The sequence below is a fragment of the Quercus lobata genome, chromosome 9 (assembly GCF_001633185.2).
Source record: "Quercus lobata isolate SW786 chromosome 9, ValleyOak3.0 Primary Assembly, whole genome shotgun sequence".
In the NCBI taxonomy this organism is placed as follows: domain Eukaryota; kingdom Viridiplantae; phylum Streptophyta; class Magnoliopsida; order Fagales; family Fagaceae; genus Quercus; species Quercus lobata.
The window spans coordinates 11,542,079-11,603,026 of NC_044912.1; the positions used below are offsets into that span (position 1 = coordinate 11,542,079).

Below are 60,948 nucleotides of genomic sequence, written 5' to 3' on the forward strand. Positions count from 1 at the left end.
TTTGCCAAGGTGGTGGACTTAGTAAATTTAACACGTCTTGATGTTAGTCATGTAATGTGTGACAACTATGTTGCCACTTATGCAGATCAATAAGTCAAGTTATACCCCATTATCACATTTATTAAGTGTTGAATGAAACATAGACTACATTCGGATCCATATAAACATCACAAGTGTAAAGGAAAAGCTTGCAATTGTCATTAAACCAAGCCTTTGAAAAAGGAAAATAGATTACAGAAGATTGAATGAATTACAAAGCTAGGAAACAAAAACAACAGTTAAAAAAAAAAAAAAAAGGGAAAGAGGAAAATTTAAGGCTTCATCTTTATTACAAGCTTATCCTTTTGAGTCTTGGGAGGCTGGGTGGAGGCCGCCGTGGTAGATGTAGGTCCTTTGCCCTTGAGGTCTTCCTTGGAGGGTATGGGAAGAGTTGCCAGCACAATCTCCATATTTTGAGAAGCCTCTTTCTCCTTAGAGGGCTCTTTAGGGGCATTTGGAGGTAGGGGGCATCCTGGGCCATTTCCTTGGTGGTGTCAACTGCCTTCTCAGCATCCTCGGATTGCTCTACCACCTCGGAGGAGTTGTTGGCTGTGGGAAGAACTTTGCTTGGGCTTTCCTTGCCTTCATCTACCTCCTTGGAGACTGAGTCAGCCTTGGAGCCCGAGGATCCCGAGGCACGGATGGCTAGAGGGTAGTAGACATTCTCCACTCTCCTAAGGGCAGAGGAGGTCTCAACCCCAACTCGGTCAAGGGCCTTGTTCCACACTTGGAGGCAATAGAATCTGCAAACCTCCGAGACCTCCACCCTAAGGGCTTCCACAGTCTGTTACGCCCACGTCGTAGCCTTCCTGCTCGGCCTGTTCCTTGGCCTTCTTGGCCTCCTCCAGCTTCTTTGTCAGAATTTTGATATGACTTCTGACAACAGCAAGCTCGTCCTCAGCTTGGCGAAGCTACTTACGCTGAGCCTCTGTCTGCCTCTCCACCATATCCAAGGCAACCTTAACGCTTTTCTTGTCCCGATCAGCTTTAGCTAGCTTGGCATTGAGGTCTTGGACTTCTTCTCTGCCAAATCAAAAGTTTTCACGGCGGCAGCGCACCTACCCTCCTCCTCCTTCATCGCCCGGTAAGAACTGATGACTATTTCCTCAGCTCTGTGGGCAACCTGAACAGCCTTTTTTTTAAAAAAAAAAGTAATAATAAAATCAGCAAAGTATAAGTACTAAAGTAAAAAAATAAAAAACAAAAAAACAAAAAAAAAACAAACAAACAAAAAAAGGATAGAAAGAAGACTTACCAGAGCGAAGTCTCTTTTTAAGCTGAGGAAGACCTCGTGCTTCCTTATTGACCGTCATTTGATCATGTCTTCAGGCAGCAGTAAAGCCTACTCTACCACATCGGCCACGTAGCCGGCCCTCCCATCCTAGAAGTTTCTGATCGAAGCATCTATAGGCAAAGCAGCTCTGTCTAGTACTAGAGCGAGCGTTCAGGCAGGGACCCCAATTTGGGACTCAACTCTTTTGTCTACCAAGATTTGGGCTCCCTTGGCCTATTTACCTCCTCTTTGGTGCCCGGCCTCCTTGGGAAGGGGGCCCTTCCCTCCTTCCACTGCTTCGGGACCTCTCTGGTCCCTTTTTCTCTTATGGTCCACGTGATCAGGCCGAGGAGGCAGAGAGGATGGAAGAGGGGGGGAGCTTCGCCTAAGTGTTCTTCTCGGGCACTTTATCCCCAACTTGGGACTCCATAATTGATAAAAGACCTGCGCAGAGCTTGCGTTGTATACCCATGTCTTCAGGTAGGGGGGAGTCTCCTTATGCTTGGCTTTCTTGCGCAAGAAGAGGGTGGCCGAGGTTATCTGATGGGGTTTCAGGGGATAGAGGTTGGTTAAAGACCTTAAAGTCCTTTTTAGAGTATTCAAAGTCAGAGACTTCAATGATCCTTCCCTCTCCCTTAGTTGAAGGTTGGGACGAGGTTGCCTTCTCCTTGGCAATGCGTTGGAAGGGTAGTGCTACCTTTGGTATGCCCTCGGGGATAGGATCATTAGTGAGAGTGCCTTCTGGTATAGGACCAATAAAGGTGGAGGTCCTTAGCTTTGATGATGCACTTCGACGCTTGGTAGCTTTTGGAGATGGGGGTGCAGCTGAAGATTAGATGTGCTGCTCTAAGCTGACAGTCACTATGGACGAACACCTCGGCCTTTAGTATTTTGTCTAGGCTTGGTTAATTGACAAGGCTGAAGTTAGGTACAGCAGCGTTTTTATCTGCAAAACCATTGGGAAAAACAGAAAAACATCGTTAGTAAAAAACAGAGTGAGTTAAAACAAAAACTCATATACAAAATAAAAACAAAAGAAAAGGGGAAGGAGCAAGAGATGACTTTGAAATAATCAAACCTAAACCTAAAGCCCCACCTAGTTTACCCTCTCTCATCGGGCAGGGGAGGCCATCGTGCCACTCCCCTAAAACAATCAAGAAGTCCTTGTTTAGACCTTTGTTGGAATCAGGGAGGTATTAGATGAGTCTAACCTTAGGGTACCTAGACTTTAGGTAATACCCCTGCTCCTTTAGGTGGTGGATGTTGTAAACCCAATTAACGTCATTATGGGTAAGTCCTAAGCCGATCTTCTCATTAAAGGCATCTATACTCCCCAAAATCCTAAACATATTCGGGGCACATTGGGTGGGAGCTAACCTGTGAGCCCTAAGGTAGTCCCTAATGACGGTGCCCATTGGATGAAAGCTAACCTGTGAGCCCTAAGGTAGTCCCTAATGACGATGCCCATTGGGATTGTCATCCCTCCCTCTATAAAAGCAATCATCGAGATTACCACCTCTTCCTCTTGCCTTTTCTTGTGCCATTCTCCTTCCTTACAATACCTAATTGACACTCCTAGGGGAATCCTATACTAAGCTTTAAAGTTCTCTATACCCTCCTTGGAGTCTACCAGATAAGTGAATCTACCCATATTCAGAGAAGGATTGGAGGTACTAAGACAGTAAGGGAGAAACTAAGGAGGCTGAAGAGGAATAGACACGGAGAAAAGAAAAGTAGATGGAAAAATAAATAGAAGGGTTTATAAAGACTTACGTAGAGAGGAAAGGCCTCCTCGGACAGGCTCTTGAAATTTGTGAGGGCATGAGTAGATTGAATAAGTTTGCAAGTTCAGTGTATAAGCACTAAAGTGAGAAGAACGATTGATTTGGGTAGTATTTATATCAAAAAGACAATTACAAGCGGGGAAACTCCCACTCGGGTTCTAGCAAAATCCTTAGCCATTGGATCCACATCGCGCCATAGAACGTAGGGGATAGGGAGCCGTAAAAATTTAATGAAGGCGCGTCTTGAATGCTGAAGCGCAAGGGGCGTGTCTTAGGCAGTTAAAAAGGCATCTTCGCAGTCAGAGGTGATATACAATAAGCACGGAGTAACTATAGTGACATCTAAATCCTCCTTTCTTCCCAAGGAGTCAGAAAGAAGAATCTCGAGGGGCTATTATAGGAGTGATAGGCCCAGGAGTACATATCTATGTATATATTGGACCGGGGGCCCAATCCGAGGGCATTAAGTAGTTCGAGAGCGGATAAACACCTTCCTAAAAATCGTATTGTTAAGTAAAGAGGTGAAGTCAGATCATGATCATCCAAGAAGGTAGTCCAAGGAGGAATACTTCCTTGACTGAGCAAAGCCGAAGTCAGAAGGTACGGTCTAACACCAAGAGCAACGTTCTGGACAATTCCACTGATGAGGATAAGTATCCAAAAGGAACAGGATAAAGGGAGGCCATGAAATATCTCAAGGGAAAGCTACTACCACCGCATTGAATGTTCTGCAACTAAATCTCTGGCTGCATTAATAAGGAAGTGATACCTAAATAGTAGTGTTCAGCCTTACAACTACTCTCCAGAGACTTCAAGAAGGTGCTGATGTGACAGAAATCAACACCAACACTCTAATCTACACGTGGAAGGCAAATATGAAGGCAAAGGGATAGTGTAAAATAGGAAGAAGGCAATGAGAGAAGGGAATCGAGAAATTAAGAGAAAAACATTGTAGCAATCAAGAATTGAACTTGTAATCAAACTTGAGATTAATATATAAGAACTAATCTTCTCGGACTGTGTCGAGGACGATTTTATTTAGAATAAACCAGTCTATCTTCATTTTCTTGTCATCTGAGTCCACTTTACTTGTTGTCTGATTCATTAAAGCCAAATTTTCCAACCCATTCTCTAAAAATTCATTGTATTGGGCTTTTTGGGCCTAAGTTCATTTATCCTTTGGGCTAGGAACTCAAATTGCGCCCCTAGAGTACTGAATTCAACTTGAATAAAACCCTCAACATGAACAATGAATCGCAAACGCATGCATAATAATTTAGTTAAGAATATTAATGTGATAACAATTATGATTGATGTTACTTCAACAATAAATCATTTCCATCACACTGGAATATATTACTTATCACAAATTATGGTTTTACATCACTTTGTTATTATAATTATTATTTAAGTTTTTGAGTTATGTTTACTAATTACGATTTGGCATTCTGTCCATTTCAGTCCACTTAGGTCCAATTTGGTCCACTTTGGTCCAACTCAGTCCAATTTAGTCCATTCAAGACCAAATTGGTTTGCTTTGGTCCATTAAGGTCACTTCGGTCCATTTTGATCCACTTTAGTCCATTTTGGTCCATTTCGGAGTACTTACATAAGAATGAGAAAATAGAGGTTTGGGTTGAGAGTACTATCAATTACTTTTGTAATATAAATTGTAATTATATGATAATTTTTTATTATCATGATAATCTTCTTAAGAGAGAAAATTTTGAAACTTAAAAATTTTAGTTGTACCATAAAAAATTAGTAAAATATAAACCATAATAACAATAGTTAGAAGAATATGAACCACTTCAAAAAATATATATCAATAAAAACACCAAAAATTAAAAAATTATATATTTGTAAAAATAGAGAGATAGAAATTACTTTTAAAAATTGTTTAATTTTAAGAGAGAACACATTATATACAATCAAATTTAGATAATAAATTATATATTATACTATATCTCAAAATAATTACATATTTCCAGGCATAGTTAGTATAAAACAAAAGTCAGATTACCAAATAAAACACTGAGATATACACCCCAACTGTTTGAAAGTACTTGGTTTTAATTTGAGTTTGCCGTTTTCGTTTAGCTGATGACTGTGATTTGACAACTTGATTAATGCTAGAAAGCACATTATTGATATCTTTACGGATATTGTCTTTTTATTTTTCTTTACAGATGTTATGATGAGCTCAAAAGAATACATGTGGCCAATCTTAATTAAGTTGTTAAGGATCCATAGTCAATCTCAAAATTTTAGGGCTAAGGCTTTGTTGTCTTTGTATGTTCCTGTCCCTCCACATATGATTTATATAAGCATTCCAAGCTAATCTGAGAACAAGAACATGCAAAGTTTTTCCACTCAGATGAGATTAACCCTGCTAAATGCATCCAGCTCTATTAATATTAATTTTCATGAAAATAAGGAAACCTTGTCTAGTTATATGTCCTCCTTGACATGCACCTACATTTCCAATGCTCAGCACACCTGCACTTCCATAGTTACATGACACATGCATATTGATTGTTTTTTTCTACTTTCTTTTTAACTAATATCAATTTTACATTTCCTTTAACTTTCTTTTCTTATTATTATTATTATTATTATTATTTTTTTTTTTTTTTTTTTTTTTTTTTTTACTTTCAATAAAATGAGTGCTATCAGTAATAAAATGACAAGTATTCTATATTCACAAATAATTATGTTCTTGTATGCAATAGAGACTTTGAAGAACAAAGCGAAAACAGAAGGATGAAGCTTGAAAGTGATTCAACAAGACTTGTTACTCCATTTGGCAAAGCTTGATTCTTCAGTAGAATTTCGTTTTGGTGGTTGAATCCATTGATGAAAAAGGGTAGGCAGAAAACTCTTGAGGATGAAGATATACCCAAGTTGCATGAGGGAGATCAAGCAGAAATTTGTTATTATTTGTTCATGGAGCAAATGAATAGGCAGAAAAGATCAGAACCAACATCCCAAACATCAATCCTACAGGCAATAATTTTAATCCATTGGAAAGAAATGTTATTGTCGGGGTGCTTTGCTTTGTTATATATTCTCACACAGTCTAGTGGTCCTGTAATTCTGAATGCCTTCATATTGGCTTATGAGGGAAAAGAAAAATTCAAGTACGAAGGACACGTACTGGCAATAGCGTTTTTCATTTCGAAGTGCATACAATCCATGTCACAAAGGCAGTGATTCGTCCGAAGCAGGCTTGTTGGACTGAAAGTGAGTTCATTGCTCTTAGCAGCCATTTATAATAAGCAACTGAGATTATCCAATTCTACTAGGTTAATGCACTCAGGTGCTGAGATAATGAACTATGTTACAGTAAATGCTTATAGAATTGGAGAATTTCCATTTTGGTTCCATCAGACTTGGACAACAATTCTCCAACTATGTTTTGCATTACTAATTCTTTTCCGTGCAGTGGGGCTAGCAACAATTGCAACACTGGTGGTGATAATTCTCACTGTGCTTTGCAATATTCCACTTGCAAAATTACAGCAAAAGTTTCAGTCAAAGCTTATAGTGGCACATAATGAGAGACTGAAGGCTAGTTCTGAGTCTCTAGTGAACATGAAGGTTTTGAAATTGTATGCTTGGGAAACCCATTTCAAGAAAGTCATTGAAAATTTAAGGAAGGTGGAGTACAAATGGTTGTATAAAGTGCAGTCAAGGGAAACATATAAATGCATTCTCTTTTGGTCAACCCCCGTTTTGATCTCTTCTGCAACATTGGGAGCATGTTATTTCCTTAGAGTTCCTCTCCATGCAAATAACATTTTTACCTTTGTGACAACTTTTCGCTTTGTTCAAGATCCAATTGTGTCTATTCCTGATATTATTGGGGTTGTTATTCATGACAAGCTTGCATTTGCATGTATTATAAAATTCCTTGAGGCACCAGAGCTGCAAAAAGCACATGTTCAGAACAATCCAACATGGAGAATGTGAATCACTTCATTTTTATCAACTCAGCCAAATTCTCATGGGAAGAGACTTCATTGAAGCCCACTCTGAGAAACATAAATTTGGTGGTTAGACCTGGTGAAAAGATGGCCATATGTGGAGAAGTTGGTTCAGGCAAGTCAACGCTTCTAGCAGCAATTCTCGGAGAAGTTCCAAAAATTCAGGGAACCGTAAGTGACTACTACTCTTTTTATCTTATACTTTCTTTTCAAGCTCAAAATACAACTCTACTTTTGCTTGAACTTTCTCTAATCATATGTATTCCAACACTTCAATTCCCAGCCATAGTTATGCATCCATATAACATAAATGTAGTGCTCATCTGAAATTAGAAAAGGTTCAAGCATTCTAACTAAGCAATTCGGTTCATTTATTGAAATTACAGATAAAAGTCTGTGGGAAGATTTCTTATGTTTCTCAAACAGCATGGATACAAAGTGGGACAATACAGGAGAATATTTTATTTGGGTCTACCATGGATAGTGACAGATACAGAGAAGCACTAGAGAGGTGTTCATTGGTTAAGGACCTTGAGTTGCTTCCCTTTGGTGATCTCACTGTAATAGGGGAGAGAGGTATTAATTTGAGTGGTGGTCAGAAGCAACACATTCAACTTGCACGTGCGCTCTATCAGGATGCTGATGTATTTCTCTTAGATGATCCATTCAGTGCTTTGGATGCACAGACTGCAACAAGCATATTTAATGTAATTTTGTTTGCAAAACTCCTTCCATATTTTGTTTAATATTTATTTTGGCTCAATTACTAACTTCATGTGTAATACTACTTGTGACAGGAATATGTTATAGGAGCACTTTCCAGGAAGACAGTCTTACTAGTGACCCATCAAGTAGACTTCCTGCCTGCATTCAATTCTGTTTTGGTTAGTATACCTAATTTCCTATTAAAGTACACAGAGAGCTGAGCTGAGTTATCTAGTTTTTTTTTTTTTTTTTTTTAAAAAGCAACAGCAACTATGTTTGAGGTATCTAAAGGCCACCTTGTCAGTATCTATTATTAAAAATCTTCAAATACCGGCTGAAGAATTTAAATTTTTTATTGTTTGAATAATGGTCAAATGATTAAATTCCTAATTTCCTAACAACTTAAACTTTTTGGGGCAAATGGTAGTTTATTAAGGCATCAGAGTAGGTGGGCTTGATTTTGAACTTGGTCTCATAGTAGTTTATCAGTTACCATTGTTCTATTATTTTCTCAATCTCCCCATCACTCATCACGATTTAGTTGAACTCCAATCATCTTTAGTTATGTCAAGAATTATGCACTACAAGAGCCACTTAGCCTACAGACCATATTGATCTATACCTCGTATGTAATTCGGTATAGATATCATCATTAGTTAGAATTTGTTAGCTCCACATAATGATTTGGTGTGAGATTTATTTTTTGGACAGTTGATGTCAAATGGGGAAATCTTACAAGAAGCTCCTTATCATCAGTTGTTGGCCTTAAGCAAACTATTTCAGGACCTTGTTAATTCACACAAAGAGAGCAGGTTCTGAAAGGCTTGCTGTTGTTAGTCTGCCCAAAAACGAGGAACATCTTCCAGAGAGATTAAAAACACTAATGTTGAGAAGCAATTAAAAGCATGTACAGGTGAACAATTGATTAAGCAAGAAAAGAGAGAAATAGGATAGGAGATACTGGCCTTAAAGCTTACAAGCAATATCTAAAACAGAACAAAGGGTTTTTGCTCTTCTTCATAGCCAGTCTCTCTCACCTAATATTTGTGGTTTTTCAGATATTACAGAACTCATGGATAGCTGCTAACGTTGATAATCCTCATGTTAGCACATTGAGATTGGTCGTGGTTTATATGCTAATTGGATTAGCCTCTACTTTTTATATCCTGTAGATCCATTTCTATACTTGCTTTGGGTCTTAAATCTTCGAAATCATTGTTTTCGCAGCTATTAGTCCCCCTTTTTCATGCATCCATGTCCGTCCTATGATTCCACACCTCTAGGAAGGATACATAGTCAGGTAAGCATCGCGAACATACAATGTTAATGTCCCTGTCATTTGGTTGCTAAAACTCAATTTTCTAAATTTGTCCTTGTTTTATGTGCAGGTGTCTTCTGATCTGAGTATCATAGATCTTGATGTCCCATTCAGCCTTAAGTTCTATGTTTCGTCTGCCATTAATGGATATTCTGCTCTTGTAGTACTTGCTGTTGTGACTTGGCAGGTCTTGTTTGTCGCAATACCATTTGTTTATGTTACAATTAGCTTGCAGGTAAATAATACACGAGGTCCATTCATGAATAATATTCGGTGGAAGCCATTCTCTTTCAACGCCATTTAAACCAATGATATTTTTTAACCATCATCCTTGGCTGCATGAAACTGTAAGACACAAGTACATGAAGTGAGATTTATTACAATGCATATAAACAAACTCTGGATGTTGGAATTGCTTTGCATCGATAAGAATTTAAAATCTAGAATGAAATCATCGAAGTAATATGAGAAAGTCTTGATGAAATATATGCCACCAAATAATGAAATTTAGTATTATAGTAACCGATTCATGTGTTTTGGATAAGAGTATAGAACGGTTTACCCAAAAAAAAGATAAAAGAGTATAGAACTTCTAAGTTTCATTCTTAAGGTATGTGGTTAAAAGGTTTGAGAATTAGATGAAAATGATCATCTGAATGGATTAATTGTGCTGAGTAGCAATTGTCCTTTCTTGCACTCTTCAAGGACGCTTCTTTTTTTGTTTTTTTGGATCTATTTGGATACCGCTTATTGCTAAAGCTGAAAATTAAAAACACCGTAACAAAATAATTTTTAAATATGCAAATAATGCCGTGTGACCTATTTTTAATGAAAATTTTGTTAAAAAAAGAGGTTTGTAGGTCCTATGAATAGTACACGGAGCCCACTAACAGATGTATTTTTCAATCTTTGGGCGTGATTTTTGGCTACTGTAGCCGTGGGGCCCACAGACTGCGGACACCAAACGCAAACATTGCTTCGAAATGCTGTATTCAAACGTTACTTGTTTTCTTTTCCTTTTTTTTTTTTTTTGTTTGGGGGGTGGGGGTGGCTTCTTTCAAAACAAGTGAAACGTCATTGAGTTCTCTTTTGTTTTAGTAAGTATTTTTAATTGCCTTTTACATCACTAGAGATATTACTATGCCTCTGCAAAAGAGTTGATGCGGATCAATGGAACAACAAAATCATTAGTAGAAAATCATCTAGCAGAGTCTGCAGTAGGAGTCATCACAATAAGGGCTTTTAAGAAGGAAGACCAGTTCTTCACAAAGAATCTTGACCTCATTGACACAAATGCTAGTCCTTTTTTCCACAGTTCCTCTACGAATGAGTGGTTGATTCAATGGATATAAATGTTCAGTTCGACAGTTTTTACCTCTGCTGCACTTTGCATGGTTTTGCTTCCTCCCCGGACTTTTAGCTCTGGTCAGTATACCTTATATTTCTTGGAAGTATGACCATTGCAATCATACGGTTATTTTTACAAATGACCATATGAATTTTCAACTACAGGATTCATCGGAATGGCACTTTTTTGTGGTCTTTCCTTAAATATGATATTTGTCCGTACAGCTCAAAAGCGTTGCACTTTAGAAAATAACATGATTTGTGTAGAAAGGCTAAACCAATACATGCATATTCCCAGTGAAGCAGCTGAAGTAATAGAGGGGAACCGGCCCACAACTAATTGGCCGGCTAAGGGTAAAGTGGAGATACAAGATTTGCAGGTAAACGTTAATTCCTTTAATGTTAAATTTGAGGAAGGTTTCTGTACATACTGAGAAAATTTATTTGAAACAAGTCAGATGTAGTCCCAATGCATCATTTGTTCTTTGGGGGATAAGCTGCACTTTTGAAGGAGGGCACAAGATTGGTATTGTTGGCCGAACTGGCAATGGGAAGACAACCCTTATAAGTGCTCTTTTTCGTCTTGTAGAGCCAACAGGGGGGAAGATTATTGTTGATGGCATTGACATCTCTACAATTGGACTTCATGATCTAAGGTCACGTTTTGGAATAATACCTCAAAATCTGTTGGGCTTTGTGGAGCCTAGTTGTGTTTGATCCGATTGACGACTCAACTCAACCCGAATAATGTTGCGTGGTTTTTTAATGGGAGATTTACTGAGGTTTAGTTCATGGAGTAGAGGCTTGGGTTGATAGGCCCAAGCCGAAGCGATTGAAACCATTTTTGGAAACCCTTTTTGGTGATTAAGGTTTTGTTGTTGTTGTTGTTCTTGAGAGATTGAAAACACTATAGCCACACTTTGAATTTTTTTCCCCGATAATAGTGAAATCCCTGTAACTCCGTGGATGTAAGAAAATTTCCAAACCACGTAAATATTGTCTTATGCATATGATTGTTTTTCTTTGGCGTGTATTTTCTCTATTTTTTATTTCTCACAGGTTGGGAATTCGAGTTAATTCCCTACAACTGCTATCAAAGATAGGTTGTTGTCGTTCTTGAGAGATTGAAAACACTGTAGCCGCACTTTATATTTTTTTCCCTGATAATAGTGAAATTTCTGCAACTCCGCGGACATAGGCAAATTGCTGAACCACGTAAATATTGTCTTGTGCGTGTGACTGTTTTTCTTTGGCGTGTGTTTTCTCTATTTTTTGTTTCTCATAAGTTGGGAATTCGGGTTAATTCCCTACAACTGGTATCAAAGCCAAGTGGTTGTCGTTCTTGAGAGATCGAAAACACTGTAGCCGCACTTTGTACTTTTTTCCCTGATAATAGTAAAATCCCGCAACTCCGTGGACATAGGCAAATTGCCGAACCACGTAAATATTGTCTTGTGCGTGTGATTGTTTTCTTTGATGTGTGTTTTCTCTATTTTTTGTTTCTCACAAATTGGGAATTCGGATTAATTCCCTACAACTGGTATCAAAGTCTAGGGTTAGGTTTAAGTGGGAGCAATGGCAGAGGAAGCAGGAAAGGCGTCTGGAATAGAAAAGTTTAATGGCACAGACTTTACGTATTAGAGGATGCAGATTGAAGATTATCTCTATGGGAGGAAATTACATCTGCCTCTTTTGGGAATAAAACCTGAGACTATGAAGGCTGAGGAATGGGCTCTTCTTGACAGACAGGTATTGGGAGTTATCAGATTAACTCTGTCTAGGTCTGTTGCACACAATGTTGTAAAGGAGAAGACCACAGCAGATCTGATGAAGACTTTGTTTGGTACGTATGAAAAGCCGTCAGCAAACAACAAGGTGTATTTGATGAAGAAACTGTTCAATTTGAAGATGGCAAAGAATGCATCAGTAGCACAACATCTGAATGAATTTAACACTATCACAAATCAATTGTTGTCTGTAGAAATTGATTTTGATGATGAGATCCATGCACTAATCATTTTGGCTTCTTTGCCAAACAAGTGGGAGGCAATGAGGATGGCAGTAAGCAATTCTACAGGAAAGGAAAAGCTCAAGTATAATGATATACGAGATTTAATTCTGGCTGAGAAGATTCACAGAAGAGATACAGGCAAACCTCAGAATCTGGTTCTACCCTAAACCTTGAGATAAGAGGCAGAGGTAATGACAGAAATTCAAATTGGTGCAAATCAAAATCCAGAAATTCTAATTGGAACAGAAGTAAATCTAGATCAGGCCAACAAGTACAATGCTAGAACTGTGAGAAAACGGATCACTTTAGGAGGCAATGCAAAAGTCCTAAGAAGAAGAATGAAGATGATTCTGCAAATATTGTAACAGAAGAAGTACAGGATGCATTACTTCTTATAGTAGACAATCCACTTGATGATTGGGTTTTGGACTCAGGAGCTTCGTTTCATACCACTTCACATCGAAAAATCATACAGAATTATATTGCAGGTGATTTTGGTAAAATGTATTTGGCTGATGGTTCAGCCTTGGATGTTGTAGGTATGGGAGACATCCAGATATTTTTGCCCAATGGATCTGCTTGATTACTAGAGAAGGTTCGATATATTTCTGACCTGAGGAGGAATCTGATTTCTATTAAACAACTTAGTAATGACATACATGTAATACTATTTGTTGGTGGTACTTGAAAGGTTACAAAGGGAGTTAAGGTATTGGCTCGTGAAAAGAAGACCGGTACTCTATATATGACCTCAAGTCCAAGAGACACAATTACAGTTGCTGATGCAAGTACTGATACAAGCCTATGGTATTGCAGACTTGGTCACATGAGTGAGAAATGGATGAAGATGTTGTTGTCAAAAGAAAAACTACCAAAATTGAAATCCATTGATTTTGACATGTGTGAAAGTTGCATCTTAGGAAAGCAGAGAAATGTGAGCTTCTTGAAAACTGGCAAGACCCCGAAAGTTGAAAAATTTGAATTAGTACACACTAATTTGTGAGGGTCTTCTCCAGTTGCATCTCTTAGAGGTTCAAGGTACTACATCACTTTTATTGATGATTCAAGCAAAAAGGTATGGGTTTATTTTCTGAAAAATAAATCCGATGTATTTGAAACTTTTAAGAAGTGGAAAGCCATGATTGAGACAGAAACAGGTTTGAAAGTAAAATGTTTGAGGTTAGATAATGGAGAAGAGTACATAAATGGAGGGTTCAGTGAGTATTGTGTTGCATAGGGAATTTGGATGGAGAAGGCCATTCTTGGGACACCATAGCAGAATGGTGTGGCTAAGCGCATGAACAGAACTCTCAATGAGTGTGCTAGGAGTATGAGGTTGCATGCTGGACTACCAAAAACTTTCTGGGCTGATGTTGTTAGCACTAAAACTTACCTAATAAACCGAGTACCATCAGTTTCCATGGAGTTCAGACTTCCTAAGGAGGTTTGGAGCAATAAAGAGGTAAAGTTTTCACATTTAAAAGTTTTTGGTTGTGTTTCTTATGTTCACATTGATTCTGATGCTCATAGTAAACTTGATGCAAAGTCTAAAATATGTTTTTTCATTGGCTATAGTAATGAGAAATTTGGCTATAAGTTTTAGGATGAACAAAACAAGAAAATCATCAGAAGTAGAAATATGATATTTAATAAATAAGTTATGTAGTCAACTGTAATGTCAGATGTTACAGAAATAGATCAAAAGAAATCTGATTTTGTCAACTTAGATGAATTGACTGAAAATACTATCCAGAAAAGGGGTGAAGAAGATAAGGAGAATGTAAATTCACAGGTAGATCTGAGTAAACCTGTAGCTGAAGTCCGCAAATCTTCTAGGAACATTAGACCTCCATAACGTTATTCACCCGCTCTAAATTATCTCATGTTGACTGATGGTGGTGAGTCAAAGTGTTATGATGAAGCCTTGCAAGAATTCAAGCAAGTGAGAGTTAGCCATGAAGGATGAGATGTGAGAGTTAGCCATGAAGGATGAGATGGATTCCTTGTTGGGGAATCAGACATGGGAACTGACCGAATTGACAATAGGAAAGAAGGTTTTGCACAACAAGTGGATATACAGAATAAAGAATGAGCATGATAATAGCAAACGTTACAAGGCCAGATTAATTGTTAAAGGATTCCAGCAGAAGGAGGGCATTGACTACACAGAGATATTTTCTCCAGTTGTGAAGATATCAACGATTAGACTGGTACTGGGAATGGTGACTGCAGAAAATTTACATATTGAGCAATTAGATGTAAAGACAGCATTCCTTCATGGTGACTTGGAGGAAGACCTTTACATGATTCAACCAGAAGAGTTCATTGTTTAGGGACAAGAGAATCTAGTCTGCAAACTGAGAAAGAGCTTGTATGGCCTAAAACAATCTCCTAGACAGTGGTACAAGAAATTTGATAGTTTTATGTATAGAATTGGGTTTAAGAGATATGAAGCTAATCATTGTTGCTATGTTAAGTCTTTTGACAATTCTTACATCTTATTACTGTTGTATGTGAATAATATACTCATTGCAGGGTCTAGCATTGAGGAGATTAATAATCTAAAGAAGCAGTTGTCCAAACAGTTTGCAATGAAGGATTTGGGAGCTGTAAAGCAAATCCTTGGTATGAGAATCATTAGAGACAAAGCTAATGATACATTGAAACTTTCACAGTCAGAGTATATGAAGAAATTTTTCAGCAGATTTAACATGAATGAAGCTAAATCAGTGAGCACACTCTTGGATAGTCATTTCAAACTAAGTAAAGAATAGTCACCGAAGACAGAAGAAGAAAGAGACTATATGAGCAAGGTGCCCTATGCCTCAACTATTGACAACTTGATGTATGCTATGGTGTGTACAAGGCTAGACATTGCACATGTAGTGGGAGTTGTGAACATATTCATGAGTAGGCCTGGAAAGCAGCATTGGGAGGCAGTCAAGTAGATTCTGAGATATCTGAAGGGTTCATTAGATACATGTCTTTGCTTCACAGGTGCAAGTTTGAAATTGCAGGGTTATGTAAATGTTGATTTTGCTGGTGATATTGATAGTAGAAAGAGTACTACTGGGTTTGTTTTTACTCTGGGTGGTACAGCTATATCATAGGCTTCAAATCTACAAAAGATTGTCACTTTGTCTACTACAGAAACTAAGTATGTTGCAGCAACTGAAGCTAAAAATGAGATGATTTGGCTACATAGTTTCTTAGATGAATTGAGAGAGAAGCAGGAGATGGGCATTCTACACAGTGACAATCAGAGTGCAATCTTTCTTGCCAAAAATTCGGCTTTTCATTCAAAGTCGAAGCATATACAAACAAAATACCACTTTATCTGTTACCTTATTAAAGATAAGCTGGTAATACTTTAGAAGATTTGTGGATCTAAGAACCCGACAAAAACATGTTGACTAAAGGTAGCACTATTGAGAAGTTGAAGGTGTGTGCAGCTTTAGTTGGCCTTCTAGCTTAAGGACAGGAGGATGAGTTGGAGGGTAGGGATGAGGGATTGTTTTTGGAGGATTACGGTTGATGTTGATGATTGAACTAGTCTCCAAGTGGGAGATTAAACCTTCAATCTCTCAAGAACGACAACAACAAAACCCTAATCACCAAAAACGATTTCTATATCTTGCGCACAGGATTCACAATGAGTTACAAAACAGGCTAAAAATGAGTGCTTCGGCTTAGGCCTGTCGGCCCAAACCTCCACTCCATGGACTAAGCCTCAATAAATCTCCCATTAAAAAACCATGCAACATTATTAAGGTTAAGTAAGGTTGTCAATCGGATCAAACATAACTAGGCTCCACAAAACCCAACAAAAATCCTACTCTTTTTAATGGGACTGAGAGATACAATTTGGATCCCTTGTCTCAACATTCTAACCAAGAAATATGGGAGGTATTACTTTGGTCCTTTTCCACTTCTAATTGCTTTAACATCAGAAGTATTTATTGGATCTTCCATTGGGTGAACAATGCTTATAAAGAACTATACTTTTTTTTATTTATTCATTTCTGCATGGATTGCAAATATGCCCTACTTGATAATTTTCCATCTGAAGGTTCTTGGGATTGCAAATATGCCCTAATTGATAATTTTCCATTTGAAGGTTCTTGGGAAGTGCCAGATACAAGAGTCTCTTCAAGAGAAAGGAAATGACTTAGACCTTAGGTAACATATCAATATTTTTTAATATGCAGAATGTTCTGTATTTTGAGATTTTGATCTTTATCAACAAAGAACCTGCATAGCAGTTGTGGAATATGGGTCAAATTGGAGCATGGGGCAGCGGCAACTTTTCTGTTTAGGGCGAGCACTTTTGAGGAGATGTAAGATATTGGTGCTCGATGAAGCAACTACATCAATTGATAATGCAACTGATATGATTCTCCAGAAAACCATTCGGACTGAATTTGCAGATTGTACCGTGATCACTGTGGCTCACAGGATACCTACAGTGATGGATTGCACGATGGTTCTCGCTATAAGTGATGGTGAGTCACATATATTACTTCAACCCTTTTCTATAGAATATTCCCTGTGTTTTTGCACCAAATCGTCTATTTTTCTGTGGATGCCTTTCATTATGTTAATGTTAGCTAATTTCTAAAGTTTTTAATCCAAATTTTCTCAACTAAGGTGTTGTTTTAGACGTAATCATTAGCTAGATCTGACTTCACAACGTTTACAGAATAGATAAGGCAATTCACTTTTGACTTCACAATATGCAGATGGGTCATGTTGTACTTGTCCACTTCTTTTGACAATGTGTGTCAACTGTATATGCAGTATGCATTTTATAGAAGGATCTGAAGTTCATACTACATAGTATATACAATTAAGTAACAAAAACCCAAATATAAAACTGTGATATTTAATAGAGATGCATGAAGCAATAAATTTGGCATATTGTTCAATGTTTAGAAGGAAATGTATCTATTCTATTTCTAGAAAACTAATGGAGTATGATGAACCAAAGAAGTTAATGAAGACAGAAGGTTCCCTGTTTGGGCAGCTTGTCAAGGAATACTGGTCTAATCTTCAGACTGCATAATCACATTAAACCTAACAACGTAACCTTTTGTGTCTCTGGCTTGGTACCTTGAAAGCAATGGGAAGAAAATAAGTATATTCAGGGTCTATTTGGGATCCGCTTACTTTGTTAAAATTGAAAACTTTTTGCTGAAAATGTTGTAAATAAAGGTAAAAGTTAGCTGATATAGTGTAGTGAGACCCATAAATAGTACCAAAAAGTGTAGTGGAACCTATGAATAGTAGCAAAAATAAGTTGAATAGTAAAATAAATTGGCAAAATTAATCATACCAAACGGACACTTAGTATTTATAACAGTACAATATCAATGGGGCGAGAGAGAAGAAAAAGAGAATTGGAAGGCTATGTTCTGGGTTGCATAATGTATTGAGACATATTTGAGTAGCACAAATCCTTTTCTCCAAAATTCAATGGATTCCATTAAAACATTAAGAGGCTCCACTTTTATAAACTGCAATCTTCGCCATTTATTAAAGTGGGATTATTCATGTATTCACTTGTTTCCCTGACTGCAGCAATGCTTTGGGGTTGAACCTTAACAATGGCTTTTGCCTTGTCTAAAGTCTCAACAGATTGATGACAATGTCTGAAACTACTATTCCATTCAAAATTAAAGGCTAATAATATCAGCAGTAGTTTCACTCTAGCTAAAACTGAAAATTTTTTGTTAAAAATGCTATAGATATAGCTAAAAAGTAGTTGAAATAGTACAATGAGACTCATAAATAGTAACAAAAATAAATTGAATTGTAAAAAAAACTAGTTTTTTAAGCTAATGGCAAACACAACCTATCTTTGGCATTGGAGTGATGACAAATGGTAGACAAGAAAATGTGATCCATACTCGCATAATCCACAGAGAAAGTTCTTTGTTATACTTGGATAATGTGATTTTGTGTTAAATGATGTGTAGCACTCTTTCCTTCTGTAACTTGTACCCCATTTTTTTGCCAAACTAAGTGTAGATAAATTTTTCTTAAATTACTTACCGTTTTTCAGAATGACATGTATCCTTTTTTTTTTTAATCGCTTGTAGCACACTTTCCATGACTCTAGCATTTTTCATTGAACTACTTGTAGATAATGATGACTGATGAGGTTAAAGGACTTCTATCTTGTAGCCAGGTTTTAAAAATGCAGTAACGGATTTGAATATGGTAAAGAATCTATAGATAGCATATTATAGATAATGTGGTTGTGAAATTTTGCCAAACTCATAATTGGTAAGAATTACTGTAGATTATCAAATAACAGCCCCTTATTGGCAGGTAGGTTATGCTTCTTGTGTGTTTGGATTAGCTTTTCGCTAGAAGTTTATTTACTTATTTACTGAAAGTTGACATAAGTTATAGGTGTACCTATAATATTTTTTAGAAAGTTGTACCAAGCAAATAAGCTAAAAAATTTTCAGTATGATATCGATACCACTAATCAATATTGGAAAATATCCCAAAGATCCAACAGCCAATATGTAATTCTTTTTTTTTATAATTTAATAGTTTACAATAAGAGAGGGGAGATTTGAACTAAGAATGTCTCCATTGAAACACCAGATAGATTGGTGTCAATTGAACTAAAAGGCTCTTCACAATAATACTTGTAGGTTGTAGTATTTTCCACATCATCACTATTAAATGACTAGTAGTTAATTCTAGACTAAGCGATTTTTGTAGCTTTTTTCACATCCCCACCTAGTTTCCTCTGTTTTCACAATCATCATCATTCATCACCACATCATCATCATCACTAATAAGACACTTCTCCAACAAGAAGTTATGTCTCCAATGCAACTCCACCATTTCCTCTCACGCCTTCTTGGAATCCCACCGACACCACTTAGATCTACTCCAGTAAACTAGGAACAAGTAATCTATATCTATATATTACTAAAAGTTGAAGCGTAACATTTATTACTGTTGAGCTCTTATTACGCCACCTCATTGCCACATCAATTGCCACATAATTTTTATTCTTTTTTTACAAAAAAATATATAAATAAATTATTAATTTTATATATTCATCATTGTCGGTTTTAACATCTATATATATATATATATATTTCCTTTTTTATTTCCAATTTTTCTATAATTTTTTTTTTTGACATTCACTTTTTTTTTTAAAAAAAAAATTACACTTTCTTCAATCTTTTTTCTTCCCATACCTTTTCATCTTTCCACTACCCTTTACTTTAATATCACTATTCATCCCTTCGTCTTCCTTTATTTGTCTCTTCTTATTCATTCCCTCTTACTATAAATTTGTCATTCTCTCTTCCATTCTTTGCATGGCTATCTCTCACAAAAAAAGTTATCTCTCTCTCTCTCTCAATGTTTTGGTGGATTTTTATTATTATTGCATCTCCGATTTAGGTTGATAAATTTTTGTGTTTTTTAGAACTCTAATTTAGATTGATATGATTTAGTTTTGTGTTTTAATTTTATTATTATTATTATTATTATTATTATTATTATTATTATTATTATTATTATTATTATTATTATTATTATTATTATTTTCTCTTTGATCGTTAAATTTTATCCAATTATTTTATAAAAAATTAAAGATAGTAGATAAAAATATAATAGTATTCCATTACATAGCATAATTTGGATAATTTAGTGTTTATTGTTATATTTTTTAATTTTTTTTTTCTTCTCATCTTATTTTATTCAATATTCAAATTCAACCACATCCTCCTTATCATTAAATTATTGATATTTTCTCTCTCTTTTTGTTTAAAATAATAAAAAATGTAATATTTTACTTAAATTCCAATAAAAGAAAATTGTGCTCATCAAATTGAACTCATATATATTTTTTTTTTAACATTTACACTTTCTCCAACCTTTCTCATTTCCTTTACATTTTCATCTCCCTAAACATTCTACCTTGATATCGGTCTTCCTCTTTCCTTTTATCTTTCTTTATTTTGTTTCTTTTTATTATCATTCTCTTAGTATAAATTTTTCATTCACTCTTCTATTCTTTACATAATTTTTCTCACAAAAAATGAGTTATTTCCCACTCTATCTCCCTCAATTTTTTGGTGGATTTTATTTTTATTTTTCTTGCATCTCTATTTTAGCTTGATAAAGTGTTGTATTCTTTGGAATTCTATTTTGGTTGATGAAATGTAGTTTTGTGTTTTAATTTTTAATTTTTATTTTTTTTATCGCTTTGATTGTTAAATGTTTATATTGCATTATAAAGAATTAAAGATAGTATATAAGAATATACTATTGTTATATTACATAGAATGATTTGGATAAGTTAATGTTTACTATTATATATTTTATTTTTACTTTTTTCTCATATAATTTTATTCAACATTTAAATTCAAACACATCCCCCATATATATCATTAAATTATTTATATTTCCTCTCATTTTTAATTTTAAAAAATTTTAAATATAATATTTTGCCTAAACTAAATAAATAAAATTGTCCTTATTAAGTGAAGAAATGCTAGGGAAACACTCATTCTCACACCCAATGCATCAAAGGAAAATTGAAATACAAAACAAATCAAGTTAGAAATACTAAATTAAAAAAATAAAAGACTAATAATGCATATTTAATGTCATAGAATCATCATCAAATTTTGGATAATGATAGGTTGCCAATGGGGAGAGAGAGAGAGAGAGAGAGATGGTAAAGAAAAAAAACGAATACAAAATAATAAAGAGTAGATAAAGGAAAAAAAAATCAAGCGTCAATTAGTAACCATTGATTAGAAAACAAAGAGATTTTAAGGATAAGTAAAAAATAAAATAGAGATTATCGTGTGGAGAACATTAAAAACTTTACAGTATAGTAAAATAAACCGTTAAATTCACTTTAAAAATTAAATCAATAATTAAATACAATCATAGTACTAAATTTAAATTTAAAACTAATCAAACTCTAACTATGGAAACCATATTAAAAAAAAAAAAAAAAAAAAAAAAAAAAAAAGAAAGATGTTCTCTGGTAGTAGTAGAAATTACATAAGAAATAAAGTTAGAAAATTTTAAATTTCTTTTTTGACCTTTCATTTAACCATATATATTGTAAGGACCAGATTTAGATTCCCTAGCCCAAAGGTTGGTGGACTTAGGCACAAAAAACCCAAAACAATGAATTTGTAGAGAGTGGGTTGGAAAAATTGGGCTTTAATGATTCAACCAAATACTAAGGTAGATTGCCATGACAAAAGAATGAAAATAGACGGGTTTATGTTGAAGAAAAAACGTCCTCGGCAAGATCCGAGGAGCACAACTCTTATATATTGCTCTTAGGTTTGATTACAAGATAGGTTCCTGGTTGCTACGGTATTTTCCACTTGATTTTTTCGTCCCTTACTCTCCTTGCCTTCTTTCTCTTTTGTACTCTTGTTTCCCTTCACCTTCGCCCCCCACATGCATGCCAAATGGCTGGTGTTGATACTTGTCCCATCAGTCCATTCCCTAAGTCTCCATGTAATAGTTGTAAGGCTGATAACTATTGTTCAGGCATCACCTCCACATTAATGCGGCCAGAGAGTTAGCTGGGGGGCAATTAATACGGTGGTAGCAACTTTTCCTTAGATATTTTAGGACTTTCCTTCGTATCTTGTTTCTATAATGTTTATCCATGCTAGTAGAACTTCTTAGAACATTCCCCTAGACAGCAACCCATGTATTTGGACCTTGGCTTTGGATAGTCGATGATACATTTATCCTCGGCCCATCCTCTCAAGCTATTATGTCCAAAACAAACTCCTTAATTTAGTAACACAATCTCCTTTGCTAAAGGTTTATCCTCCTCGAACAATCCCTCGTCCTCGACTTGGGCCATGGGCCCAAGATACAACCAGATAAAGAACTCCTGAGCCCAACATCCCTACATATATATAAATTTATATCTATATATATATATAATTTTTATATACTATTACTTTTGAAAATCTAATGAACAATGCTACCTCTCATTTAATGTCTTTGTTATGCAAATCATCAGTTAGTAAATATACGATAATGGTAAGAAGCGTTGCAAATGAGGTCACTAAAAAAAATATAAAAAATTAATTAGCCACTACCATTATGGAGTAGTGGTCTATAATTTTATGCATCCAAAGAAATGAATATATAGAGTTTTCTTAAAGGTATATGTAAAGATTCATATTATATATGTGTGTGTATGTGTGTGTGTGTGTGTGTGTGTGCATGTGTGTGTAATATGGTTTTGAAACCCAGACCGTTCATTGAACCGTAAAAGAGAGATGTTCAAGCTTTTTAAGATCGAATTGAGGTTGAACCGGGGTCAAATCGTGATGACGTTATAATTAATTTAATAATTATTTAAAATATAAATAATTATATTAAATTAGTACAAATATTAAAAAAATTAACTAAAATAGTGCAATTAAATATAGAGATCTATTATTCCTTTATAGAAACAAAGAGATCTATCTTTCAAATGTATTTTCTATATCATAACTTTAAGAAATATTAAATCCTAGTATTTTTTATATTGATTAGTTAAATTTGTGATAATATCTAATAATATAATAATTTGAATATATATATATATATATATATAAATAGTATTTGTGTAATTGTGTTGCATGTCTGTAATGTGGTACTTATAAAATTACGAATGCATTAATTTTTTTTTAAGTGATGAACGGATGATATTTGTATGGCATTGCATGTCTACAACGTGGCCCACTAGGAATATAAGAATCAATTATTTTCTTTAAAATAAAAAGCAAAACATGAAAAGTTAAAAACTTCAACTACTAGCAAAGCAAAACGGGGCAACTCCAATAAATTCTCCCACCTACTCCACCTTCTACCCCAGTTGACCACTTCTCTTTCTTTACTATTGTAAGGGGTCAATCTCGTATTTGAGGCTGTACCAATTTAACCAGTGGAACGATATATTTCGGTATCGATCAATATTGGAGTACCGTTTTGGATTTACTGCTAATTTTATATATATACTAGTATTATGCCCGTGCGATACACGGCTTAATAAAAAATATTTTGATAATATAATTAAATTTAATAACAAATAAAATGAAAAAATAATTAATTCAAAATTTAAGATTAAAAAATAAATTGTACTTGTACACTTAAAAGAAATTTAATTTTTATTTCTTATTTTGATATTTAAATCATTTGTTTTAGTATTGATTTCATTCAAATGGTTATAAGTTATATCAACCCTAAACTAAATTAATAATAAATAAAAATATAATACTCTAACTTAATGTAACATTCTAACTTACTAATAAATAAATATAACATCCTAACTTAAAGTAATGTTTGTAATTGTATTGTGTTTTAGCCTTTAAGAACACATATTATTTTTTTTATTATAAAAAAAAAACACAGATATTAATATTACATATGAAAAAATAATGAATTCAATAATTGAAATGGTTGAAAACAAAATTAAGCCAAAACCTCAATTCATTAATGAAATAATGTCCAAATTTTTGAACTTAAAAAAAAAAAAAAAAAAAAAGGGAGTTAAGTAAAGATGGACTTACATAGAAATTTGGACAGATGAATTCTCTCGTATCCAATTTCATGTTTGACGGAAAATTTTGCTTTTAATTAAAGAATATAGATTACATGGAACAAAGCACCAAACAAAAGCCATAACAAATTAAATCCATAATAAAATATTGATGTCAACAACAAATAATCATGTAATAAGAAATTAAAAAATACAAAAATATTGCTTGCAATATCGACTTCTAAAAAAAACACTAAAAGGTGTGATCAAATATAGAATTTCAGCCTATTTATAAAACTTGTTGATAAAAATCATATTATATATGATAAAAATCATATTATATATAATAAAAAGGCAACAAATACACAAAATCCATTCAATTTGATGTAAGAAAAAAAAATTACTTGCAAGGTTGTAGGTAGGGCAGAGACGAGAAAGGAAGAATCTAGCAAATAATTGTAAAGTACGTAGTAAAAATAATGAAACACCAAAAAACTGTATGTATATATAGTGAGAATTTTAGGTTGTGAAGAAGATATGAACAAAAAGAAATAATTTACCTGCAAATACCCAAAATCCATTCAATTTGATGAAAGAAAAAAAAAATTACCTACAAGGTTGTAAGTAGGGTAGAGAAGAGAAATGAAGAATATAGCAAATAATCGTAAACTACGTAGTAGAAATAATGAAACACCAAAAAACTGTGTATATCTAGTGGGAATTTTAGGTTGTGAAGAAGATATGAACAAAAAGAAATAGTTTAGGTAAAACTCAAATACTTTTTTTTTTCCTTTTATGTTTTTAAAAAAAACGTAAGAAAAAAAATTTCATCAAGATCAAGATGGTGTCAACTAAAACTAGACATGGCAAAATGGGTGGGTCGGGTCGGGTTCAAGTCGGATCAATCGGATTGCGGGTCAAATGGGTCACTGGTAAAAAACAGGTCATTTTAAGCAGGTTAAAAAGAGTTTGGGTCAATCGGGTTGCGAGTCGGGTCAAGTTGACCCTTTTTTTCACATGATTTTTTTTTTAACTTTTTATAAAGAAAACAATATGTATTTGCCATTTGGAAAGTTATTCAACATATTATTTGATGTAAAATGCATTATTTTGAATTCAATACTTATATCATGAATGAACTCAGTTAAACTTATTAATACTTATTCAATAATTTTAAAATTATACAAATCCTAACATTGCTATCTAAAACAAAATAACACAAAGATAAGTAAAACAAATACACAAGTTTTATTTTTACACAATATCAACATTCCAAAATAAATAAATAAATAATTACAAATGACTTATTGGATAACTCATTTGATAAAGAATAAAAACATATAAGAAAGTTACAATTTTGAAAATTAATTTTATAATCTATTATCAATTATGGTTGGTACTTTATTTCAATTTGAGATATACATTAAAGTTTGATTGTTTACTTATTTATACATGGTCTATTTTATGAAGATCATATCATTGTTAAACAGCACACACTCTAAAAAATATCATAATTTATTTTGAAAAGCTATTTACTTTGAACATAAATTGTTAAAAAAATAGGTCTAACCATTCATAATTTATGCTAATTTGATATTTTGACTTTATTATTTTCACATTTGTGAATGTGTCTCACACATGTCTATAATTTTAAATCTGTTTTTAACTCTACTATAACCAAATTATTTTGGCATGTACTTTACTATTTGATATCTAAAAATTTTTACTCATCACAGAATGCTTAACCATTTATCTTTCAATTAATTTGCATGCAGTTATATAAATGTATCAATTGTTTTCTTAAACCTCACAATAAACAATTAAACCAATATTGTCTTAATTTCATTATTTATTTTTTTCCAAAAAAAAAAGTTTAAAAAAATGGTTTGGGTTCGGGTCAGGTTGGGTTGACCCGTAAAAAACACGGGTCGGGTCATGTGTCAATCCGTTTTGCTTCGGGTCAAAAAAATCGGGTTTCGGGTCGTGTCAGAAAATTCTGACTCGTTTTGCCATGTCTAACTAAATCCATTTATCTATCTATATATATATATATATATATATATATATATATTATATAAACAATCTCTTTCTCATTATGATGGGATTTGGAATTTGCACGTGGGACCTGCGATTATTTATAAAAAATAAAAAAAAATAAAAAATTTATTTACTCATTATTTGCTGTGGCGTATTGGCATATGGGGTTTTCATCCTCTTGGTTGGTGGAGTGTCGGTGTCAACACGGAGTTGTTTCGTTCTCATTAAAATTTCAACAAATTAAGAAGTTATATCCTTATCAAAAGCAAAGATTTAAAATTGATCTCTCTCTAGACTATAGAGTCCTTATTTAACTATTCTTTCACTTTAACTACTTAAGTTTTACTACTCTAGGTATACACTAAATTTTTTTTTAGAAATTATAGATAAATTAATAATAAAAGGATTATATGAAAAAGATGGATTATAATCAAGTTAAAATTTTTATCAATTTAGAAATTATAAGAGAAAAAGATAAGGACAAAATATATATATATATATATATATCTATTTTTTGATTTTGGGGTTTGTTGATGGCATTTTAGATCGACACAACTGTTATAGTTGTAAATCAAATACTACTTTCTTTCATTACTTTTTTTTTTTAGAATCACTTTCTTTCATTACTTGTTTTGTCATATTTATCCAAAAAAGATGTATATATCTATTCTTAAATAATCTAAAAATTTATTAAAATTTCTATAATTTGGTGAAGTCACGAGGTGCAACCACAGCATCTAAACTCAACTTTAATTATATATATATATCCTTACATAAATTGAAATTCCTTTAAGTATATATATAAATATATAAAAATATTTACATTAAATTTTTTTTTTTATACGTTGGTTGGTTAAAATCATATAATTTGTAGGTTTATACTTATTCTTTTTCCTCTTTTTATTTTTTATTTTTTAGGAAGATATGCTTGTACTTATCTAAAGTCTAACAAAAATGGTAGTAGAATTTATCTAATAAGAAAAAAAAAAGAAAAAAAAAAAAGAAAAGAAAAGAGTGGTTGAAAAAATTTTAAATTACCATTTGTAGTTATCCAAAGTTATCGTGAATTAAACTTCATTTATTTGTTTACAGTTGGATGGCAGTAAAAAATTTGAGTCTAACATGTAGCAATAGTATTAGTGTGTGCTGTACCTTCTTCAGTCAAAAAATAAAAAAAAGTATTAGTGTGTGCTGTCGGTGGGAGTGTTAGTGTGTTGTCATTCAAGGGCACACTCAACAAAATTGAAAGGAGCTTTTGGCTACGAAATGAAAAGGTAAAATAAAGAGTAAGACTAGAGACTAGAGAGAGCCAGAGGCAGAGAGCATCTGGTCCAAGCTTTCAGCGGAGAAGAAGAAGATGATGAAGAAAAAGAAGAGATCTGAGGTGATGGATTATAGGCGAAATGAAATTTATTATCAAATCTCCTTCCAATCTTTGTTCTTCTTGTTCTTTCATTTCTTCTAGATCTGATCATAACTTCATACCGGAGTATTAGTCAAAATTCACTGAAAAAGTTGAAACAAAAAAAAAAAAAAATCGTTCAAACCTCAAAAACCGGTCACGGTTTTCACAACCGTGCGGTCCAACCACGATTTGTACGGATTCCTGTTTTTTTTTTTTTTTTTTTTTTTTCAATAGAATGGTTCATGAAGCTAAAAAAAAACTGCAGAACTAAGGGGTTCGCGATTTTTCCGATCAGACCGTACGATCCGATCTGGATTTTAAAATCATTACACTAAAAAAAGGAATATTTAATAATGATTAATCACTAAAATTATAGTATTAATAAAATATTTAATGAGATCATCCTAAAAATAATTACCACACACAACTTGCAGGTATGCCACTAGTCTAACTAAATATTGAATAATATTTAGTTATGATAACGATTCATGCGCTAAGGTTTTAAATAAGTCTAGAGGAACAAAGTTTTACTAACATCATTATCAAAATTATATATTGAGTAAATATTATTTGATGCAGAGTGAGATTAAAAAAAAATTAAAAATGGAAAGGACAGCACAGAGTGGATCATGAAGAGTTGGAAGGCTAGGGAAAGCCTGGTGCTTATAAATGTTGTGACCATTGTGTTAGAATCAAGAAAATCTGATCAATTTTTTTAACCACTCCATAAAAATATTACCAAGCCAATATCTCGAATCAATGAAGAAATGAATCAACCACAAAAAAGAACAGCATGATTGGATTTCTATGGAAACCCTTTTCTTTAACTTGAAGGAAAAAAAGGAGTAACTTGTGACTTCCAGATAATTTAACTTCTAAAATTTATTATAGTAGAATAAGAAATATTAGTCGCAAACCTTTCTTACAACAAAAATTAGTTAATATTTTGACATGATGAAAAAGAGTGATCATTAAAAAATGACAATAAGTTGAAAACCTATCATACCTATCAAAGAAAAGAAGAAGAAAATAAAAAAGGACTAACTCCAAAAAAGAATTCATTAATTATAAAATCAATTAATAATATTTGAATTCCACGACAACTACAATCATATCACATTTAAAATAATTGATGCAAAGGTCATCTGAAATTTTCACTCTTATTCTTCTTGTTTTCTTTACTCTCATAAGTCACGTCACTCCATCTTTTTCTTTTTCCTTTTCACGTTGCATCCTCACACAGCCGCACTTAGGGCATCTTAAGCAGAATTATTAAATTTTTACCTATTTTAAGGGTGAACAATGCATTTTACTTATTACTTATTTACTTTTTTTAATTACACATTTCAACAGATTTTTTATTATTTTTTACATCGCATTTAAATATTATTCCATCATTCATTCATTTTTTTTTAACAACTACACATCTTCCAATATTTTTTTATTCAATTCTTTATTATTATAATAGAAAAAAATATTGAAGAATGAACAGCAGCTCATAAACTTGATAAGCTACTGTTCATGAGCAAAAAAAAAATCAGGATATAAAGAGGCTGTTGGAGGACCTTTTTTGAAATATATACCCTCCATATTAAGTTTTGGAGAGCCTATTGAAGATGCTCTAATGCATTTAAGTTCTCCCAATAAAGAGGAAATAGGATTTGTTTTTTTGTCGTGTGGTTGTCTTGGTAGCCAACACAAGCATGACAACCACGTGAGGCCTGGTCCATTAGGTTGTGGTGTAAAGTCCCAAAAATCCATGTTTGACCTGTAATAATAGGAAATTTCTGAGACAAAACTCTGAACTTTTTTTTTTTTTTTTTGGAGAATCAAGACAAAACTCTGAACTTAAACAAATATATTTGTGTCTCAAAGAAAAAGTACATTGTACCTAATCACTGTATCAAAGTATCAAACTCTAAAGTCCAAAAAATTTAGGACCATGGTACATATATTTTCAATTTTTAAATGGTATTACAAATATTTTTATATACGTTTAATACACTCTAAAACTTAAACTAAAATCTCATATAACTCCTTACAAAAACAATCTTTTAAAATTAAAAAAAGTTCTAACGTATAAGAAAAATCGTCAAAACCAATTGTGGGCTCGAAATCTCAAAGGTGGTCCATCTGCAGCAAAGCAATTATGTCCTGGCAACCTCCTTTGACCATGAATACGAGCAACTAATCAACAACAATGAGTCACAACCTACCATCAAGGGAGAGAGTGTGAGTCTGGCACTCAACTAGTTCGGAGCTATCTTCTCCGGCCCAGGGCCGGCTCAAGGTCTAGGCAAGTTAGGCCTAGGCCTAAGGTCCTACTAAAAAACAAAATTTTTCTTAGAAAAAAATTCATTTTTTATAGTTAAAGGCCCAAATTTTTATAAAACTATATAAATATATATATATATATATATATTCTAAAGGTTGTAATTTTTTTATTAATGATGTTAAGGATATTACAAATTTTACTATTGGCTTACAAATTGTTATGTTATTAATCACAAAAAAGTAATATAAACATTTATTAGTTAAATTGATGAAGTTCATTAATGAGAGACAACGTCACATTATATTTTGAACATTTTATAGTGCTTTTAATTAGCGTATTTTCCTTTTTCATTTCTATTAAGACTCAAATTATGAGACTAATAGAACCTTAAGTCAATTGAAATCCTAAAATATTTCAAAAAGATGTTGCAAATGTGTTAAATCATCAATTATAAATTAATCTCTGCTGATAGTTTGAGTTGTAAACTAATATCCTACAAAGTCACACACTAAATAATATCTATCTCTCTCTCTTAAAATCAAAATATAAAATTAAAAATTAGATTACAACTTTATTTAACTATGCATCGTCTTATATCCAAAATAAAGTATCTTTTTCAATTGCAATATATTTTTATTTCTTTTTATTAATATTTATAATTCAATTATGATATTCAATTCTCTATATGAAATTAACATTAGTCTAGTTGGTATTATTTATGTATTTAATGTATTAAATTAACCTTAATTTGATTAATATTAAATAATTTTTTTTAATTAATATTTACATATTAAAGGCCCCGTATAAATTTTTCGCCTTAGGCCTCAAATTATGTTGGGCTGCCCCTGACTCCGGCCCACTCAAGCACAATTTGTAAAAAATGGGTAATATTACCGGTTTGGAGGAAAATTCTTTCAGTATATTGATGACGATTTCAACAAATATTTTCATCTACCTTTAACTAATAAACTATTGTTGTATCCAATTATTGCTGGTTCTCATCTGAGTCACTATTAATATCACTTTTTTACTTATTAATAATCATTCACCACATCAATTTATAAATATGTTTATAAAATAGTTTATATTTATAACATTTTCCCTTTAATAAATCATTTGACTTGTTTAAATAAATGAAAGTGCCATTGCCACATAATTGGAGGATTCGGAGAAAAAATCTATTCTTACGGATTTCACTAAAAACTTCTTCTTTAGAAGATTCAAGGAATTATTCTAGAGAGTTCTAGCTTATGTAAATCATCATTATCTATAAGAGCAATTACATCAGTTGATGTACAATTGTGTAAAATTGTGCAAAACAGAAAAAAGTGCTCATTTTACACAATATGAGCAAAAAAAAAAAACCACATCAATTTGGGTAAACTTGTGTATAAATGCAAGTTGCTACAGTACCCGTGCAAATATGCACGGGTACTGTAGCATGTGCATATAATTTTTTAACAATTTTTTCCCTCTCTATGTACCTGACTCTCAGCTCCCTCTCTCTCCCTCTCAGGCGCACAACTCTCTTTTTCTTCCTCTCATCAATCTTTCTTCCTCTTCCGTCGATCGCCACTGCCGCCGATCGCTCTTTCTTCCATGTTTCTCGTTGTTTTTAGGTTGAATGGGCTTGATCAGTGGGTTTTGAGTTGAATGTCTCTCGCCATCGCCACCGCTTGCCTTTGGAGGCGTCGATCTTGTTTTTCGTTCTCGCCATCGCCATCGAAGATGTCGATGTAAAGTGTCGATCTTGTTTCTCATTCTCGCCATTGCCACCGGAGGCGTCGATCTTGTTGCTCAAGGCGAGACGTTGATCTTGATAAGTAGGTTTTGATCCATTTTGCTAGGTTTGTTTTTCTGGTTTTCTGCCGGTGGGTTGTGTGGATATTTCGGTGTGATACTGGTGTGGATTGTGGGTGTGGATCGATGGCTGTGTGAGTAAATAAATGAATATTTTATTTGAATAAATGTGTATAATAAATAAATTGATACAGGTGTTTTGTAAAAATAAATGTGTAAAATAAAAAAAGTAGATTTTAAATGTGTAAAATAAAAAAATTTATACACAAACTGATGTAATTGCTCTAAGCCCTATACCTGGCTTCTAGTAAGCGTTTTGAACACGTAGTCAAGGTTTTAACTTATTTTGTTTCAAAAGGCAAACAACTTTTTTCAGAAATCTGAAAGCGACGCTATAAAAAAATGAAATTTAGTCATCATTATCTATAAGCTCTGTACCTGGCTTTGTGGTCCTTACGTTCTAGTAAAACACGTAGTCAAGGTTTTAACTTATTTTGTTTCAAAAGTGAAACAACTTTTTTGAGAAATCTGAAAGTGACGCTATAAAAAAATGAAATTTAGTTTTCATGCGTCCATTGAGAGAAAAAGACCCAGCTAGCTACTTTCAGGAAACCAATAATATACTTTGTCGTTGCATACATCAATGCATGATTTATGTTACCAATATGCGCATGTTCATTTCCAGTAGAACTCAGTTTTTTTTTTTTTTTTTGATGTGTGAGCTTAGTTAAGTTAGGCCACGACAAGGGAGTTGATGTATAGGTAATGGGAACAATGCATGAGTTAGTACTCACTAATCAGTACACCAGTAGTAATGTCAACTTCAGCAGTGGAGACCAGTTTTTGATTTATGTCAATGACAACCACGTAGTACTAAAATTTTTAATGTCTATATCAAATACTGTGTATTGTTCTCTCTTCTTCTTCTTCTTCTTCCATATGGTAAAAAATGTATCATGTAGCTTTGTTATAGATTATGAGTTGTTGAACATAATGATGAAGGCTCTCTGAAAGGAAGTTTTGCACGGACTCTCTGTATACCGTAAACGGCTAGCTAAGAAAAGGAGAAAGCGCCTGCTTTGGTGTATTGAGGTATATCTGTCCTTCATAATCGTGAACTTTTTCGTTAATTTTCTATGTATGTAATCATAAACATATCATCTTTCACAAGCAGACAGTTCTCAATGGAGGTTCACTTCATGTCCATTCTTTGAACTAGTTTTTATTCTATTAAGGAAGTTTTGTATGTCATCTTGGGTTGCCAGTGCACTTGATCATGTCACTAGCTTCATGATGGGTGCATATTGTGCATTCTCTTAAGCATGATCAATCACGCGCACCCTTTTTGCTTAGGATAGATTCAGTACTAAAGAGATATGCTTTGACCTTTTTATTGTTATATATTTAAGTCTGTCTTGTATTCAACACAGAGTTTGAAGAGGGAAGATAAAAGAAAAGATTCATCGAGGCTCTGGCTGTTCAGACAGTGGTGGCAAAACCTACTGTTCTAGTTTTGATTGTCATCCCTCTTCATGTGTCACTCATTCTGACATTCTGCTAATACTTAAGATCTAATACAATATGATTCAGAAGTCGTCACCAAGAACAATTCACATTCGTGGCCAATTTCACGGATTATCAAATTTGCAGATAGTTTCTGCAATCTTCAATGGCTGTCTCGGATTAGTGTATTTATGCTTGGCCTTCTGGATTTTAGAGGAGAATTTGAGGAAAACCCACATAGCTCTGCCTTTGGATCAGTGGTTACTGGTGTTGTTTCAAGGCTTCATATGGCTGTTGGTGGGCTTAGTCGTGAGCCTTAGAGGGAAACAACTTTCAAGAGGGCTATTGCGACTATTGTCCATTCTTGCCTTCTTGCTTGCTGGGATTGTCTGTGTGTTGTCCCTGGTCACTGCCATTTCCAGCCAAAAAGTTCCAGTAAAGACAGTTTTAGATATTCTGTCCCTTCCAGGAGCAATATTGTTGCTGTTGTGCACATATAAGTATACATATGAAGAGAGGGAAAACAGATCGAACGAAGATGACCTCAACACTCCCTTGAATTTTGAGGCCAGTAACATCAGTAAAAGTGATTCAGGAGTAGTTGTTACTCCTTTTGCTGAAGCCAGATTCTTCAGTAAAATGTCATTTTGGTGGTTGAATCCATTGATGAAAAAGGGCAGGGAGAAAACCCTTGAGGATGAAGATATACCCAAGTTACGAGAGGCAGATCGAGCAGAAAATTGCTATTTTCTATTCTTGGAGCAATTGAATCAGCAGAAAAGGGCAGAACCATCATCCCAAACATCAATCCTGTGGGCAATAATTTTATGCCACTGGAAAGAAATTTTCTTGTCTGGTTGCTTTGCTGTGTTAAAGATTGTCACACTATCTATGGGTCCTCTACTTCTGAACGCCTTCATTTTGGTTGCGGAGGGAAAAGAAAGTTTCAAGTATGAAGGTCACTTATTGGCAATATCATTTTTCTTTTCAAAGTGCATAGAATCCATTTCGCAAAGGCAGTGGTACTTCCGGAGCAGGCTTATTGGCCTAAAAGTGAGGTCATTGCTCTTAGCGGCCATTTATAACAAACAACTAAGATTATCCAACTCTGCGAGGTTGATGCACTCAGGTGGTGAGATAATGAACTATGTCACAGTAGATGCCTACAGGATTGGAGAATTTCCATTTTGGTTCCACCAAACTTGGACAACAAGCCTCCAGCTATGTCTTGCATTGCTAATTCTTTTCCACGCAGTGGGGCTAGCAACAATTGCGGCACTGGTGGTGATCATTCTCACCGTGCTTTGCAATGTTCCACTTGCAAAGTTACAGCATAAGTCTCAATCTAAGCTAATGGTGGCACAGGATGAGAGACTGAAGGCTAGTTCTGAGACTCTAGTGAACATGAAGGTCCTGAAATTGTATGCTTGGGAAACCCATTTCAAGCAAGTCATAGAAAATTTAAGGAAGGTGGAGTTCAAATGGTTATCTGCAGTGCAGTTAGACAAAGCATATCATAGCCTTCTCTTTTGGTCAACTCCTGTTTTGGTCTCATCTGCTACCTTTGTAGCATGTTATTTCCTCGGAGTTCCACTACATGCAAATAATGTTTTCACCTTCGTAGCAACTTTTCGCCTTGTTCAGGATCCTATTGCATCTATTCCTGATGTTATCGGGGTGACAATTCAAGCGAAGGTTGCATTTGCACGGATTGTGAAATTCCTTGAGGCACCAGAGCTGCAGAGTGCACACGTCCAGCAGAACTGCAATGTGGAAAGAATGAATCACACCATTTTTATTAACTCAGCCAAATTTTCATGGGAAGAGAATTCACCGAAGCCCACTCTAAGAAACATAAATTTGGAGGTTAGACCTGGTGAAAAGGTGGCTATATGTGGAGAAGTTGGCTCAGGCAAGTCAACCCTTCTAGCAGCAATTCTCGGAGAAGTTCCAAAGATTCAGGGAAGCGTAAGTTACTACAGCTCTTTTACTTTCATTCCAAAAATTCAGGTCATTTTTTTTTTTTTTTTTAATGTATGTGAAATTTCATTAAAGGAAAACACCAGAGATAGGTAGTCTCCATAAATTATAAAGATCGCTATTTTGAATAGTCTTTAACATTCTCACTCCAAGCAAGCCATTCAGCAACAAAACTTTGCTCCAAGTCAACTTCTGACCAAACTATTCCATTGTGAATCCTAGCATTCCTATCAAGCCACATATGGTAGATGACAGCACTCCAAGCCAGCTTGCATATAGTTCGCTGAAGCTTTTCACCATTTAGCTTCCTTACAGTGCAGTCCAGTTCATAACACTGGTCACCAACCTGCCTTCTCATTGGGCACTTGCTTAAAACAACTTCCCAATTTCTTTTAGTGAAGGAACATTTATAAATGGTTTCGAGCTTCAATTTTACTCCTACAAAACACATCACATTCGCCTTGAAAACCCAAGCAGCTGAGCTAGCCTACCTTTGTTAGCCTGTTTTACAGAGCTAACTAGCATACAAAAGCATACTTAGGAATGTTTTTGGAAAACCATACCAGCTTCCACTAGCTAATTTAAAGCTTCTTATTACATATGGCCTTCCAGGTACCTTTGCAATTATACTCTTTTTTGCTGAAGGAAACGACTCAACTTATCAATATCACCCAACTGAATCCCCTACAACCTACTTTGTATTAGGACTAAATTATCAGACCTAGCTGAGGCTAATTCCACTGGCATTGCACATTGAGAATAAAAGTGGATAACCTGTTTGGAAAATAGCTAGCAATATCTTAAGCAATTCTGTGTCCATATTGCTGAATCAAAGCCTCATCAAGATGCCATGAATCATCACAAATGAAGATGACTTCACCATTCCCCACCTTATTCCTTAAAAGAGACCTGACTTAATTCCTAACTTGAAACCAAGCAACCCAAATAGACCCAGCTCTAGCAAAAATAATCAAAATAAAACGCATAACGGCAGCCCTATTCCATTCAACCAGCTTACAGACCTGCAAACCACCTTCCTGCTTGGGAAAAGTAAGATCCTTCCAAGCTACTTTAGGAATAGCAAAAGTAGCAATACCACCTCACATATGCCAAGATCCTTGTGGCTTAGTAGCATTACTCGGTTCTTCCCATATGGGGAACTTGGGTCTTTGTCTTGGATTTGAAAAAACACATCCTAGACTCAACAAGACTCAAAAGTTTTGTTCACGTTTTGCCAGCAGTCAATCTATTGACACCCTAACAGTCAATTTGATCAATAGTACTATAAAAGCAAAGGATAAATTCCTTCCACTCCAAAAGTTGATCCATTTGCTAATTTTTTTCCACAAGAGGCCTGCACTCATTTAAGGACAATTCTGGGAATTAAAGGTACCTAATGGGAGGCTAATCTTCCTTGAACTTCAAAATGCCAAGGAACTCAGACTTGGAATCAACATCAACACCAGAGGAGAAAATAAAACTTCAGATTTACTGGAATTAGCAGCCATCCCTGACATCTCCTTGAACTCCTCAAGAATTTGACTGAACACCACTAGATCAGCCATGAGGCACAAATCAGTGAGCTATATTTTAGCACGCATAGGATGATACCCAAATCCACTACCCAAACCCCATTCAATGGAAAAAAATTTCATGGCCATTTCACAGAGTCACATCCCCTTGTATCAACCTTTTTTTTTCCCTTCGAAATAACCCACCAATCCTCCATTGACCGCAATCAAGTATTTTGCAAATCAAACAGCTTTATTATCTTAGCTGAGCAAAACAAAATCCCATTTAATGGAATCATAGGCCTTCAAAATACCAACCTTTATAGCACATCAAACAGGTTTATTGTCCCTATGAATTTCTGACCAAGTCAAAATTTTTAAGACCTGTCTCTTATTATATGCACTCCAACAATTCCCAAGCATACATCCATCGAACATAAATGTAGTGCCCATCTAATATTGGAAAAGGTTAAAGTATTCTAACTGTGTAATCTGATTCATTTATTAAAATTACAGATAAAAGTCTATGGGAAGATATCCTATGTTTCTCAAACAGCATGGATACAAAGTGGGACAATACAGGAGAATATTTTATTTGGGTCTGCTATGGATAGTGAAAGATACAGAGAAACACTAGAGAGGTGTTCATTGATTAAGGACCTTGAGTTGCTTCCATTTGGTGATCTCACTGTAATAGGTGAGAGAGGTATTAATCTGAGTGGTGGTCAGAAGCAACGCGTTCAGCTAGCCCGTGCTCTCTATCAGGATTCTGACATATATCTCTTGGATGATCCATTCAGTGCATTGGATGCACAGACTGCTACAAGCATATTTAATGTAATTGTATTTTCCCAGCACCTTCCACATCTTTGTTATTTTTCACTATCTATCTGTGTTCAATTTCTAACTTCAAGTGCAAGCTTACTTAACTGTGACAGGAATATGTTATGGAAGCGCTTTCAACAAAGACGGTCTTACTTGTGACCCATCAAGTTGACTTCCTGCCTGCTTTCAATTCTGTTTTGGTTAGTATACTGAATTTAATGATAGACTGAAGTACACAGAGCACTTGGTGAGGTAAATGACAGGAATTTAGTCTTTTTCCCCCTATTAGAACCACTAAAACTATTTTGGAGGGTCTCTCAAAGCCACCATGTCTATATTCATTGGGAAAAAAGTCCCTAATATCTGTGTAAGATGACAGAATGCCTGTTGAAGATTAGGTTACCATGGTTCTCTTTTTTTAAAATCTAGTTATTCCATGAACCATGCACTTAAAGACTCAGTTAACCTGCACAACATAGCGATCCTTACTTTACTTTTTATGTAAAATTTTATTGATATTTTCCTTAGTTAGAATTGGTTAGTTCCACACAACAATTTGATGTGAGTTTGATTTTATGGACAGTTGATGTCAAATGGGGAAATCCTACAAGAATCTCATTATCAGAAGTTGTTGGCCTCAAGAAAGGAATTTCAAGACCTTGTTAATGCACACAAAGTGACGGCAGGTTCTGAAAGGCTTACAGATTTTAGTTCTACCCATAGACAAGGAACATCATCCAGAGAGATTAAGAGCACTTATGTAGAGAAGGAATCAAAAGCATATAAAGGTGATCAATTGATTAAGCAAGAAGAGAGAGAAACAGGAGATATGGGCCTCAAACCTTACATGCAATATCTGAATCAGAACAGAGGGTTCTTGTACTTCTTTATTGCCTGTCTCTCTCAACTTTTATTTGTGGCTGCTCAGATATTGCAGAATTCTTGGATGGCTGCTAACATTGATAATTCTAATGTTAGCACACTTAGATTGGTCTTGGTTTATATGGTGATTGGATTGGCCTCAGTACTGTTTTTATTAGGTAGATCTCTTTCTACAGTTGTTTTGGGTCTTAGATCTTCAGAATCCTTGTTTTCAGATCTACTAGACTCGCTTTTTCATGCACCTATGTCTTTCTACGACTCCACACCTCTGGGAAGGATACTTAGTCGGGTAGGCACAGTGGACGTTTCTAAAATGTCAATGTCCTATTGTTTGATTTCTAAAACTAATGTTTCTATCGTGTGTCCTGTCAATATGCGCAGGTCTCTTATGATCTGAGTATCATAGATCTTGATGTCCCATTCAGCCTTGTCTTTTCTGTTACATCTACCAGTAATGCTTGTTCTACTCTTGTAGTACTAGCCATTGTCACCTGGCAGGTCCTCTTTGTCTCTATACCAATGGTTTATCTTGCAACTAGATTACAGGTATTACTATACAAGGTCCTTTCATGAATAATATTCTCTGGAAGCAGTTCTCTTTCATATGCCATATAAATCAACAATATTTTAGACAATCTGTGACTATTACCCTTGGCTACATGATGCTCCTATAGTATATAAGTACTAAAGTAACAATTTTTCCTTTCCTTGGAAAATGATGATCTAATTGGATCCATTGTATTGACTATAGAGTAGCAATTATCCTCTTTTGCTGTCTACAAGGAAGCCTTTTTTACTTTTTATTCAACGAAAATGTGATTGATTTTTCTTTTGTTTTAACAAGTAACAGAAAGTTGCATTTCTTTTTACCAGAGATATTACTTTACCTCTGCAAAAGAATTGATGCGGATAAATGGAACGACCAAGTCCTTTGTAGCAAATCATCTAGCCGAGTCTGCAGCAGGAGCCATGACAATAAGGGCTTTTGATAAGGAAGAACAATTCTTCACAAAGAATCTTGGCCTCATTGACACAAATGCTAGTCCTTTTTTCCACAGTTTTTCAGCAAATGAGTGGTTGATTCAATGGATAGAAATAGTAAGTGCGGCTGTTCTTGCCTCTGCATCACTTTGCATGGTTTTGCTTCCTCCCAGTACATTTAGCCCCGGTAAGTATACATTTGCTATTTTTGGAAGAATGACCATTGCAGTCATTTGTCATTCTGGTGACTATATCTATATGTCAGCTTTCTTTTATAGGAAGAAATTTTTGGAAATCAAATTCTTAGAATGAAATTGAACTACTGACCCTTTTATATGATATTTGCAAACACAGGATTTATTGGGATGGCACTTTCTTATGGTCTTTCCTTGAACATGATGCTTGTCCGTTCAATTCAAAAGCAGTGCAGTGTAGCAAATGACATCATTTCTGTAGAAAGGCTAAATCAATACATGCACATTCCCAGTGAAGCCCCTGAAGTGATAGAAGGGAACCACCCCCCAACTAATTGGCCAGCTGTGGGTAAAGTGGAGATACAAGATTTGCAGGTAAATGATTATTACTAGGTGTTAAATCAAAGGAAGTGTTAATGTACATACTGAAAAAATTGATATGAAAACAGGTCAGATATAGGCCCAATGCACCACTTATTCTTTGTGGTATAAGTTGCACTTTTGAAGGAGGGCACAAGATTGGTATTGTTGGCCGAACTGGCAGTGGTAAGTCTACTCTCATAGGTGCTCTTTTTCGTCTGGTGGAGCCAGCTGGAGGGAAGATTATAGTCGATGGCATTGAAATCTCTTCAATTGGCCTTCATGACCTAAGGTCACGTTTTGGAATAATACCTCAAGACCCTACTCTTTTTAATGGGACTCTCAGATATAATTTGGACCCCTTATGTCAGCATTCCGACCAAGAAATTTGGGAGGTGATCCTTCATTTTTTTTCTGCCTATGGTTGCTTTGTACTAGATTAATGGATCTACCACTAGTAAAACAATGCTGGTATAAAGTGGTGATTAGTGTTTTAAGGTTGTACATTTCTGCAAGGGTTGCAAATGCAGACTAATCTATCAATGTTCATTTTTGAAGGTTCTTGGAAAGTGTCAACTACAAGAGGCTGTTCAGAAGAAAGAAGAGGGCCTAGACTCCTTAGGTTAGTTTCCATACTATAAAATGTGACATGTTTTGATTTTTTTAACTATGATGAACATTAACAACTGTGAACCTGCTACTCAGTTGTGGAAGATGGATCTAATTGGAGCATGGGGCAACGGCAATTATTTTGCCTAGGTCGTGCACTTTTGAGGAGAAGTCGGGTATTGGTACTTGATGAAGCAACCGCATCAATTGATAATGCTACTGATATGATTCTGCAGAAAACTATTCGGACTGAATTTGCAGATTGTACTGTAATCACAGTGGCACACAGGATACCAACTGTGATGGATTGCACAATGGTTCTTGCCATTAGTGATGGTAAGTTACAATAAATGCCACAACCAACTGTGATGGATTCCAAAATTAAGAACAAAATATTCAATATTTCTATAATTCCTTTGCTAAAGTTGACCACACAAACTTAATAATATAAATGCAAAGACAATCCTTCTACACTATGAAAGACTTGTTCCTTAAAGAGAATTGTAGTCATTCCACCAAATTTTATACTGTAAAGATCAATGAGTAGGTGTCATATTGCAGTTGGTGGATTCATGTCAAAAACATACATAATATGCACTGTTCCGAAAGATCTGATCTTTAACGTAAAGTCAAGTAAATTAGAAGTCAAATAAAATTATGCAAAGTGAAAGGGATGTTCCATAGAAAATAATTTTCCATACTGAAATATCCTTGTTTAAAAATCTGAAGGAGATGTTTCCATTTCTGTTTCAGGAAAACTAGTGGAATATGATACACCTATGAAGTTAATGAACAAAGAAGGTTCGCTCTTCAGGCAGCTTGTGAAGGAATATTGGTCCCATTCTCAGTCTGCAGAACTGCACTAGGTCTAATAATAAGTTCTCATGCAGACTTCAAAAACCATGGGAAGGGTGGAAATGTATTTTCAGCACAATTTTCATTTGGGCAGTTCTGTTTAACACATCTTCATGGAATTATAGATTTTCCTACTGGGATGTATATAACTTTGGAGCCACAAACGTTGAAGCCTTATGGGGGCATCCACATTCTCCCCAACTCTCACACAAATTAATAATGGCGTGTTCCCAATTAAATAGTATGCTTATTGCATGAAACATTACTTTCATTTTGCATTCAATAATAAGAAAATAAAAAATAGAAAAGCATCAGTGATTCTAATTCTGTCCACCAGTCATGCAAATCAGGACTCGGTAGGAAGTTACCTAATAAATTCAGCTGATAAAACAATATGATGGCAAGATTAATCAATATAGGAGTTAAGGTCCTCCAAGTACAGCATTCTCAATATCCTCTCTGCTAAGTGCATAACTAAATCTCCTCTCAACATCCTTTTCAAGACTCCCAGGTCCACTCTTCATATACCTGCATCAAATGCAGTTTTCAAGATTCATAAACAGATGTAATAATCAAAAAAAAAAGTGAATTCATTTCCAATTTCCAAATTAACTCCTATTTTACTCTCATAATCCTCAAAAGTGAAGCCACGACAGGACTTCAATATAAGCCAATAATGAAAGTATGAAACCCAAGTCTTACACCCCAACCCCTCACCCTTCTTTCTTTAATTAAGAGAGAAGTTGGGGGACCTCCAGTTAAATTTTTAACCTCTCAATATATTAGGTGATTAATTTAAAAAAACAAAAACAGTCAAAACTAGAACACTGTCCTCTCTCTCTCTCTCTCTCTCTCCTTAATATATATTTCCTCTTTTCTTCTTAAAAAGCAAGAAAAATTCTTCTTAAAAAGTAAGAAAAATAAATAAATTTCTGCTCTCCTCATCCTCATACCTCATCATATTCCAATTTGTCTCTTCCTCGAACCTTTGTCAAAAGCGGCCAGAAACCGCCAAGACGTTTGGAATTCCCATTTTTTATCAACGAGTATTTCCCCAAAAACAATTTTTAGAACATCACTTCTGCTGAGAACGATTAAGACTGATAGCTTCTGATATCCAAAGACATAAAACTATGATACATATGACCAAGACCCATCCCAAAAGTAAACATCAAACAACAACAATGATCAAACCTTAGTCCCAAAATCTTGAGGTCAACTATGGATACTCAGCAAACTACTTAGGGTCAGCCACATATTTTCTTTTCTGCCATTTATCCTATCCAAAAGAAAACGTCTAAACCCTAGATAAAACTGACAGAAGCTATATGGTGATGATTTAAAATCCCTATCTTTGTTTCCGTTGGATATATGGAGAAACTATCACATGCTCCAAGTTTTCAGTAGCTAATTCACAGTCCTATAAAAGGAGAATTCAAAGGCAAGCAACAGGAGGACTATCAAGAAGCTTGCTTTCACAGACATGGGACTAATCATCACATGCAATGAAAGTAGGATGGGTCCAGCAATAGTGATAACAGGGTACCTCTAATTTCTATATTATCACACAAAACACAAAACAGTATTTGGAACTAAATATTTAGCAAGAAAGATTCAATAGTCGGTAATTATGTATTGACTCAAATACAGCACAGACCATAAATACCAGACAATAAATGGTGTGCTTCCAAGTAGCTAGACAGAGTAAAAATGCTAGAAACATCCATCCACTCTCTAAAACTTTAAGTAAGCTACAATGATGTGGAGTGACCTATGATCTGACCTGGGATCATACCCCAGCCTGCAGCACATGAGCAGAGTTAAATAAAACCTAGGTAGACTAGAGAGAAACAGAGAGTATGTTTACAGACACACACTTGAGCTGATGCTGGGGAACCCCAACAACATCAAATGCTGTGCTGTTTGTCTCCCTCCTCTAACCTCCACCGTTGCCAACAAGCTGAAACTTCTCAATCTCATCCTTTACCATGACCCTCTCTTTTCTAAGTAGCTTACAGGCTCATGTGGATACTTTCAAGGCACTAACCCACATATATTTGAAAGTGATTGCACCTAGAAACATGTGCAGTTCTAGAGAGGTTTCAATCAAACTCCAATAATATTTAAACATTATACAATTTTATTGCAAGAGATGGAGTAATATCTCCAATCACAGATTATGCCTAGAATAATTCATTAGCTATCACCCAGACATGGTTTTTTTGTCTAATCTAAGTTGTTGAACTTAGTTTTCAAATTTCAACATAGATACAAATATAAACGGTTAAGTGGCTAGAACTACAGGCAGCTTGTAACTTGTTGAAGTGATTTGGTCCATCCTAAATAAATTTCATAGCTAAGTTACAGAACTTGACGTACAGGTCATTGAAATCTCTTCTCATTCAATAAATTTCACGGCTCTTATGGTTCTGTGTAGCTGTGCCCTCCCTCAGACCCCCACCCCACGTAAAAGCAAAAGGCTAATATTCAATGAATCAATATTTAATAACTACTGTAAATGGAGAAACACCTATACCTGCAAATTATGAAATCATAAAATATCAATTGATTCACTCCAGTCTCCTAGTACCTCCTATCTATCAACCATCTCAAATCCTAGAACTCGTCAGAACTATAAAATGGAAAAGTGGAAGGCTGCCAAGAGCCTTGTAGCTCAACTAATTCGGTAATACTGACTGGTGTTTTTAATAGAGATGTCTAGGGTTCAAATCTCCCCTCCCCCATTGTAACTATGGAATTATAGATATAAAAAAGGCAAATTGGAATGCTGCAAACTATTCCTATGCCTGAAAAACCTCCAACCTCCAACATCAATCTACTTAAAGTTGGGAAAAAAGCAAATAAAAACATCAAAACCAGAACAACCTCAATCATCAAACAAATACAAACTATGGCCTAAGGTTCATATGCTTTGCACATAATGTTATAGCAGCCTGACAAGAAATCAAAATAAAACAAAGTCATAAAAGCCCAACATTTTTTTTTTCTTAGACCTTTAAACCCCACATTCCTAACCACACCACCAATCAATCAACCACCCAAAATTCCAGAACCCCACATCACCAAAATCAGATAAACTATTAAATATCCAATACAAATACAAGTACACACATAGAGACATACATAACCCCAACACTATCCAGCAAAAGCACGAAAACCCATGAAGTAATCATAATTCATAACACCAATGCACAAAAACGCAAAACCAACCTGATATAGAGTTCGGTGATATCCAGTGAGAGCTGGGCGTGCCACTCGGGCTTCTCCACAAGCCAAACGGCCCTGTCCTCTTTGCTCTGGTAAAAACCCAAGCTCCTAAGCCAAGCCTCAATGCAAGGCAAGCTGTGAGAGTAGAGGGGCTTCTTCTTTTCCGGGAGCTTGTTCAGCCACTCGTCTTCTGGTTCTGCTGAGAGCTCCTCTGCTTCCTCAGAGGACTTTGAGAATGCTGGTGTAAGGGATTTTCTTGAAGAGTGGGTGAGGAGGTGTGGAGTTGGAGTAGGAAAGAGTTTTGGGAAAAGCTTGGGTTGGTGAAAGGTAGGGAATTTTGGGAAATTTGGAGGTGGAGTTGTTGTGATGGAAGAGAAGGTATCAGTGGTGGTGGTGAAGAATTTATTAGAGGCAGAAATGGTGGACATATTTATTGGGAAAGTGGGAGGGTGCGGGGTTGAAAATTTTGGAGGTGTGGGTGTGGTGTGGTGGCTAAAGTTTTAAGAGGGAGAGTGTGGAAGTGAACTGGGAAAGTTTGAACTTTTAACTCAACAGAGTTTCATTATCTTCTTCATCATTGAGAGTTGAGTATTGGAGAGGTTAGACTGTAAGCACTCACACCCCAATGTAGTGTGTTCATTTATTTTTATTTTTTTGTGAACTATTTTTATTTCTCTAAAGAGCATTATTATTGCTAGGGAGTAGCTCTTCACCAAACCGCTCAAACCACATGAACACACCCAAACTAATCAAAATTGCCCGCAAAATGGAGTAACTGCTTCACTTCACAAGTGGCAATGAATTGCACCGTACTGTGCAGTGTGGTGTGCAATTTTATGATAAGAAAAACTACATTGCACCGCACTCATATATATTATTAAATACATAGTAATAATTTAATATTATATGAAATAAGTCGATAGCCTAACGTTAGCGTGTTCTAGTTTCGCATTAAAAACAGTTTTGTTTTGGTTAAATACAAAATCTCATTCACTTATCATCTCACAGTAGCACTCTTCTCTCCCTATACCCTTTAACTCACAGTAGGCACAACTAATAGTGTATATGGTACACTATTATGAAACTTATGGTTGTTGCTTGTTAAGCATTTTTGAGTTACAAGTTATATATTGTTTATCATGTATAATTGTGTATAGTTTACTGTTATCAATTATTCTTTTGTTTTGTATATATTTTTGTACTTATAATTTACCATTAACCTGTCATTAATTTTCTTTTTGTCATGTATATATTTGTGTTACTTTTTTGTTACATAATGTATTAAAAAAAAAAAATTATTGTCATATTGTCATGGTTATTGTAAGGACACGATTCGTGACGGACCGTAACAGTGTTGGGTTCGCACGTAAAAAGGTCCAAACAATATCATTTGTAGAACGTGGGTTTGAAAGGCTAGGTCTTGGTCGCCAAACGGTGGATTTTACGTGATATCCATACATGGTTAAGTCGTCTTCACCTTAGGAGTCTTTCTCCTGGAGGCGGACTGGGAGGCTCTGGTTTTTGGCCATTTTTCCCAGCCTCCTCTATGTATTACTTACTTTTCCATTTATACTAGCCCGTGTTTTTTTATCCTTCGTCCACGTGTAGGATCGACATTCCAAGACTGATACTTGTCCCATCAGCCCATACCCGGAGTGGTTGGGGGTGGTTGAAAAAACTGGAGTGTACGGCTCTATCAGGTGCAGAGTATTGAATTGCAGTAAGGGCAGCTTACCCTGGTCATTATATTTCCCAGCGTACCCTTTTCTAAATGTCATAGATATTTTAGATTTTTTCGAAAGTTATTTCTATACCACTTTTGCCATTTCCTCTTGTGAAATCTCGGTTATGCCGAGGACTAAATCGTCCTCGACTGTGTCCCAAGGCTTCTTCGTATTTGTATTGCCGAGCCTGGGCCATCACCTTCCTCGGCTTGGGCCTTTGGACCTCAACAAGTAAATGGGCCTGGCCCACGGATTATTGGGCCCCACAATAGCCCCTCAAAACCCTGTTGTCCGACCTCTTGATTGGAGAGGAGAGTTTTGGTAATACCAAGCCTTTATTACGGCTCGTCTAACTCAGCTTTTTATTTAATGCTGGCGTTTCTTTATCTGCCTGGGAAATGTACCGGTCTACGAGACATTCTTCTGCACTCATTCACCAGGTGTTACTGCCGTTTGGTTATTCAATAAATGTGCTTTTAATGACTTACCGTTACGAGACTATTTAAATTCGACGGTTTTGCTGACGATGTGGGGTAGCGGAACGGGTATATTCTCGTTTACAGATTTTTTGGAAATCTGGACGAATTAAATACCTTCCGCTCCACCCTTCATATAAGAAAGAAGGCAAGAGTTTATTTCCTTTGTACAGAGTCCCTTTTAGCCCTTCTAAAGTCTGAAACCTTTAGCTTCCTCCAGAGTTTACTTTATTCACTAGTTGTATCCTAGCTCGTGATACACTCGAGATAAGAGCAAATAATGAAAGAACCATGCCCCTCCTAGAAACTCCACATTCTCACAAAGCTTAAAATGACTCGGTCAGGGTAAGGATGGCAGAGACTCAAAATCCTTTTTACCCTCCTCTCAGCTAAAATCCGAAGCAGGGGCTCGTCACGCCAAACATTCGGCGTGACTGAGCTGGGGTCACCCATCATCAGCACCAGCCGCTCTCTCATAAGCATAACTAACATGGCATCAGTGTGTTAGGAGTCAGGATTGAGGCAGGGACTAAGTGCCCCTGCTTCTTCCTCTCTTCGTTCACTGGTGTCTCATTTTGCCTCTCTTTTGTCTTCTTTCCACCACCAGATCCATCCTGGTGCTTTTCCTTCTCCCTCTTTTACTCCTCTTTCTTTCTTTTCATCTCTTCCCTCTTCTTCTCCTCCTTCTTTTCATTCATCTCCTTCATCTTCTCATTCATCTCCTCCATCTTCTTCTGAAGAAGGTCCTTCTCTCAATATGGGCGCTACTGAGGCAGAGTTTGGAAGGATTTCGGAGACGAGTTTAAAAAGACATCTGACTGTTTATTTGTCTGCATTGTTGTCGTTTGTTTTTTTTTTTTTTTTTACTGTTTTGGTGATCCACCTTTTGTATAGGCTTGTTTAAGCCCCTCTTTGTACGTTGTAATACATCTTTATATTAATAAAAGTTGTTACTACTTTACTTCGCATGTTCTATCTCTATATTTCCGAAATGATAACGCGATGAATAGACGTACAATCTTGTGAATTCTTTTTATTTTTAAACTTTGACCGACGTCTAGGACCAAAGTCCTAGTTAATAAAAAGATCTTGCTCTGTGTTTATAGAAACAATCCGGCTTAATGATACTGAATCGAACAAGTGATACTTAGAGCTGAAACTCCTATTAGGCAGAAAAAGAAAGGACATTATGATGAGCTTACTGAGTCGGCCTGGCACAATACCGCCGACCTTAGAGTACAATACTTGGGGCCGTAATCCCTTATCAAAGAGAAAGGCGCTATCATGAACTTGCAAGTGTTGTTCGGCACAATAATATAGCATTGAATTAATGACACCTAGGGTCAAAATATTTGCTAAGAAAAAGATATTATCATAATTTTAATAGAGTTGTTTGGCACAACAACGCCAACCTGCGAAAACAATACTTACCCCAAAAATAGCCGAGAAGACAACTGAATGCTCGATACGGTGTAGGAAGTAGCCATCCGAAGACATACCACCCTCAAAATGAACAGCCCATGTAGGTTGCTGAATAGTAGGGCGTTTTACCATCTTCTTAACACTTTTAATAGCTTTAACCTTTTATAGTATTTGAGCCGAGGACTGAGTAACTTAGAATTTTTACTAAGTAGCCGACTTTATGAAACTCAGTTTTCTCATCCAAGTAGTTGGTTTCCCCATAGGTTTGGGTCCGAGGACCATACAATACCTTGGTTCTGTCCAAAACTCAGTTTTCTCATCCAAGTAGTTGGTTTCCCCATAGGTTTGGGTCCGAGGACCATACAATACCTTAGTTCTGTCCAAAACTCAGTTTTCTCATCCAAGTAGTTGGTTTCCCCATAGGTTTGGGTCCGAGGACCATACAATACCTTAGTTCTGTCCAAAACTCAGTTTTCTCATCCAAGTAGTTGGTTTCCCCATAGTTTTGGGTCCGAGGACCATACAATACCTTGGTTCTGTCCAAAACTCAGTTTTCTCATCCAAGTAGTTGGTTTCCCCATAGGTTTGGGTCCAAGGACCATACAATACCTTGGTTCTGTCCAAAACTCAGTTTTCTCATCCAAGTAGTTGGTTTCCCCATAGGTTTGAGTCCGAGGACCATGCAATACCTTGATTCTGTCCAAAACTCAATTTTCTCATCCAAGTAGTTGGTTTCCCCATAGGTTTGGATCCGAGGACCATGCAATACCTTGGTTCTGTCCAAAACTCAGTTTTCTCATCCAAGTAGTTGGTTTCCCCATAGGTTTGAGTCCGAGGACCATGCAGGACCACACAATACCTTGGTTCTGTCCAAAACTCAGTTTTCTCATCCAAGTAGTTGGTTTCCCCATAGGTTTGAGTCCGAGGACCATGCAATACCTTGGTTATGTCCAAAACTCAGTTTTCTCATCCAAGTAGTTGGTTTCCCCATAGGTTTGGGTCCGAGGACCATACAATACCTTGGTTCTGTCCAAAACTCAGTTTTCTCATCCAAGTAGTTGGTTTCCCCATAGGTTTGAGTCCGAGGACCATACAATACCTTGGTTCTGTCCAAAACTCAGTTTTCTCTCCAAGTAGTTGGTTTCCCCATAGGTTTGAGTCCGAGGACCATGCAATACCTTGGTTCTGTCCAAAACTCAGTTTTCTCATCTAAGTAGTTGGTTCCCCATAGGTTTGAGTCCGAGGACCATGCAATACCTTGGTTCTGTCAAAACTCAGTTTTCTCATCCAAGTAGTTGGTTTCCCCATAGGTTTGGGTCCGAGGACCATACAATACCTTGGTTCTGTCCAAAACTCAGTTTTCTCATCCAAGTAGTTGGTTTCTCCATAGGTTTGAGTCCGAGGACCATGCAATACCTTGATTCTGTCCAAAACTTAATTTTCTCATCCAAGTAGTTGGTTTCCCCATAGGTTTGGATCCGAGGACCATGCAATACCTTGGTTCTGTCCAAAACTCAGTTTTCTCATCCAAGTAGTTGGTTTCCCCATAGGTTTGAGTCCGAGGACCATGCAATACCTTGGTTCTGTCCAAAACTCAGTTTTCTCATCCAAGTAGTTGGTTTCCCCATAGGTTTGAGTTAGAGGACCATGCAATACCTTGGTTCTGTCCAAAACTCAGTTTTCTCATCTAAGTAGTTGGTTTCCCCATAGGTTTGAGTCCGAGGACCTTGCAATACCTTGGTTCTGTCCAAAACTCAGTTTTCTCATCTAAGTAGTTGGTTTCCCCATAGGTTTGAGTCCGAGGACCACACAATACCTTGGTTCTGTCCAAAACTCAGTTTTCTCATCCAAGTAGTTGGTTTTCTCATAAGTTTGAGTCCGAGGACCATGCAATACCTTGGTTCTGTCCAAAAACTCAGTTTTCTCATCCAAGTAGTTGGTTTCCCCATAGGTTTGAGTCCGAGGACCATACAATACCTTGGTTCTATCCAAAAACTCAGTTTTTTGGAGTGGGATCTTGGTTTTAGGGGAATTATCTCCTCGGCCAAGCCCCTAGAACCATCCATGCGATTGACGCTACTAAGCGTAGCCCCTAATCAAGACCCATAGCCCCTAGCGGAACTTTACACTAGAACTCTATAACCAACTGTTAGAAATGACAAGAGAATTCTCTTGACCTACTGCCTATGCCAACACACAAGCCTTCCCCACAAACGGCACCAATTGTAAGGACACGATTCGTGACGGACCGTAACAGTGTTGGGTTCGCACGTAAAAAGGCCCAAACAATATCATTTGTAGAGCGTGGGTTTGAAAGGCTAGGCCTTGGTCGCCAAACGGTGGATTTTACGTGATATCCATACATGGTTAAGTCGTCTTCGCCTTAGGAGTTTTTCTCCTGGAGGCGGGCTGGGAGGCTCTGGTTTTTGGCCATTTTTCCCAGTCTCCTCTATGTATTACTTACTTTTCCTTTTATACTAGCCTGTGTTTTTTTATCCTTCGTCCACGTGTAGGATCGACATTCCAAGACTGATACTTGTCCCATCAGCCCATACCCGGAGTGGTTGGGGGTGGTTGAAAAAGCTAGAGTGTACGGCTCTATCAGGTGCAGAGTATTGAATGGCAGTAAGGGCAGCTTACCCTGGTCGTTATATTTCCCAGCGTACCCTTTTCTAAATGTCATAGATATTTTAGATTTTTTCCAAAGTGATTTCTATACCACTTTTACCCTTTCCTCTTGTGAAATCTCGGTTATGCCGAGGACTGAATCGTCCTCGGCTGTGTCCCAAGGCTTCTTCATATTTGTATTGCCGAGTCTGGGCCATCACCTTCCTCGGCTTGGGCCTTTGGACCTCAACAAGTAAATGGGCCTGGCCCACGGATTATTGGGCCCCACAGTTATTAATAGTAAACTAGTAATTGGGCATGACATCTTGAAAAATATACCAACCCAAAATCAACCAAACCACACCATGTACATCGCACCGCATCGTATATGTGACCGCAAAATTGAGGTGCAGTGTGGTTATGATTTTGGCCAAACTGTACAACAAAGTGAGGTGCTAAAAATGACCCAAAATTGCACCTAATCGCACCTCGAACACCCCTAACACTCAACATTACGGACAAACCGCATTGAATTGCATTGTGAAAACCCTTCAAACTCTCTTTATATTTTTTTTATTGGATATAAAATTTGACAAACCCACAGTTAGATTGCATTTTCTTATAATATCCACCATACTTGCAAAATTTCAAAAAAAATCAAAGATTAATAGCTATATCATCAATCAAATGTCTAAATTTCAAGTTTTTGTAGTCTTAAATTATACATAAAAATACATTTATGGATCAAATAGTAATTAATATATGATTTGAACGAAGTTTGACATGCATGTTAAAAATATAAAGAACATATAATACAATGGTTAGATTTCAAAATATGTAGTCATACTAATTTTTTAATGGGAGTTTAAAGGGGCTCTCTCCAAACTAATTTGGAAAGAAACTTTGTTCCTATATTATTATTATTATACATACCAAATATTCACTAGCTTAATTGGATTTTTTTTTGGTGTTTTTGATGATAAGTCTAGATTTAATCTCTCTCCAACTATAATATAATAAAATAAATAAATCAAGGTTAGATAAACAAGACCTCAATTTAAGAGAGAACCTCTTTTTTTTTTTTTTTTTTTTTAATTTTAATATAAGATAGAAATTTTACTCTAGTTTAATTTAATATGTATGTAAAGTTCATTCTTGGAGACTTGAACTCCAGCCCTAAATCCTACAAGAATTTTGTAATTATGGAGTGATTATTATACCAAGAGTGCGTGGTGGTAGAAAGAACCTCATTTTAATTACACACCTAAAATGAAATCGATATAATATCTAAAAGCAAAAGCACTAACTCCGTTGGAGCCTTATCAACGTAACATTTTAATGCATTTAGGTCCACTCAATCCATTTTGACCTGATGGTCCACTTCGCTTAATTCAATACACTTTGGTCCATTTTGTTGATGATTTAGGTGGAGAGGTCGTGTAAAAAGAGGAGTTATTTCATTGACATTATGTCGCATTCCTAGCATAATTTTTGTAGATTTTTTTTCTTCTTATTTTATATGTTATTAAAGTCTTGTAATTTTTATAATCTATATAAGTGATGAATTTTACTTATATATGCTTCTACTTTAGGCCATTTAAAATGTATAAAAGATGCTCCATTTGTAAGAAGTACTAAAAAAAAATTCCAACCACACAATTCATTATTTACAAAAAATATCTTGTCTTTATATTATAGTTAAATGTAATATGTATCATGTTTCCTTTAAAAAAAGGTTTCAAAATTTAAAACATTTTCAAATAATAAATAACAACTATAGATAGTTTAATTTAGAAAAATCAACTATATTATATCAATTATATATTGTTAAAAATTAATCAAACATTTTAAGAAGTGTTTGAGACTTATGGTGTGTTTAGATATCGTTTATTTTGCTGAAACTGAAAAATTATTGCTAAAAGTATTATAAATAAAAGTAAAATTTAGTTGAAATAGTATAGTGTGACCCATAAATAGTGTCACAAAGTGCAGTAAGACCCACGAATAGTAGTAAAAATAAGCTGAATAGTGAAATAATTTTAATTTTTTATTTCAATCCAAACGCACCCTAACACTTATAAGTTTTATTTACTATTTTCATTTTTCATTTAACAAAAAATAATCAGCTGAGAGTTGAGTCATTTTAAAAATAAAATAAATTTATTTATTTTCAATGACAGATTCAAATTGAATTGAAATCATATAAATATAATATAGTTGGGGATTATAAAATACTCAGGGACAAAATCGTCTTTTGACCGAAATCTACGGTTTCCCGCCTAAACAGTCTCTCATTCATGATTCTTCTGTATCAGTCTCTCATCTAATTGTGCTTCAAAAAATGCCATTATTGTCTTTGCTTCTCCATTTCCTTTGATTCCATAAATTTCAATTCAAACAGTTTAAAGTTCAAACTCACAGCTCCCCCCCACCTCTCTCCCCTTCCTCAGCCACCGCACACGGTGGCTGTTTCTCCAATGGCACCAAACCCAAACCCAGATCCGAATCCAAACCCAAACCCAAACCCAAAAGATCCAATCACAGACTACACCAAAACCCAGCGCATAGTCCTCCTCATTGACCTAAACCCAATTCTCCACCTCTCTGACCAAACCCAGTTCCTCAATTCTCTCCTTTCCTCCTCAAACACCTTCCTCTCTTTCCCTCCTCTCTCTTCCTCTCTCTTCTCCTTCAAATTCTTCTTCTCTTCCCTCTCCCCCCTCCTCTCCTCCTCCAAACTACACCGTTTTGTCCCCACCTCTTCCCTCTCCTTCAATGACGCCTCCACCACCCTCCTTTCCCTCTCTAAAGCACTCAATTCGTTGCCGACACTTTATGCACACCAACTGTTTGATTCTTTGCCCGTGTCGTCCCGGGGTTCGTTTCTTGCTGCTTCTATGCGCCAGCTGGTCCACGACTACGCGTGGGATCCTGTCGCGGATGATTCTACAACGGGTACGCTTTTGAATAATGATTCTCTTGTTGTTGGGTCGAATTTGGTTGTTTTGTTTTCTCCGGTTTGTAGGTGTGTAAAGTCTTTGTCTGAGTTTTTGAATGTGGGAGTTGAAGATGAGTGTTTGGAAAATGTGGATGCTTTTTGTGAAAAATTTTGCGGGCTTTTTGAGAATGTGAATGATGCGTATGTTAGTAGGGATATTCGATTTAGTTGGGTGGATGTTAGGTATGAGTTGGATGGGGTTGAAAATAAGATTGAGATTGATGAATCTAAATTGAAATTTGGGTTTTTTGCAAGTGGGATTAGGAGTTTGGGTTGGGGGTTTTGCTCCACTGATTCGATTGTTCTTGGTTCTGCTCTTGTTCCCTTTGGGTTGATTTATCCAAAGATTGCAATTTCATCAAAGGTTTTTGATTATAGTGATAGTTGTAAGACACTTAATGCACAGTTGAGTCTTGAGATATTGGATGTAAGTGGGAAGCCTTTGGAATGCAAGTGCTGTGATCTTCAACTGGTCAATTTGAAGATGTCACCTAGAAATAGATCTAAAGATCTTATGTTTACTCCAGATGTGGTGGGTTGTGAACGGAAGAACTCGTTTTGGGAACTTTTTGGTGATGGGCTAATAAAACTCCATATTAAGGCTGTGCAAAGATACGTTGAGTGTGGGAAATTTGTTGGGCATTTAGCTGAAAATTTAGTTCTTGTCTGTGAATCTTTTGGAGGCTCTAAGAATGACCAGAAAGAAAGTTCTGGTGATTTTTTTGCAGATAGGGTTCTTGAAATGCTAGCAATGGAATTGGGTGAGTTTGTGCATAGAAAGTCTACACCCATTTGGCAGATTCTTTTGAGTTTTCTTTATAGGGAAGGTTACTGGGCATTAGTGTCTCTTTCAAATGGCAGCGGTGATTCACATATGGGAATTCTCAAGCCTTTCACAGTTTCTTCGGCTGTCCTTTCTATTATAGAAGACGGAGTTTATCCTCCCCACAGGGTACATGATTCTGGTGAAGCAAATGTGGCGCGATTTATTATGAAGATGGACAATGAGACTTGCAAACCCAATATAGACTTGAAGCACTCCGATGGGTTTATAGATTCTCAACCTGGGTCTTCACCATCTAATAAGGCGGCAACAGTTGGAGATGGTACAAGGAAAAAGAATAAGAATAAATTAAATATGCTTCAAGACCTCACATGGAGTGCCTTCTGCAAGACAGCATTTGAGCACTCTGCGCTAGATTTGGGAGAGGTCTACTTTTCCAGGGAAAGATATAACTCAAAGAAGTTGAAATTTCTGAAATGTTGGATGAAGCAGATTAAGAAATCTAGTTGTTCCAGTCTAATTTTACAGGAAAAGTCCAAGCGGCATAAGGACATTGAAACACAAATAGATGATAGATTGACTTCATTGCACCAAGAAAGTGAACAGCCAGTCTCTTCATCTGCCTCAGCTGGAGAAAACTCTTTGACTGAGGCTTCTAGGATACACGACGAAGCTGCTGTTGATTTACAGTCAGAAACTTCTGAAGCTTTTTTCAGTAGTCTTTCCAATAAGATCCAACAAGGACTTGAGTTTGAAGGAGTAGACTTGGGGGCTTTGGCAGAGCGGCTTGTGAAATCATCCATATATTGGTTATATCAAAAGCATGAAACCGAATCCCCTTCAGCAAGTCAAACTACTGTGGTAAAATCTGATGATGCTTGTGGTAGAATAGTTCCTGAACTAACAAACCTTTTACTAAGGGAGCCTAAGGACTTGGTGGCAAAGCACAAAAATAATGATTCGTCCTTTCAAGCATCTGATCCAGGATGTACTGGATTTGGTTCAAAAGATATAGTCAGAGAGTATCCTTTTTCATTTTCACTAATTTCTGCATCACCATACACTACTTATTTTGATGTTTAAGGTGAACAATCTGGCTCCCATAGTTTTAACATTTTTTTTCCTTAATAAAAACTAGATATGAATTGCAGATATTGTTTCGGATGGAGATAATACGATCAGAGGTTGGAGCAACTATTGGGGAGTCTATGAAACAAAAGTTTGTCAAACAAATTTGCTTGCTTTTAGAGACCATTCAGTGCCATCTGGAGAGAGGCTTTTTTGGAGATTGGAGCCTTGATAATTATGTAGGAAAGATAATAAAAAGCAGGTACATATGTCTAAAAATTATTATCAATTCATTTCAAATGATGATGTTGACATTCTGTGACCCATACTTCAGAGAAATTCATAGTTTCTTTGTGGAGCCTAGAATAAGCTCCTATGTTTTATTGTTTGGAGCTATACCAAATGCATATTTCTGGTGCTTGCTTTTCCACTTATCTGTGGGATTTGATTATTCTTTCAAGAAACATATTCTTATACAATATGTCCCACTATTCTTATTACATGATGCTTCTTTCCAGGATATAGGTCACTTAATACTCATGTATTTCTTGTTTGACTGAATATAGCATAAAAATAGGACACTCATAATGATATGTTTATGTTATTAATATGATCCTTGAAATGGATGGAACCCCGATACCAATTGAATAAACAGCTTTCTTAAAGTGACTTTTAGATATATTATCATTAATTGTCTCAATTTACAAGTGCTGCATTTGATTATTACTTAAGGATGAAAGAATAAGGAGAGGGCTAAAGTAAAGTATGATTTCCAAAATTTCAGGTATTGTCACACCCTGGAAGATGTTGTTCATAGAATATATACAAGAATGGATTTGTTGCTGTTTGCCGATGAGGATAAATCCCCTAATCGTTTACTCAACAGTGAGGATAGCAATCAATCTTGGAGAGAAAAATCAGAGAGAGATGAGATTGGTGAAAATTATAGAACTAATGAACCGGTGTCAGCAGAAGCCGAGTCCCTTCAGCTGCCACACAATGACAATGGAAGCCCCCAGGGGAATAAACAAGAGGATCATGCTCGTAGATTAATGGAGGCTCAAAAGAGGAGAGAGAGGGCTCGGAGATTTTCATCTTTCACAAGTTGGATGCCTGATTTGCAGAGAGTTTGGGCCCCTAAGCAGCCAAAGTTGATAAAGCAAAAGTCAGATCCTCTTCGGAAGCTTTCAAAAAGGAAGGAACGGCGAAGGGTAAACTACGACATGGTATGTGAGACTCCTATGACGGCAAACATGGTATGTGAGACCCCTATGACACGGAACAAACGTTCTTGCCCACGGGGAAGCAGTATTGATGATAAAGACTACCAAGATTCTGGAAGTCAATCGGGTGGTTCTGTTTCTAAGGCATTGTTTCAGGATGACCAATGATATGAGCCAGTAAATTTTCTTCAAGCTGACCTGATTTGTGACTTTCATCTGAAACTATGTGTAAAAACATTAAAAAGACACTAAGAACCAGCTGCCATACATTTCTGGATTTAACAAGGGAAGCCTACTTGAGAGTTCAACCAAAAGTGGTTGAGAAATAGAGTTGATATACTTGTACCTTTTTCATCTTATTTTTATTTATTTGTTTGTAAAATTAGTTGAACATTGTATTTTTTTTTTCCAAATTACCTTAACCTGAATGTATTTTAGACCCTCGATTAAATAAAATGGAAAGAGGATGAACTGTGATGCTCCTCCACATTTATGTATTTTATATTGGTGGAACCATATGTATGTATGTACAAATGTACAACGTATTTTTTTTTTGGGAGTTGGTGTGAATTATTTTTTTACTTGGTGGGAATTCAAGCTAAACAAGTCCATTAATATTTTTTAAAATTGCTAAGAGTTTTGTAATTTAATTGACATTTATTGGTATTTCCAATGAAGAATGCATGGTTCAAATTCCTCTTTCCCCCATTTTAACTATTGAATTAAAAAAAGAAAAAAAGAAAATTGTAGTCCATTACCATCAGGAACAGTGCTTTTTGATGAAATTGGTAAGGAATTTACATCCTATAACCTTCTCTCCTTGTTTTATTTGGATGAGAACTAAGAAGTAAGAAGACTAGCCATTTAACTGCTGGGAACTAGGGACTGATTGTGTAGCCTGGTACACCAAGGCTATGAAATCCAATTGAAGATGGTGTAGCCTGGTAGTATGGACCTTAGAGTTAAGACACACCGTATATCAAAGTCGTAATATCTAAATCAGTTCCAAACCTCATTTTCGAAACTCTTCGCTCATTCATGAAATCAGTCACTCCTCTTTCCCGCCATTTTTCTAATGCCAGGCAACTTCAAAACCTAGTCTTGTCAACCCCAAAACTCGAGTTCACTCAGAAAAGCTCAGCTCTCACTGAAGTACTGTGTGGTGATATATTGGACCAATACCCAGATATCAAAACCTTGAAAAAACTCCATTCTAAGATCATTGTCGATCAGCCTCTCTGCTCAAACCCTTCTATTGGCATCAAACTCATGAGGGCTTATGCTGTCTGTGGAGAACCTGGTATCACACGCCACGTATTTGATGAAATTCCTGAGAAGAACGTTGTTTTCTTTAATGTCATGATCAGAAGCTATGTAAACAACCATTTGTACCATGATGCTCTTCTTGTTTTCAAAACCATGGCTAGCCAGGGATTTGAGCCTGATAATTATACATATCCTTGCGCGTTGAAAGCATGTTCCGGATTGGAAAATTTGAATGTTGGGTTGCAAATTCATAGTGCTGTTGTTAAAGTTGGACTTGATTTGAATTTGTTTATCGGGAATGGTCTAGTTGCAATGTATGGGAAATGTGGTTGTTTAATGGAGGCTCGTCGAGTTCTTGATGAGATGCCAAGTAGAGATGTTGTTTCCTGGAATTCAATGGTTGCTGGGTATGCACAAAATGCACGGTTTGATGATGCATTAGAGGTTTGTAAAGAGATGGAGGCATTGAGGTTAAAACCAGATGCTGGTACAATGGCTAGCCTCTTGCCGGCTGTAACTAACACAACTTCTAACAATGTTTCATATGTGAAGGAGATTTTCATGAAGTTGGCCAAAAAGAGCGTGGTTTCATGGAATGTGATGATAGCAGTGTATGTGAATAATTCAATGCCTGCTGAAGCGGTTAATTTATATTTACAGATGGAAAAAAATAGGATAGAACCCGATGCAGTCACTATTGCTAGTATTCTTCCTGCTTGTGGGGATCTTTCGGCTCTATCTTTAGGAAGACGGATGCATGAATATGTTGAGAGGAAGAAACTACGACCAAATTTATTATTGGAGAATGCCTTGGTTGACATGTATGCTAAGTGTGGAAGTTTACGAGATGCAAGGGAAGTGTTTGACAGGATGAAGTTCCGGGATGTTGTATCATGGACGTCAATGATCTCTGCATATGGTCTTAATGGACAAGGTCGTGATGCTGTGGCACTTTTTGCAAAAATGCAAAACTTAGGTTTGAGTCCGGATTCTATTGCCTTTGTTTCAGTTATTTCTGCTTGCAGCCATGCAGGACTATTGGAGGAGGGTCGATATTACTTCAAATTGATGACTGAGGAGTATAAAATAATTCCAAGGATTGAACACTATTCTTGCATGGTAGATTTGTTGGGACGTTCCGGACAAGTAGATGAGGCCTATAGTTTTATCAAGCAGATGCCAGTAGAGCCTAACGAGAGAGTTTGGGGGGCTCTGCTGAGTGCCTGTCGGGTGTACTCAAATATGAATATTGGGCTTCTAGCTGCTGATCACCTTTTTCAATTGGCTCCCGAGCAGTCAGGTTATTATGTCTTGTTATCCAACATATATGCAAAGGCTGGTAGATGGAAAGATGTAACAACCATCCGATCAATGATGAAGGGTAGAGGACTTAAGAAAATTCCTGGCATCAGCAATGTTGAGCTGAACGATCGGATTCACACCTTTCTTGCTGGTGACCAATCACATCCGCATTCTGAGAAGATATATGAAGAGCTAGACGTATTGGTGGGGAAGATGAAAGAATTAGGTTATGTTCCTGAGACTGATTCTGCTCTACATGATGTGGAGGAGGAGGATAAGGAATGCCATCTGGCAGTTCATAGTGAGAAGTTGGCTATTGTCTTTGCTATTCTGAACACTGAGCCTGGGACACCAATTAGAATTACCAAGAATCTCCGTGTTTGTGGGGATTGCCATATTGCAGCCAAGCTCATCTCTAAGATAGTTCAACGTGAAATAATTGTCAGGGATACGAATCGTTTCCACCATTTCAAGAATGGTGTTTGCTCATGTGGTGATTATTGGTGAGCAGCTTCTTCGTGCCTTTTGCTTGGAAGATAAGGGTTAAAAACAATAGAAACCTTGAAGCCAAACAATGATTTGGAAACTACACGGTTCATAGATTATGAGATTGTGGATTTTTTTGCTGACTGCAGCTGTCACCCCTGACCTTTACATGATCATCAGTTCTCATTCTCCTAATGATATAATGCCTGCAATTTGCACTGGCTAAGGCCCTATATATTTGCCAACGTTTTCAATTCCTGTATGGATATGTGATGAAGTAAATATGTAGATGGTTTTGGTGATTCTGACTTCTTAGGGATACCGTGTGAGCAATGGCAGATATCATTTCATATACCCAGATTTTTGCTAGTTATTCTGTACCTGTTCAATTGATTAGGTAGCTTGTTGTAAGGATTATTCTAACTTTATAGTACTACTGTGGCAATGGTAGATGTGGAAATCATAAAGCGTGAGACTTGATGACTGCATTTTTCCAAGTCAAATACCACTAGGGGTCAGAAAGCAAATTTATGAGAATGGGTAGGCTTTTTCAGGGTTTGTCAGCCTGTATATATGTGCTCTGCTGAAAAGTAACCCCCAAGGGAAAGGCTATGTCCGCTCATGCCTGCCATTTGCAAGAAAGTTGCATCTATGCCTGATACTTTGTAATTTCAGTCAGTTGTTGACAAGCTGGTCAAAGATCTGATACCTATTCTCAATTGGTACATATTTTCAATTACTTCAGTTTTGTTTAATTGCAAATTTTGATCATTATAAATCTCATTTCCTAGTTGATTAACTCTCATGAATATCCATCTAAAGATTAAGAGCATATATAGTTCAAATTCTACTTTGTAATCAAAAGCCAGTGCACAAACATCAGTGGTTAAAGCATTCACATTGTCTTGGATGGTTTTGTTTGCCACAAATTGTCCACCAAATCATGCTAAAAGTGTGAAGAAGGAAAAATTTCAGAACCATGAATATTATTCCATAAATTTACAAAATTTCATTTTTCACTTATCAATCTTTTGCAATTCCTTCTTAGGCAAGAGATATATCATTGAAAAGCCTGAGCTCTTGCTGAGAAGAAAATATACGCAGCCTAAGATTCTTGTGCTGGTTGCTTAGTCTTCCTG

General features: G+C 35.8%; 4 protein-coding genes and 1 pseudogene across 4 annotated transcripts; 4 read left to right on the forward strand and 1 right to left on the reverse strand.

The window, feature by feature from the left end:
* LOC115961224 overlaps positions 1-17,525 on the forward strand; it is an 18,915-nt pseudogene extending 1,390 nt beyond the window's left edge.
* A 14,726-nt stretch (positions 17,526-32,251) lies between these two features.
* On the forward strand, positions 32,252-41,257 carry LOC115962169 (ABC transporter C family member 10-like). Its single transcript, XM_031081055.1, has 12 exons — positions 32,252-32,617; positions 32,956-34,996; positions 37,036-37,356; positions 37,458-37,544; positions 37,928-38,515; positions 38,608-38,772; positions 39,100-39,394; positions 39,562-39,776; positions 39,851-40,156; positions 40,320-40,383; positions 40,467-40,706; positions 41,124-41,257. Exons 2-12 carry the CDS (start codon positions 33,107-33,109, stop codon positions 41,234-41,236), a joined length of 4,284 nt encoding a protein of 1,427 aa, XP_030936915.1. The 5' UTR covers positions 32,252-32,617; positions 32,956-33,106; the 3' UTR covers positions 41,237-41,257.
* Positions 41,258-41,438: 181 nt separating this feature from the next.
* On the reverse strand, positions 41,439-45,060 carry LOC115962171. Its single transcript, XM_031081057.1, has 2 exons — positions 44,457-45,060; positions 41,439-41,753 (listed from the first exon to the last, which is right to left on the reverse strand). The coding sequence occupies exons 1-2, from the start codon at positions 44,879-44,881 to the stop codon at positions 41,648-41,650; spliced, it is 531 nt and encodes a 176-aa protein (XP_030936917.1). The 5' UTR covers positions 44,882-45,060; the 3' UTR covers positions 41,439-41,647.
* Positions 45,061-53,000: 7,940 nt separating this feature from the next.
* On the forward strand, positions 53,001-57,257 carry LOC115960637. Its single transcript, XM_031079574.1, has 3 exons — positions 53,001-55,486; positions 55,603-55,794; positions 56,317-57,257. The coding sequence occupies exons 1-3, from the start codon at positions 53,160-53,162 to the stop codon at positions 56,921-56,923; spliced, it is 3,126 nt and encodes a 1,041-aa protein (XP_030935434.1). The 5' UTR covers positions 53,001-53,159; the 3' UTR covers positions 56,924-57,257.
* A 339-nt stretch (positions 57,258-57,596) lies between these two features.
* LOC115959468 (putative pentatricopeptide repeat-containing protein At3g49142) lies at positions 57,597-60,677 on the forward strand. Its single transcript, XM_031077886.1, has one exon. The coding sequence runs from the start codon at positions 57,794-57,796 to the stop codon at positions 59,828-59,830; it is 2,037 nt and encodes a 678-aa protein (XP_030933746.1). The 5' UTR covers positions 57,597-57,793; the 3' UTR covers positions 59,831-60,677.
* The last annotated feature ends 271 nt before the right edge of the window (positions 60,678-60,948 follow it).

What these genes read in the sequence shown, in the direction of transcription:
- LOC115962169 (XM_031081055.1), top strand. Translation starts at nt 33,107, where the DNA reads ATGATTCAGAAGTCGTCACCAAGAACAATTCACATTCGTGGCCAATTT. An exon ending in ATCTTGCAACTAGATTACAG is followed by an intron (nt 38,773 to 39,099) that starts GTATTACTATAC and finishes TCTTTTTACCAG; the next exon opens with AGATATTACTTTACCTCTGC. An exon ending in CCGACCAAGAAATTTGGGAG is followed by an intron (nt 40,157 to 40,319) that starts GTGATCCTTCAT and finishes TCATTTTTGAAG; the next exon opens with GTTCTTGGAAAGTGTCAACT.
- LOC115962171 (XM_031081057.1), bottom strand. Translation starts at nt 44,881, where the DNA reads ATGTCCACCATTTCTGCCTCTAATAAATTCTTCACCACCACCACTGAT. An exon ending in ATCACCGAACTCTATATCAG is followed by an intron (nt 41,754 to 44,456) that starts GTTGGTTTTGCG and finishes CATTTGATGCAG; the next exon opens with GTATATGAAGAGTGGACCTG.
- LOC115960637 (XM_031079574.1), top strand. Translation starts at nt 53,160, where the DNA reads ATGGCACCAAACCCAAACCCAGATCCGAATCCAAACCCAAACCCAAAC. An exon ending in TCAAAAGATATAGTCAGAGA is followed by an intron (nt 55,487 to 55,602) that starts GTATCCTTTTTC and finishes AATAAAAACTAG; the next exon opens with ATATGAATTGCAGATATTGT. An exon ending in GGAAAGATAATAAAAAGCAG is followed by an intron (nt 55,795 to 56,316) that starts GTACATATGTCT and finishes CCAAAATTTCAG; the next exon opens with GTATTGTCACACCCTGGAAG.
- LOC115959468 (XM_031077886.1), top strand. Translation starts at nt 57,794, where the DNA reads ATGAAATCAGTCACTCCTCTTTCCCGCCATTTTTCTAATGCCAGGCAA.